The sequence below is a fragment of the Lactuca sativa genome, chromosome 1 (genome assembly GCF_002870075.4).
Source record: "Lactuca sativa cultivar Salinas chromosome 1, Lsat_Salinas_v11, whole genome shotgun sequence".
Taxonomy (NCBI): Eukaryota; Viridiplantae; Streptophyta; class Magnoliopsida; order Asterales; family Asteraceae; genus Lactuca; species Lactuca sativa.
This window is the reverse complement of record NC_056623.2, coordinates 55181958-55254046: the sequence shown is the minus strand read 5'-3', so window position 1 is coordinate 55254046 and position 72089 is coordinate 55181958. Positions and strand designations below refer to the sequence as shown.

The following is a 72089-nucleotide window of genomic DNA, read 5'->3' as shown; positions in this document are numbered from 1 at the left end:
TTGAAATTGGATTAGCATGAACATTACCACTTCAAAAACAAGTTTATAAGTTCAAAAACATCTTAGGGTAATGTTCCTAGTCCAATTCCAGCCAAAAAAGTCGAATTTATGCTGTCTGGGGGTCCAACTCGTCGAGTGCACGAACCAACTCGGCGAGTTGGATGCATTTTCCCTTGGACTCGGCGAGTCCATTCATGGACTCGGCGAGTCTGCTGGGCAGACAGCAACAAAACTCGATTTTTCAGCTTCTATTGCAGGTATAAAGGGAAAACAAGCCTAGGCTCTGATACCACTGTTGGGATTTGAGCATTCTAACACTCCTATGGTGTACATGCAACCCTATAAACCTTGGATCTATGTTTTCTCTATTATACATGCAAATAAGAACTTTCCAAGGCTTTAATCCTAACTAGCATATTATGAAGCACTTATACTACAAAGTACTAGTTAGATGACATACCTTTTGATGTAGCTTGATGTCTTCAAGCTTTAAGAGCTTAGCCCCAATAGTGTGGAAGCCTCAAATGGAATCACAAATCACCAAAACACCTTGGAAGACTTTAGAGAATATGGATACTTGGTTCTCTCTAGTGAAATTGGCTAGCCCTTCATAGTGTACCCACACTAGTGCCAATTTCACCAACCAAGGACATCTTTATATAGTGTGGAGGATTAGGGTTAAACCCTAATACCCATGACCTTTCATTTCCTAGGATCCATGGGTTAAACACTCCATGGACTATCCATGAAAGCTTAGCCCAACCTAAATGAACTTGGCCCATTCCATATATATAAGAGTCCATATTTAATTAGTTCCTTTTGATCACTTAATTAATTATAAATTAATTCTTGATCAATACTAATTAAATAATATGATTCCATAATAACATATTAATATTAATCATAACCATACTATTCTCAAAAGATTATCCATATAAATTGTGTCGGTGAAGTGCAACCCAAATGGACCATGCCGGGTCGGGTCAAGTACATACCAAATATAGTTATGGACTTAGACATTAATCCAACAGCTTTGACATGTAATCAAAAAACAGTTGGACTTCTAGAAATCAATACTTATTGACTTTCTTACCAAAGTTCATGATTCTGATACGTGATCCTTCGATAAGACTTTATCTAAGCTCATACACTTTTATTCGAAAGCTGATATGTGTGTCTAAACTATTTCAGAACTTATATCAATAAGTCCCAAATGTTCAGACTAATTGCCAAATCTCACAATTTGAACTATGAAGAGGGATGTCGTAATCATAATCGAATTTGAGAATACAAATATCACCATTGCTATCTCCTTAAAATCTTTTTAGTGAAAGTGTTTCCTCATAATCATTTTCACGAAGTGGAGAGAAATCCTACCACTTAGAATTTATGGTGTATGTGTTCATATCCATGTGAATTTGTCATAACCATAATCACAAGACGATGTTTCTGACAAATCCAAACTCATGTGGACTGAACTTGTTCAATCTTTATTTCTTGTCATCTGGCAGCACAAAGGCCTACCATGTTCTTCCAAAAGTTGAGCATCTCACCCATACAGATCAATGAACTTTCATTGATTAAGGTGCTTTGCCTTTATGCATTCAAATGAGAACTCATAGAACTCACATGCATAGTCAAATCAACTGGAATGGCACAGAAACAAGAATGTGTAACACGATAGGTTACAAACCTCAAGTCGTGTACTAGTGATTAACAATAGGTTTACTATTGATTAGTTATTGAATCTTTTCAAGATCATTTAGACTCCCACTGACCTCTTAAGTTAGTGCAGGTTAGTTCAGGTTCTCATCAAGACAAACATTTCACACAACTGGTCTTAGTTGGCCTTTGTCTTATCCAAGACATCACAACTTACCAATTTCAAATGTGCAGGAATAAGAAGACATTTTCTACTCCACATTTGATGATTGTGTTATAAACTTTCTTAAGATCTGTCACTCAAGTCACAATCTTGGAGAACGACTCTAAGACTCAATTTTGGAACAAGGTATGATTCACATTTTGATTTAACCATTTCAACAATTTTTGATTCCTCTTCTTAGCCATACTAGTGCACTAAGGTGTCCTTAGAGGATCAATTGTGAGGCGGTTTCATAATCACTAAGTTAATCATAAAACACGATACTTAAGTACTCTCCCTTCTTTTCACATTGGAGAAACTTTTATCTTTCTGCCTAATTGATTCTTCCTATTCGTTCTGCTTTATGTTGAAACCGTTTTCAATCATTCAGAATTACACTTAATCTTGTAAGCATAACCATATTTACTAAACTTTTAACAAATCATGATGAATATTCTTATCATTCTTTGTGGTGGACTTGACCTAGTGCACAACAATGCGTACTAGATCCTTTAGTCCTTCACTTGACTCACTTCACACTGCAGAAGCTTCCCACGTGAATTCCATAGCTGTTGCCCCGCCAGCTTCCCGAGCTGTCACTACCAATCAATATACCCAATTAGCAATTGGGTCCTATACCATAATCCTAAATCCATGCATGGGGTAAAATGACCGTTTACCCATGGCCCAGTATGATCCAAAACTAAGGCCCAAACCCAAAACAAAAGCCCAACATTATAATGTCCATAAAACCATCAATGGCCCAATTTTCCAAATTGGGCCCAAACCACTACATGGTTCTTGCCAGTAGGCCCAAACATTCCCAACACACTCATAAAACCGTTGGTCCAAAAACCCACAATCATCAAAGCCCAATTGTGGCCCGCTTATGGCCCAATTTTCCAACCTTCCCGATGGTCCTTACCATCAAGTCCAATAATTTTCCTTAGTCCATTCCCTGTTCCAATTGGCCCAACCCAAAGCCCAAAAATGTGAAGTCCCATCTGACTAAATATGTAGGGCGTACCCAGCAGTATGCGTGCATACTCGCTTAACAGCTTGTACGTTACACGTATTTGCTTGTACGCCCAGCGTACTTCCCTCTTAATCCCACTTTTCCATTAAGCACTTAATATATTAAGCCATAAGTCCAAAGCACATATTTGAGTCCCAGATAACGTCTAAACCCATAAAGTCACTGACTTGGTGACTTAACATGCCCCAAATGACCAATTAGCATTCTACTTTCATGGAAATGACTCAAACTCCAACATAGATGGTCTTAAACTCTAAAGGTGCCAACTTTATGGACCTTGAACCTCAAAAACACTAACAGGGGTAACTCAAAGCTTCTGGAACGAAATCAAGACCACTAGATCTCATACTTGGGACCAAAATGAACCAAAACCCATAAATGGTAGATCTAAGAGATAAATGACCAAGTTCGAAGCTTTATACCTTTATCAAGCTAAAAATGAGTCACAAAAGCCAAATCCATAATCTCCTCCTTGATTCCCTTCTATGGAATAATCACCATCTTCTTGAAAATGAGCCAAATACTCCAAAAATGGACTCCATAAGCTCCAAAATGCCACCATGGATGATATATGACGATTTCTAGGGTTTAGAGGGTGGAGGCTAAAGATATCAGGGTTAGGTTATGAGATAAGGAGCTTAAATAGGGTCCAAGACCCTAAAATAGGGTTCCGATCTGACTGGAGTATGCCCAGCATACATATGGTACGCCCAACGTACTCCGAAGAACATTCGTGACCATCCTGGTCAGTACGCCCAGCGTACTCCAAGGTACGCCCCTCGTACTACCTTTTTCACTAGTACACCCCGCATATGCTTTGTGTACACCCCACGTACTCGGCTAAGCCTGAAAACCATGAAACTTCCGAAGGCCATAACTTCTTCGTTATAAACCCGATTCCGACGATCCTTATATCTACGGAAAGGTAATGAGAATCCCTATACATCTATCAACTCATACCTTTCACAAGACCTTCCGAACAAAAATCCATTTTCCACAAAAGCCCGAAGTGACACTTTACCGAAATACCACTTGGCTCCAAAACACAAACCGAATACCCGAATCACTTCTAATACATCACTCGGATCCTAAATGGGCCTAGATCTTGCCTTTTCAAAATCTCTAATCCTTATGATGACTGGTCTTCGGGCCATAGCCTCAGACTAAGAATAGATTTGGAACAGGATGTTACATGAGATTCCTTCAACTGTTACATTCACCACTACATTCGCTTCTTTGTTATATCCCTGCATTTTAATTCTATCCCCAATTATCATGATTTGTTTTCAAACAATACAATGAAAATCTTATATACACAAATTGATGTTGATCATTAATGTTATCATTGATCATATCAAACACTAATTGAATTTATTTCGACATCAGATAAGTAATTAAACCACAACTCTAAGAAACTTAAGTAACCGATTTCCCTTAACCTCAAATTTTGGCGAAGAATAAGGTAACACCAAGTCTGGCGATGACAAGATGACATCTGCACGAGCCCGACGTTGTAAAATCATTCCGTCATGATCCTCCATCGATTCACGAAAATCATTGGAGAGAATGTCGGTCAACAAAGCAGGTTCTTATACCAAGGTCATTGGCTACAAATGCAAATAAAGGCTCAGTAACCATTTCCATGGCATTTTTGTTCTCGTCTAAGGCTTGGAACTCACGAACCACTCCTGGGTGCCTCAACATGAGTGCCTCAATCTAACTAATCTGGACGCATAGCTATGATGATATCGAAGAAGGAGTCTTTGGCTGCTCTGGAAAGCCCCACGCAAACCCGAGCCTCTGATAAAGCGTGTTTCTCAAGAACCCAGACGCAGACTGTAGGATACTGGTGGGAGAGGATGGTGGACCCACCACGAGCGTTGGCAGAGTAAAGCTTCCAGGCGAGGCCTGGTCCAGCGGAGTCGATAGGATTTTCAATTGGGGATTTTTAAAGTTATGTTTACTGTGACATCCCCAAAATCTCGGCCAAAAAAGACCGATTTTCATTTATGCTTTTAAAATAATTTCAGAGTAAATCCTTTTGATTTGAAAGAGTTGCGTAATTTGTTCCCAAAAACAAAACGTGATAAAACAATGTTTACCAGAGCATTTCATAACAAAAATGTATTTTCATTATATAATCAAAACTCGGGATGTCATGTTCCGATACAGACAATAAAGCATAAACGATAACATTACAAGTCATTCAACAAATATATACATATACAGACTTGTAAACAAAACCACTTGATGGTTCATCCATCTTATGCCCTCGCGCCACTTCCTGTAATACAAATAAAACTGAGTGGGTCGGGCTTGGGAGCCTGGTGAGCATATAGGGTTTTCAACCCACAATAAATAATTATATTTAATATCCACCAACCAACAATAACCCAATTACCCATTCCCGTTATTCTCACTTTATGTCCCTAAAATAACTAACACAAAGGACCTAGTCTAAGAATATTTCATCGGGGCGACAACACATGATTTCGGGGGTTGCCAGGCAATATATGTCAAATAAGGCAACCATGGGGGGGATGGAATAAAGCGAATGAACACCCAAGTTCATTAACACCTACAGGTTATGAGTCTGCTAGCGTTCCACTGGACTGTCTAGAAAAGTCCGTGGTCGTCATCTAAATTCCGCTAGATGACTGGATCAAAACAACATCGAGGCCTCTCATCTATTTATTACACACCAACTATCTACCCATGTTCTACCCAACATATTAGTAGATAAAATATACATTTTTATACATAGTTTCAAAACCTGTATAGCATGCTCAATCAATACATTTTCCACATAACAGATGAGGCACACACACATAACACGTATTTCATATAGAAATAATCAGATCTATAAGATAGAAGAAAATGAATATACATTCACACACATAACAACAAAATATACACATAACACGTATTTCGTATAAAATACTTCATAATTATGCGTTAGAAGAAAGTAACTACACACTCACTTGATCAGAAGATGATCGGACAGCACTACGACTTGCAGAAGTAGTAATCCTCAGCAGATCTGGAAGATCTCTACAAAAATCGAACTTCTCACGGGTAGAGCTTCGGCTCGGGAATCGCACTTCTCGGGATCTTCGGGGCTCGGGAATATTTCCGAGGCTTCGGGGTACTTCTGGCACGCAAAACGATGCAAAACGGGAGAGAGAAGAGAGAAAAAGAGCAAAAGAACTCGGCAGCCTCGCATCCTATTTATAGGAGGCTGGAGCCTCGGAGTACGCGGGGCGTACGCGTCCGAAGTCATCATGGCGTGCGTCATCCGAAGTCACTCGAGTGCGAGGCGGTGCATGCATCGGGGTATGCTGGGCGTACCTCGGATCAGATCGGTGACTCCTCTTCGGATAATGTCGGCTTTTATAATTAAATTTAAATATTAATTATTTAATAAACTTTGAAAATTTATATCTTCTTCATACGAACTCCGTTTTCGACGTTCTTTACATCCACGCGAAGGTGAGACTATGCTCTACAACTTTCGTTTAGACTCCGTCGGCTAATTTTGACTTTATTTTTATTATTTATTTTTAATAGGCCGGGACAGAAAAATTTCGTTATAAATTCATAACTTCTTCGTTTGACGTCCGTTCTCGCCTAACTTTTTATCGCTTCGATACCAACAACGAGATCTTCGATTCTCGTTTAGATTGCTTCAGCTAAAAACCGCTCGATCTCAAATCGAGTATTTCGGGTTGCATACCGCTAAGTCGAAACTTCAGAAACCCATAACTTCCTCATATGAAGTCAGATTTGGGCGCTCTATATATATTCGGAAACCTCGTTTCAACTACTACAACATTATCCAAAGATATCAAGTTTATTTTACACTTAAATTTTGACGCTTATTTTTATTCTTAATTAATCAAACCACATAATTAAGCAATTAAGCACAAAACACATAATACTCAAATAATACACTCTTATTATTTCAAAACGGGTTACAAAGGTTAACCTAGACTATTACATTGCTAAAAATGGCAAGCCCGGAAACACAGGCGTTACAATTATCTCCACCTTAGAATGATTCCGTCCCCGGAATCACACATCAACAAACAAATGCGGATAGCGACCCATCATGTCACTCTCCGTTTCCCAGGTGAGATTCGGCCCATTCGTGTGTTTCCATCGGACAAGCACTAACCCAACCATCTTGTGTCGCAACTTCTTAGTCTTTCGGTCAACAATTGCCTCTGGTTCTTCAATTAACCTCTTGTTTTCATCAATCCTCAATTCAGAAATTGGAATTATATTAGGAACTTCTCCCGTGAACTTCCTCAAATAACACACATGGAAAGTGTTATGAATACCACTCAATTCTTCTGGTAGTTCTAGCTTGTAAGCTTGGTTCCCAATCCTCTGAAGAACTTTAAACGGTCCAATAAACCTTGGACTTAATTTTCCCCTTTTACCAAATCTTATAAGTCCCTTCCACGGCGAGACTTCAAGCAAAACCGAATCTCCAACCTCAAAATTCATTGGTCTTCGCTTCTTGTCAGCATAACTCTTTTGACGATCCTGAGCTGCTAACATTCTTTCCCTGATCACTTTCAACTTCTCAGCAATTTGATGGACCATCTCAGGACCCATAAACTGCTTTTTCCTAGCCTCAAGCCAACAAGACGGCGTACGACACTTTTGTCCGTACAAGGCTTGATAAGGTGCCATCTTAATGCTCGAGTGGAAACTATTATTGTAGGAAAATTCTACCAAAGGTAAATGTTCATCCCAATTACCTAAGAACTCCAAGGTACATGCTCTCAGCATATCTTCAAGTGTTTGTATTGTTCTTTCACTCTGACCATCAGTCTGCGGATGGTAAGCTGTACTTAAACATAACTTGGTACCCATTTCCTCTTGTAGACTTTTCCAAAACCTTGAGGTGAAACGGCTATCACGATCCGATACAATCGTTAACGGAACACCGTGAAGCCTCACAATTTCTTTCACATAAGAATTCGCAAGCTTTTCCATAGACCATTTCTCCTTGGCCGCTATGAAATGCGCACTCTTAGTGAATCGATCAACGACCACCCAAATCATGTCGTGACCATTCTTTGTTCTGGGCAGTTTAGTGACAAAATCCATAGCAATGTCTTCCCACTTACCTATAGGCACAGTCAATGGTTCTAAACTCCCATACGGTTTCTGATGTTGTGTCTTTACTCTCGCACAAGTCACACGCTCAGCCACATACTTTGCGACATCAAGCTTCATCGTCGGCCACCAGTAGTAGGGTTTCAGGTCCCTATACATTTTAGTGCTACTGGGATGAATCGAGTACATGGTTTTATGAGCTTCTTCCATCAGAAGATCTCTGACTCCTCCTGTCTTAGGTATCCAAATTCGATCTTGGAACACCTTCAGTCCATGACTGTTTACACCGAACACCAACGTTTTGCCCAAACGTTCTTCCTTTCGGTCATTCTTCTCAGAAGCTTCGCTTTGAGCTTTCTTTATACTTTCCACAATAGTCGAGACAACTTCAATTCTCAACGCTCTTGGCCTTTTCCTTTCAAGATTGACTTTCCGACTGAGAGCATCAGCAACAACATTAGCCTTACCGGGGTGGTAAAGTATCTCGCAGTCGTAGTCTTTAAGTAATTCTAGCCAGCGTCGTTGCCTCATATTCAATTCCTTCTTATTAAAGAGATATTGGAGACTCTTATGATCAGTGAAAAGTTTGCACTTCATGCCATAGAGGTAATGCCTCCATATTTTCAGAGCGAAAACTACCGCTGCCAACTCCAAATCATGAGTCGGGTAATTTTTTTCATGCTCCTTCAGCTGTCGAGACGCATATGCTATCACCTTTTCTCTTTGGGTCAAAACACAACCTAATCCAACCCCAGACGCATCGCTATAGACAGCGAAGTCTTCAACTCCATCGGGTAGAGAAAGTATCGGTGCCTCGCATAGCTTCTTCTTTAGCTTATCGAATGCTTCTTTGTGCTTCTCACTCCAAGCATAAGTAGCTCCTTTGTGGGTCAAAGCTGTTAATGGACTAGCGATCGAAGAAAAGCCTTGGATAAACCTTCAATAATATCCGGCTAATCCCAAAAAGCTTCAGATGTCCGTGGGACTTTTCGATTGTTCCCACTTCATTACAGCTTCAATCTTTGCTGGATCAACCATTATCCCTTCTTGGTTGACCACGTGACCTAAGAATTGGACTTCACGAATCCAAAAATCACATTTGGAGAACTTAGCATACAACTTCTCAATCTTCAAGACTTCTAACACTTCTCGCAAGTGTCTGCCATGCTCCTCTTGGCTTTTCGAGTAAATCAGAATGTCATCTATGAACACTATCACGGATTTATCAAGGAACGGATTACAAACCCTATTCATTAAATCCATGAATGCTGTTGGAGCATTGGTTAGTCCAAACGACATAACCAAGAACTCGTAGTGTCCATATCTAGTTCTGAATGCAGTCTTCTCGATATCTTGTTCTCTTACTTTTAGCTGATGATATCCTGACCTAAGATCGATCTTCGAGAAATAGCTCGAACCTTGCAATTGATCAAATAGGTCATCAATCCTCGGCAACGGATATCTATTCTTTATTGTTGCCTTGTTCAGCTCTCTGTAATCGATGCACATTCTCATACTTCCATCTTTCTTCTTTACGAATAACACCGGAGCTTCCCAGGGCGATGAACTAGGTCTAATGAAACCTTTGTCCAATAACTCCTGAAGTTGCATCATCAGCTCCTTCATCTCCGTCGGTGCTAATCGATAAGGTGCTTTTGCTATTGGTGTGGTTCCTGGTAACAAGTCTATTCTAAATTCCACTTGTCTATCAGGTGGTAATCCAGGAAGATCTTCGGGAAATACTTCCGGATAATCACACACCACTGGAATACTCTGCATCACCTTCTTTTCCTTCTTAGCATCAATCACGAATGCTAAATATGATGTACATCCCTTGGTCAAACACTTTCTGGCTTTCATTAGTGAAATGATTCCAGAATTTACTCGGCGTTTGTCCCCATACACCATAAACGAATCTTTCCCAGGCGGGTTTACTTTAACTATCTTCTTCTTGCATAATATCTCGGTGTCATTGGTGCTAAGGCAATCCATTCCCAACACGATGTCGAAACCATTAAGTTCGATAGGCAATAATTCCTCGTGAAACTTATTCCTATTAACGTCGATTAAGATGTTTTTCATACGGTGGCTAACAGGTACAAACTTGCCACTAGCAACTTCGACTAATAAAGCATCATCTAGTCTATCAATAGGCAAAGCTAGTTTTCTACTAAACTCATGCGATATAAAGGAGTAGTTGGCTCCAGAATCAAATAAAATTTGAGCAGGTAATTTGTTTACGAGAAAGGTACCTGAAGCGACATCAGCTTCATCTTTCGCGGCCTCAAGTGTCATCTGGAAGGCTCTCGCCTTCGGCTTTGGTGGAATGTTGGGCCTAGCTGCCTCCTTCTTCTTCGGACAGTCTCTCAAAATGTGCCCCTCTTAATTACAACCAAAACACATCCTTTTGTTGTTCAGACACTCATTGGCAAAATGCCCAATCTTTCCACACTTGTAGCAGGTGACATCCTCACTACATTTCCCAAAGTGCTTTTTCTTACACTTATCACACCATTTCGCTTCGCCTCCTTTTCCTCCAAACTTTTTCGAATCAGATTTCGAAAATTTGCTTCTCTTACCGGAACCAGATGTTCCCTCAAACTTTCTCTTCTCACCAACCTCAACCTTGTCGGTGGTTCTCCTCTTAATCATGTTCTCAACAGACTTGGCAGCCCAGATAGCTGCCTCTAGAGTATGTGTCTGACATACTGGCACCTCGTACTCCCATAGGAGTCCCTTCGCATACCGGTCCACCTTTGTCAGCTCATCTGGAACGATGCACAAAGCAAACTCCATTTTATCTGTAAAGTTATTAGTGTATTCATCAACTGACATGCTGCCTTTCGTCAATGTCAGAAACTTGTTCTCTAGTTCCAACAGATTTTGAGCCGAGCAGAACTTGCGCTTGAACTGCACCAAGAATTCTGCCCATATCAATTGCAGTGGCTCATTAGGGCTTAAATTCTTCCCTAGAGTGTTCCACCAACGAACGGCTCCACCTCGGAATTGACGCACTGCATAGATAGTCTGCAACTTGCCTCTGTAGCCACAAGTCATGAAGGCCAATTCCATTTCTGAGATCCAATCCATAACTCCAATCGGATCCTCCTTTCCATTGAAGGTCGATGGTTTGCAAGTTAGAAAGTCCTTGTACTTGCATCCCATTCCATCATTCCTTCCATCATGGTCGTTTTGTCTATCTATCGGTGGGTTGGCTTGACCAACAGACCCATTGAAGTTTCCACCTTCCGAGTACCCTTCATTTAATTCAGGCTCTTCCATACGAATTGACAGTTCTTCACGATTCTGTTGAAGCAACCGCCTAGTCTCCTCCATTTGACGATCCAACATTGTTTGAATCATCATTTGTACACCAGCCATTGTTATTGGCTCAGGTGCTGCTGCTACGAAAGGTATTTGTTCAATCACTGGTGGTTGATTCCTGTTTTCATCAGCATTTCCAACTCCACTTCTTGTTCTCACCATTTTTGATCTACACACCGAATAAGGTGAAATTAGATCCTCATTCACGATAGATATTCAAATCATCCTTATCACTCCGAAACGTTTACATGCTAGTTCTAATATCGTAGACGTACGCTTAGAATCCTACACACATAAGGTTTCTAGATCCGGTCGGCAACAGACCATAGATCCGAACAAATAATATCATATATGGCAACATATAACATTTAGCACATAAAGCATTTTAGGCAACATTCCTAAAATAAACTAGTGCTCGTGTCTAAAATATAACAGACACACATCTCAAAATTCCACTTAGCATTCTAAGTTTAAGTCTAGAAATCCTACAAATTCCTAGTTCGCTTAAACTAATGCTCTGATACCAACTGTGACATCCCCAAAATCTCGGCCAGAAAAGACCGATTTTCATTTATGCTTTTAAAATAATTTCAGAGTAAATCCTTTTGATTTGAAAGAGTTGCGGAATTTGTTCCCAAAAACAAAACGTGATAAAACAATGTTTACCAGAGCATTTCATAACAGAAATGTATTTTCATTATATAATCAAAACTCGGGATGTCATGTTCCGATACAGACAATAAAGCATAAACGATAACATTACAAGTCATTCAACAAATATATACATATACAGACTTGTAAACAAAACCACTTGATGGTTCATCCATCTTATGCCCTCGCGCCACTTCCTGTAATACAAATAAAACTGAGTGGGTCAGGCTTGGGAGCCTAGTGAGCATATAGGGTTTTCAACCCACAATAAATAATTATATTTAATATCCACCAACCAACAATAACCCAATTACCCATTCCCGTTATTCTCACTTTATGTCCCTAAAATAACTAACACAAGGGACCTAGTCTAAGAATATTTCATCGGGGCGACAACACATGCTTTCGGGGGTTGCCCGGCAATATATGTCAAATAAGGCAACCATGGGGGGGATGGAATACAGCGAATGAACACCCAAGTTCATTAACACCTACAGGTTATGAGCCTGCTAGCGTTCCACTGGACTGTCTAGAAAAGTCCGTGGTCGTCATCTAAATTCCGCTAGATGACTGGATCAAAACAACATCGAGGCCTCTCATCTGTTTATTACACACCAACTATCTACCCATGTTCTACCCAACATATTAGTAGATAAAATATACATTTTTATACATAGTTTCAAAACCTGTATAGCATGCTCAATCAATACATTTTCCACATAACAAATGAGGCACACACACATAACATGTATTTCATATAGAAATAATCAGATCTATAAGATAGAAGAAAGTGAATATACATTCACACACATAACAACAAAATATACACATAACACGTATTTCGTATAAAATACTTCATAATTATGCGTTAGAAGAAAGTAACTACACACTCACTTGATCAGAAGATGATCGGACAGCACTACGGCTTGCAGAAGTAGTAATCCTCAGCAGATCTGGAAGATCTCTACAAAAATCGAACTTCTCGCGGGCAGAGCTTCGGCTCGGGAATCACACTTTTCGGGATCTTCGGGGCTTCGAAACTTGCTTCGGGGCTCGGTAATATTTCCGGGGCTTCGGGGTACTTCTAGCACACAAAACGATGCAAAACACGAGAGAGAAGAGAGAAAAAGAGCAAAAGAACTCGGCAGCCTCGCATCCTATTTATAGGAGGCTGGAGCCTCGGAGTACGCGGGGCGTACTCAGCTACGCGGGGCGTACGCGTCCGAAGTCATCATGGCGTGCGTCATCCGAAGTCACTCGAGTGCGAGGCGGTGCATGCATCGGGGTATGCTGGGCGTATGCGAGTACGCGGGGCGTACCTCGGATCAGATCGGTGACTCCTCTTCGGATAATGTCGGCTTTTATAATTAAATTTAAATATTAATTATTTAATAAACTTTGAAAATTCATATCTTCTTCATACGAACTCCGTTTTCGACGTTCTTTATATCCACGCGAAGGTGAGACTACGCTCTACAACTTTCGTTTAGACTACATCGGCTAATTTTGACTTTATTTTTATTATTTATTTTTAATAGGCCGGGACAGAAAAATTTCGTTATAAATTCATAACTTCTTTGTTTGACGTCGTTCTCGCCTAACTTTTTATCGCTTCGATACCAACAACGAGATCTTCGATTCTTGTTTAGATTGCTTCGGCTAAAAACCGCTCGATCTCAAATCGAGTATTTCGGGTTGCATACCGCTAAGTCGAAACTTCAGAAACTCATAACTTCCTCATATGAAGTCAGATTTGGGCGCTCTATATATATTCGGAAACCTCGTTTCAACTACTACAACATTATCCAAAGATATCAAGTTTATTTTACACTTAAATTTTGACGCTTATTTTTATTCTTAATTAATCAAACCACATAATTAAGCAATTAAGCACAAAACACATAATACTCAAATAATACACTCTTATTATTTCAAAACGGGTTACAAAGGTTAACATAGACTATTACATTGCTAAAAATGGCAAGCCCGGAAACACAAGTGTTACATTTACCTTCCGTCGAGGTAACCAGGTGAGGCTAACCCCGGTAGCCATTGGCCTTTTTGGCTTCGATCTTGAAGGAAGCAGGTGAGAAAGTGTTTGCATGTTTGAGTGATACTTCTCTGAAATTAGAAGTTGGCGGTGGAAGGAGGAGGTGCAACCGAGATAAGGATAGGACAATGACCTCCAATTGAAGATGGAAGCTTCATTGGTTTATGGTTTACAAACAAAGAAGGTAGAAGTATCGAGATAAAATGAAGAAGACGATTGAGGACCAATTCTTTTTGGATGTCGATGAGTTTAGAGAGAGACGGTGGGAAGCATCCAGATAAACTGTGTATCAAGAGGAATCGATGTGTATCTATTGAATTATGGTGAAAAAAAATTCAACCAATCACATCTATTTGATGATGGTGAAAAGAAAATTCAACCAATCATATGGAAGAACTGTTCACAAGGGGCTTCTCTTTTACTATAATAACTAGAGAAGAACCCCGCTTTGCGGGGTTGTGTGTCCCTTAAATCAATAGAAATACGCATTTTGAATCTTTATCACAGGTAATAGGTTCAATTGGTGGGTGTTGATATAGAAAAAAAAAAAAAAAAAAAAAAAAAAAGAACCTAGAAACCACTAGAAATGAGATGGTTTTTGTTGGATGGAATGGAATTTGTTATTTTTAGATAACCATCTTCCAGTTCCTTCCTGAATCCTCCATGTCATATTAAAAAAATGTTAAGTTATTATAAAGATTAAACAAAAGCCAATTTGAAACTTGTCTACTCTTAGATATATTAAATTTTTGTATGCAAATTTATAATATTATATACAGTAGTACATAAACAATAAAGTAACTAACTTTACGAAATATTCAAGAAAACAATGTTATATTATTAAACAGAAGTGTTGCTGTATCAAAGGCTGCCGGATGCTCAATATGAAAGACCAAAAAAACAATTCATGGCATTTATGAAACTAAATTATAACTAATATGACCTTAAAAAGTCAAAGCAAATTTGTTAACCTTTTTTCATTGAATGGAGACAATTAATTGGGAAGCAAAACATCGCGACTTAGGTGGTTCAACCAAAGCAAAAATTGGGGGATTCATCATCATAAAACAATATCAATAATCAGTGAGTGGCATTACCCTGAAAAAGACCATCATGGTATAAACATAGCAGATGATATAGATGAAGCCCCAATTTCTTTGACGATATCAAAATATTACGTAACCAAAACCATATCCATCACATCTTTAGCTGTTGTCCCATGCACATTTACTGAAAACCCCAACACACTATCTCTTAAACAATCAAGTGCATATCTTTGTCATGCAATAACCACTCCAGACAAATACTTTGATTCAACCTCATCTTCTCAGCTTCAGCCTTCTCAGTAACTGCCATCCTAAACCTTGCAATTAATATCAACAATATTTAGAACACAAATTCCATTTTGGAAGCACATCATGCAAATAAATACACATACACATACACATACACACTTTTAATTGTAAAAAATTGACGGCTTACCTCTTGTTGTAGAAGGTTGAAACTTGAAAGAAGTGTGACTAACTTTACCACAATTACCATACTACAACGAAACTTGCTATAAGAAGAAAAAAACAAATATGGTAAGTTAATTGCCCCTATCTTTATATTTGTCCCTAAAAGTGAATAATAGCAATATGTAAAATTGATAACAATAAATAATTATTTGAAATGAGATATGTCAAAGTAAAAACCCAAAACAGATACAAAGCTATAAATAAAGAAGGAACAAAGGAAATAACATTAATTTCTCATCTATCACTGTTGATTAGATGGATAGATAGATACCCATGTGGCTGAATCTTAAACGTGAATGGAACTCATCAGAAAATGCACCTTCTTATATGCTTTAACCACCTGAATTTAGAAACATACATGATATATCCTGCAAAACACGCCTAATCATGAGTTTTGACTTTAAAGGGTAAAATAGTCTTTTTCCTTTAATACCGTTGGAACTATACCTGAGTAACAAAACGGTGGAGACAATTATAAAGTATTTAGTTGGTGCATCCATTTCTTTCATAGCTCTCCTAAATTTGACATCACCAGTGTTAACGATGTTGAACGGAAAACATCAATCATTAGAAAGTTAAGTATCCATAATATTAAATGTAAATCAATTAAATATGTATATATAACTATATACATGAACATATTGACTATAAAAGAAAGAGCTATTGAGCATAAAAAAAAGTCATCTTTAATCTGACTACAACAAAAGAAAATGTCTATCATGTTTAGTTATATTCATTAGAATATGGGATCAAGGAAACCAGTCTTAAAAACATAGGTATTTCATTTTTCTGCGTAGCCCCAACCTCCCCTGGCCTTCAATGTGTATGACTAAAAACAAAATTCAAAAGTAATGCTTTTAGGTTCAAAGATGAATTGACATGGGGTGGGGACTATCGATGGGAAGATTGCGAAAAAAAAGAAAAAAAAAAACCTAAATTGAAGATCAAACCAAAAAACGGAAACAGGGAAATATCTAAAAACCTCATAAGAAGATGTGAATTTGCAAACAGCTTATCTTCTCCAAGCCAAACACGTCGATTGCAGAAATTGTTCGTAGGTTCGTAATCAATCCAACTAGGGGTATTGATCGGGTAATTTGGGTTTTTCATGTTAAAAAGATACCTGTTGTCCGACCCAAATTAAATTCAGGTAATTCGGGGAGTGGGTTGGGTTTGGGTAATTCGGGTATTACCCGAAATATATGATTTTTTTTAATGACACTTGAAAATAAATTTAATGAAACAAATATGTTATACTCTATTAGTCTTGTTTATATAAACAAACGAGATATAAACAAAGTTACTCAAACTTTGAATATTGAGATTTTTTAGTCAATAATACTTGAGATATTAAGTAATCTTTTAACAACTTAATCTAATCTAATAAGATGTTAAAAAATAAATACTTAAAGATCTTACTTTAAAAGTTTAAAATGTTTAAGATAATTATAGGCATAAGTTTTGTCATGTTCTGAAGTTTTGTCAAGATAATGAGTTTATTAGTTGCAATAAGAACTAGTACAAGCTCTACGAAAAAAAAAATTTTAAATAATTCGGGTAACTCGGGTATACCCGAAACCCAACAAACATACCCTATACCCGACCTGAAAAAAAAATCGGGTTATCTAATTATCCGAAAAAATTTACCCGATACCCAACTTATCTGACCCGATTTATCCGATACCCGAAAAAATCGGGTGGGTAATTCGGGTATCGGGTATTTTTGACAGGGCTAATTGCAACCGCTGGTCCGATGGATCATCGACGGTTGCTCTCTAAAAAAAATTAAATATAACATGAGGAAACATGAATTAATATTAGAGACATTAGAATCGTGAATTGTTTTTGCCCTAGAAATTGTTGTTGAAAAAAAATCACGGAAAGTATATAGCTTAAAATCGAGATACAGAATGAGGATTAGGGCATGAATGAGATAAAAAAACAATAAACTTTTGGATTTCTTGACCGGGTGACATCCCCCAATCAATTTAACGGAGAAGACAGGCCTGGATTTTGTCGGTGGTGGTGCGTCCGCAAAGCATAGAGCATCGGATAAGCCAAAAGGCAAAGCTTCGAAGTGAGTTCTTCCACCGGTGCCGATATTGAAGAGAGAAAGTGAAAGAGGAAGTAAGCGGGGCAGAAACCGACCAGATAATATAGGGTTAAAAGCGCATCTAAAAGTATTCAAGTGAAGTGGTGGAAAAGAAATATGGTCATTAGACGATGTTGGTGGTGGAGGATACGTAGTAAAAGCAAAGGTGGTGTCATCAAAACACATGTAAACCTTTATCTCTGAAGAAGTGGTGGGAAGTGGTTTGTGGAAAAAGTTTATTGGACAAATAAGAGGTAGAGCAGTGAGAACACATGTATAGACACCAAGCCCATTCTTATTGGTCTATACATGCGCTGCTTTTAAATGCAGAAAATCTTTAATATATATTAATAAAATAAAATAAAATAAAATAAATTTATTGTAGACCAAAACCCACCAAAATAAAAATAAAATAGAAAAACTCATCAATCAGAACGGAGAACTCCGACTTCCCTTTTATAATAACTAGGAAAGAGCTCATGCTACGCATGGGATGGAAATAATTTAAAGTTACCTACAAAGAAAAAAAGTTGATTGGAAATAATTTAGAGTTTTGTAAAAAAAAATTGGCCCAAAAGTGACAGTTTCAAAAAACATATAAAACGAAAAGCAATAGTGTACAATAGGGCTGACTACCCATTGACCAAGGAAGTGCAAGTATCGAAATAGAACAATATTGGAAAAAGTATCGAAATAGAACAATTTTGGAAAAGAAAGGGGCCAAATTGACAATTGAACATATTTGTATGGGAGGAGATTGTAGTGGTAAAAATTGAAAGGATGAAAACTTTAAAACCCTTAAAGATTGGTGGCAGAATTCTAAAGTCCTAAACTTTAACAATGTTGGAAAAAGAAGGGGCCAAATTGACAATTAAACATATTTGTGTGGGTGGAGATTATAGTGGTAAAAATTGAAGGGATGAAAACTATAAAACCCCTGAAGAGTGGTGGCAGATTTGTAAAGTCATAAACTTTACTGTTCAAACATGTCATGCGCTTTAATATTTGTGTGGGTGAAGATTATAGTAGTAAAAATTGAAGGGATGAAAACTATAAAACCCCTAAAGAGTGGTGGCAGATTTGTAAAGTCATAAACTTTACTGTTCAAACATGTCATGCGCTTTAATATATATATATATATATATATATATATATATATATATATATATATATATATATATATGAATGAGTTCTATGAAAAACAAATAACTAGGGCAACATCTACCGGAACCAATAATCAAATGACACGTGTCCATTTCTTTCTTCACAAGTAATGTATTGTGGAAGTGATGTGTTGTCATGTTTTCATTGGTTCAAATATGTGTTGCCCTAATCATTCATTTTCCATATAACTCTTCCATATATATATATATATATATATATATATATATATATATATATATATATATATATATATATATATATATATATATATATATATATATATATATAATAACAACAAAAAATAATTAAATGATAACTGTCGCTTTATATTTTAAGAACATCCATATTACTATATTACCCTTACTTAATATTTATTATATTTAATTTACTTAATACTTATTATATCTAGCTTTTCACGAACTCAACACAAAGGCACTATCCTCCTAATTAAATTTTCTTTTTTAAATGCTCACAATATTTGTTCCTTCTAGTTGATTATTTGCTTATTCTAGAATTTGGAACAAAAAATAAATGGAAATTTAATTTAATATTTATACATGATTTTATTTAAATTATGTTTACTTTAAATTATTTTTGAGTTACAAACTTGCAATATGTTAGTGGTCAAATACAGTCACATCAAATAAACAAAAACTTATTATTTGGTTTATTGCAAGTTTTAAATAAACAATTGCAATTTTTATATACATAATAATAATAATAATAATAATAATAATAATAATAATAATAATAATAATAATCACTTGCTCATATTCAAATGGATAATTCATTAAAACTGTTCAGAATTGAGCAAACCGTACACCATAGCGGGTGGCATGGCAGTTCGGTAATGTAATGAACACCACACTGACTGGATGCATGGTGGTGCGGTGTCAATCTCGCACGAGACCATCTTGCTGTATATTTTTCCTATTTTTTCTTCTTTTAATTCATTATTAAATCATATATATATATATATATATATATATATATATATATATATATATATATATATATATATACACACACACACACACACTAGCCGTTTACCCGCACAAAGCGGCGGACGACAAATAGTTTGTTTCGACAATTAATTTCTTTTTGATAGAGAATGATTATTTTCAATTCAATCATTAGTTTGTTTAAGGAAACATGTCATATTAAAAATAAAGAAAATTCATGAAATGATCAAATTGGGTGTTGAGTATTTATTTGGATGAAAAAAGATCTGGTCAAAACCTTGGAAGAGAAGATTTATAGAAGTTTGTTTAAATTTTAATATTATTTTATTAGTGATTAGTTGTACAATTAGCTTAATGATTTGGACGTCTTAAAAAAATATTATTATTTTATTCAATCTAAATAATGGAATTTGTTTTATAAGATAGTAAAGATATTCAAAAGTTATAATAAAAACACATATTAAAATTTATGGTTTTTAATTTCTTACAAATAAAATATAATATTGATATATTATTTATATTTTAACATATTTAATTTAAAATGAGATGTGATAAAGCCATTTCTTATTAGTTTTGTTGGGTGAAAAATTATAAAAGGAAAATAACATACCAAAAAAATATGATAAGATGAGTTACCATACCATTTCGCTCTTGAATATTGATATATTATTTATATTTTAACACAACATTAATTTCAAGTTTAAACTTCAAACATACATCATTTATTGGATTAGCAATTTCGCTGTTTCAAAAAAATTAAAAAAATAAATAAATTGTATTGCAACTAATAAGGAAAAAAAGCACGTATATGTTGAACCCAAAAATCAAGAGGGAAATTTAGTTTTCCCAACTGCTTTTAACAACTTCGGGACAACCAGTCAACCCTCATTCATTCTTTCCCAATTCTCACCAATTCAACCTAAAACCCTAAATTCCATACACCCTCTCTTTCTAGATTGAGTGTCCCCTTCAATTCTGCACCGAATTTCACTTTTCGATGGAGAAAAAGTTATACAATTAATACACAGAAGTTTCTTACTTCAACAAACTACCCTCTCTTTTCAAGCCTTCAAAGTTGTTGAGAAAATGGGAAATTTTCCGAACGCCTTTACCTTAAATCCCCCACAATTCTCAACCGTCTTAGTATGGTTTGTTCAATCAATTCATTACGACAATGTGGGATTCTCTTGGAAACCTCTTCGTGAGGACGCAGGATAACGACGATGAAGCGCTCAAATTGGCTGCATTGCAGAGGTCTCCGACTTTTGTTAGGGCTAGAACTTCTGTGTTTAGGAATTTCGGAGGTGAGTTTACTCTTGTTGATGTTAGTAAGCTTGATGCTGAAGAGAAGAAGGTGGTGTTGGATAAGTTGCTGCATACAGTGAATTCGAACCCTGGGCTGTTCTTTGATAGGATTCGACAGCGATTCGATAAGTAAGTTTAGTTTACCAAATACTTCTTCTCTGTTACTTTACTCTTTTTATCATCATGTTATCGTTATGTTTAGCATTGACAACATGAATATGTTATATTCAAGACAATTTTTTTTTTTTTTGGAGAAATAAGACTTGCTATACATGTTCATATCTAGTGTTGATCTCAAATTTCCAAAAGTGGAGGTGCGATTTCAAAACCTGGAGATAGATGCATTCATTCATGTTGGGAGCAGAGCTTTACCCACTTTGCCAAATTCTGTATATAACATGAGTGAGGTAGATTTTGGATGAATAAACTCGTATTTCTTTTTATTTTATTTTCTTAAGATTTGCTGTGTTGCATATTTAATTGACATATTACCCTATAACACCTTTGCAAGGCTTTCTTGAGGAAGTTGAGGATTTTTCCTGGCAGAAGAAAGAAATTAAGCATTTTAAATGATGTTAGTGGCATCATTAGGCCTTCAAGGTAAACTTTTCTCAACAATTTACTTAAATACCCTCAAAAGTCAAAACTAGTCAATGTTAACATGATGTTAACTTGCAGATTGACTCTCCTCTTGGGTCCCCCAAGCTCTGGGAAAACAACACTGCTTTTGGCTCTTGCAGGACGCCTTGGGAATGGATTAAAGGTATCTGAAATTTGTTTAGTTTTGTGAAGATCTAATGTTCATATTTATGATGAAATTTAAAAAATTGTTGCATTTTGTGAAGTTATCTGGAAAGATCACATATAATGGACATGAATTAAACGAATTTGTGCCTCAAAGAACCTCTTCATATGTTAGTCAGAAAGATTGTCATATGGCTGAGATGACAGTTAGAGAGACTCTTCAATTTGCAGAATCTTGTCAAGGTTTTGGTTATAAGCAAGGTAAACTCAAGGTGATCATACCATTTTTTATATGTCTTTTATTAGATTTTGTTCCAATATATTCTATTTCAACTTCCCTAATGCATAAAATATGGTATTATGAAAACTTGATACAGATATGATCATGGAGCTTCTAAGAAGAGAAAAGAATGCAGGAATTAGACCAGATGAAGATCTTGATATATTTATAAAGGTGCATTTTTTTGTGCTAATAATTCCTTAATTTTCTTCAAGACTGTGTAGCTTTATCTATAATAAATTTTATATTTATTTTTTCCTATAGACAGTGGCACTTGGTGAAGATAAGACGAGTCTTGTTGTGGAATACCTTATAAAGGTACACTTTTTAATGGTTTCAATTTAGAATTAATCACAAAAATGATCAATATTGGTAAGTTCATATAAACAATGACCTTTTGGAAATTTATTACAAATTGACCACTTGTTTCATGATTTTTTTGCAAAATACCTTTCTTCATCATTTTGCTTTTTCAGTGGTCCCCACATCATAGTTCACAAAATATTAATCTTTTCTGCGAAAATGACATCAATAATGTCATTTCGGGAAAATTAATTTACGGAGCTATTTATTTATATTGATAATTTTCTTTTTCCAAGGTGGTCATTTTGTGATAAATGTTAAAGAGCTAGTCATTTGGTGTAATACCCTTTACTTCTTTTGATCATTTTCGTGATTAACTCTCCAATTTATGGTTTTTATTTTTTAATTATCATATTGTACTTCAATTTAAAGATAAAATCCTGACATGTATACAAAGATTTTAGGATTGGATATATGCACAGATACACTAGTAGGAGATGAGATGCGTAAAGGCATATCTGGAGGTCAAATGAAACGGTTGACTTCAGGTAAGTAAAATAGTAAATATTCCATTTCATTTAACTTTTACTATTTTTGTAAATTGAATAATAATTCACCATTAATTTACACAGGAGAACTACTAGTAGGGCCCTCAAGGGTTCTTTTCATGGATGAGATATCAACAGGGCTAGATAGTTCAACCACATATCAAATCATCAAATATCTTAAGCATTCAACTCGTGCCCTTGATGGGACAGCTGTCATCTCCTTATTGCAACCAGATCCTGAGACATTTGAGCTTTTTGATGACTTGATTTTATTATGTGAAGGTCAAATTGTCTACCAAGGACCTCGTAATGCTGCTCTTGGTTTCTTTGCTTCTATGGGCTTTCATTGCCCAAAGAGAAAAAACGTTGCAGATTTTCTTCAAGAGGTATAATACTTTCCTCACAACATTATCTTATCATAATTCCAATTTTTCAAACTTGAACTTTGTACACATTCAGGTTACATCAGTAAAAGATCAAGAACAATATTGGGCACTCGATGAGCATTACAGTTATGTTTCTGTTGAGAAGTTTGTAGAAGCATTTCAATCAAATTTCCTTGGTCGATCTTTATCACGTGATTTATCTCTTCCATTTAACACACACCGTAATCATCCATCAGCTCTTTCTACCTCCACCTATGGTGTTAACAGAATGAAGCTACTCAAAATTAGCTTTTCATGGCAGATGTTGCTACTAAAACGTGATTCATTTGTTTATGTCTTCAAATACTTTCAAGTAAGTTCTTAATCTTTGTGAGTTTTTTAACAAAGATAAAAAAAAAAAAAAACTGTTGATTGTTTGTTTTTTGCAGCTTATGTTGGTTGTTATAATCATGACAAGTGTGTTTTTTCGTACAACAATGCATCACAATTCACTTGAAGATGGAGGTGTTTATCTTGGAGCTCTTTACTTTGCAATAGTTATGATTTTGTTTAATGGATTCATGGAAGTTCCAATGTTGATAGCTAAGCTTCCTGTTATCTACAAGCATAGAGATTTACATTTCTACCCCTGTTGGGTTTACACACTTCCTTCATGGATTTTAAGTATTCCATCATCAATTATAGAATCCGGTGTTTGGGTAATTGTCACATACTATCTTGTTGGCTTTGATCCTCAATTTTCTAGGTATATTTTCAAGATTCCCTTTTTCTTACTTTTGTTATGTTGACATCTTATTAAAATAACATATTTTCTATATGTAGATGTTTGAAGCAGTTTGGATTGTATTTCTCTTTGCATCAAATGTCAATAGGGCTTTTTCGTATGATGGGATCTTTAGGAAGAAATATGATAGTTGCTAATACTTTTGGATCTTTTGCTATGTTGGTTGTTATGGCACTTGGAGGATTCATACTTTCTAGAGGTATAAAATATAAATATAATTATTTACATCTCTCAATATTATTATTACTAAATCAAATTTTAACAATTATGAATGTAGATAGCATTCCTGCTTGGTGGATTTGGGGTTATTGGGTTTCCCCTTTGATGTATGCTCAAAATGCGGTTTCTGTGAATGAATTTTTAGGAGATACTTGGGATAAGGTATTTTATCAACTATTTGTGATTTGCACTTAAGATTTTATATTTTTTTACAAAAAAAGATTTAAAGATTCATGAAATGTAGGCAAGTGGAAACAACACAAACATCCCTTTGGGGACATTGTTATTAAAAGTTAGAAGCTTGTTTCCGGAAGATTATTGGTATTGGATTGGAATTGGGGCTTTACTTGGTTACACTATTCTATTCAACATTCTCTTCACTTTATTCCTTACATATCTCAATCGTAAGTGTTTACTCTTTATGTGTGATTTAATTATATCATATTAGACTCTAACAATATTTATTTTATTGTTTTAAATAAAGCTATTGGAAATCAACAAGTGGTTATCCCTCGGGAAAATACAAAGTCACAGAAGAAAAGAAATGGGCTTGTATCTGCTATTATTGAACTAAAAGATTACCTACATTGTTCACCATCATATCCAGGTTTGTGAGGGAAAATTTTAATAATAAATATATATTTTAGGGTTAATATTTAAAAATAAAAATAAAAAAAATAAAAAAACCCTTATGTTTTACGTTTTTTCCGGATTAAACCTCAAATTTATTTTTTCCGGAAAAAGACCTTGTATTTTTTCATTTTTTACAAAGAGTTAATTTCAAAAAAGACCTTATATTTTGTGTTTTTTTTCAGATTAAACCTCAAATTTATTTTTCGCCTGAAAAAGACCTTGTTTTTTTTCATTTTCCCAATCTAGCCCTTTTAGTCATTTTTTGCCAAAAAAAATTTGTAAAATGTGAGGGTTTTTTTCGAGAAAAACTAACAAAGTTGAGGGATTTTTTTGGAAAAAATGAAAAATATGAGGTCTTTTTCAGGCAAAAAAAATTGAGGTTTAATCTGGAAAAAACACAAAATGGAAGGTCTTTTTTGAGATTAACCTTTTATCCGGAAAAAGCCCTCAACTTTGTATTATTTTCCAAAAAAAAAAAAAAAAACCCTCAACCTTCTTAATGCTTCCAAATAAACCCTCAAACTTTTTAGTTTTTATTGAAAAAACCATCACATTTAACAATTTTTTTTGGAAAAAAATGACTAAAAGGGCCAGATTGGAAATAAATGAAAAATACAAGGTCTTTTTCAGACAAAAAAAAAATTTTGAGCTTTAATCAGGAAAAAAAAACATAAAATATAAGGTCTTTTTTGAGATTAACCCTATATTTTATTAGATCAAAATGTAACCTTTCTCTCATTTTACTGTATTAGATACTGAAGTCCAAAACCAAAGAGGAATGGTTCTTCCATTTCAAGCACTCACAATGACCTTCCGAAACATTAGTTATTACGTGGACATCCCAGGGGTATATCAGTAATTCAGTAATCTTTACTTTCCAATTTTCATAGTAACACCAAAATTTTAAATCTTCCATTGTTTTGACATTTATAGGAGTTGAAGCAACAAGGTCTATCAAATGACAAACTACAATTGTTAGTGAATGTAACGGGAGCATTTAGGCCAGGTGTCCTCACGGCATTGGTCGGTGTTAGTGGTGCTGGTAAAACTACCCTTATGGATGTTTTAGCGGGTAGAAAAACGGGTGGGCATATCTCGGGTCAAGTATTTGTTTCAGGGTACCCAAAAAATCAAGAAACATTTGCACGGGTTTCTGGTTATTGTGAACAGAATGATGTTCATTCCCCATGTTTGACTGTTCATGAATCATTAATATTTTCAGCTTGGCTTCGATTGCCTTCTGATATCAACATGAAAACAAGAAGGGTAAATTTTTTTTTAAACATTATCTTACTAATTACTATCATTTGATAAAAAAAAAAAAATTGTGCCCTTTTTTTGTTTAATTTGAGAGTTTTAATTGAGTTAATCACAAATATGACTAAAATTTGGAAGGTCACATCACAAAATGGCCACCTTTTTAACATTTATCACAAAAATCGACAACCTATTTTGAGAAAAATACTTTCTAATTTGCGAAATTGTTTTTCTTTTTTTTGTGAAAATGACATTTTTTTCATAAATGTTGTTTTCTTAGTACTTATTTCACAAAATAATAAAAATATCGGACTTGGCTAACATAGGGTGTGTTTGGTTATGAAAAAGTTTTTTTTTTTTCTAGAAAATGTTTTTAGAAAATAGAGTTGAGTTTTCATTTTTGGTTTTCAATGAAAATTTTAAAAAATGCATTTGGTTGAAACACGTGGAGTTTTCATTTTTCATTTTAGAAATTTAGGAAACTTTGGAAAACTGTAGAAATCCCTTTTTCTAATTTACATACTATTTGGAAAACATAAAAATTTCATTCTCTTGGAAAGTTTTTGAAAAATTAATCAACCAAACGCATTTTCAAAATTTTCATCGAAAAATGGAAAATTTTCCACAACCAAACGTACTCATAATTATTTCTTTCAAATGTAAACAAGATTAGGTTTTGTCTCCCATGAAATTTCATGTTCACTCTGTTGGAAGACTTTTTTTTTTTATCAAATTTCACAAACTATACAAAAAAAATGGTATTTTAAGACTCGAACCCACAACCTTTTCCTAAGAATCCAAACACATTAACCAACTCTACTACACCCAATTTTCTTAAAATTCAAAGAAATACTTGTGTTACCCAATTTCTTGAACTTTTTTTCATCTCGAAAAGCAACATTTTTTTTTCCTCACGTCGCTTTCTTGAATAAAATAAGAATATCTCGAAATATGACACGAAACATGTGGTGATTTATTGAGATGAGATTCCGATTTTTTTGATTTGAATTTGATCAGGAGTTTGTAGAAGAGGTTATGGAGCTTGTTGAACTGAATCCACTAAAAGGTGGTTTAGTTGGATTACCTGGCGTTGATGGATTATCAACAGAACAAAGAAAAAGACTAACAATTGCTGTTGAATTAGTTGCTAATCCTTCTATTGTCTTCATGGATGAGCCTACTTCTGGACTCGATGCTAGAGCTGCTGCCATTGTTATGAGAACTGTAAGAAATATTGTCAACACTGGTCGCACCATTGTTTGCACCATTCATCAACCCAGCATTGATATTTTTGAATCATTCGATGAGGTACCCTTAATCTTAATCTTAATCTTAATCTTCATTTTTACTTTACTTTCCAATTTTACTTTCAATTATCAATTTTGTGTTGTAGTTGTTACTGATGAAACATGGGGGGAAGCTGATTTATGCTGGACCTTTGGGGACTGGGTCCCACAAAGTTATTCAGTTTTTTCAGGTTGGTATTTTATATTATTTATTTGCAAAATGGCAATTTTTTAAATTATTTTATTTATAGGGAGTAAAAGGAGTTTCCAAGATCAGAGCTGGATATAATCCTGCTGCATGGATTCTTGAGGCCACTTCAACAACAGAAGAAAATCGACTTGGTGTAGACTTTGCTCAAGTTTATCGTCAATCAGATCTATATCTGTATGTTAATCTTTTCCTTAATACAATTCTATAATTCGTAAATTTTTCAAACTTTGAAAATCGGATGCTATTAATATAAAATACAAATAAAAGAAATTACTGTTTCGCCCTTTTCCTTATACCGGATCTATTTCAACAATTTACTTTTTCAGGCAAAACCAAGAATTAGTTGATAACTTAAGCAAACCAGATAGAAATTCAAGGTTGTTGACCTTCCCAACCAAATATTCTCAGACATTCTTAGGCCAGTTTGTCGCATGCCTTTGGAAGCAAAATCTATCTTACTGGCGGAACCCACAATACACAGCTGTACGCTTTTTCTACACAGTCATCATCTCATTAATGTTCGGGACTATGTGCTGGAAATTCGGTACTAAAAGGTATCTTATTTTAAATTTTTAGTAAGAAAAACCAAACACTTCAAGTGTATTATTCAAATATCTAAAATCCAACGTTCCTCTTTTTATTCTTGTTGAACAGGGAAACACAACAAGACATTTTTAATGCAATGGGATCCATGTATGCAGCAGTCTTATTCATCGGAATCACCAACGCCTCTTCCGTCCAACCAGTTATTTACATCGAACGCTCCGTTTCCTACCGTGAAAGGGCGGCCGGAATGTATTCCGCCTTACCTTTTGCATTTGCACAGGTATTTCTCTTCTCTGTGGTCCCAAGCTTATAAAAGGAGTCCAAGGCTTTGGTTTCAATAAAATACACTTGAAGTGTTTGGTTCTTTTTACTGTCGTGGATGACAATATTTTATGATGTCAGGTTGCGATAGAGTTCCCGTACGTGTACGTACAGTCGCTCGTCTACAGTGTTATCTTCTACTTTCTAGCTTCATTCGAATGGAATATGATGAAGCTTTTTTGGTACGTATACTTCATGTTCTTCACGTTGCTGTACTTCACTTTCTTTGGAATGATGACAATCGCTGTCACCCCCAACCACAACATCGCCGCCATAGTTGCCGCCCCTTTTTACATGCTTTGGAATCTTTTTAGCGGATTCATGGTTGTCCGAATGGTAAGTTGGTAACTCAACTCCTCTCGTTGTTTACAATTTTTCTCAAATGGGAAATTATTAAGTAAATAAATAATATGTTTTGGGTTTTAAAACTACAGAGGATTCCTATATGGTGGAGATGGTATTATTGGGCTAATCCAGTGGCTTGGAGTTTATATGGGCTGCTGACATCACAATATGGAGATGTGGATGATCTTTTGAAACTTGCTGATGGGTCCCACTCGGTCCCATTGAAACAGTTTCTTGAAGATCAGTTTGGTTACAGACATGAATTTTTAGGTGTTGCTGCAACTGCTGTGGTGGGTTTCTGTTTGCTTTTTGCACTTGTGTTTGCGTTTACAATGAAATCCTTCAACTTTCAAAGGAGATGAAGGCTTTTAATGGATCTTGGCTCTAACAAATGAGGTAAAAAAAAAAAATTATTAAGTTTTTGGTTCTTAGCTACCTATATTTCAGTTATTTGTGTTAAACCATTTCCAACTCATTACCCATTACATTATTTTTAACACCAAAAAGATTTTTTTTTTCTGTTTATAAATTATATAGATATAAGTTAAAATAATTTGGTAATTTATATTATTAGATGAAATATATGTCAATTGAGAGGTTTATTTATTTAAATTTGTTTTTGTGTTTTAAATGATTGAAAAGTAGTAAATCTTTAAAATAAGTTTGAAACATAAAAATTTAACTTAATGTATGCCATTAAATAATATATATTTTTAACCTGTAATAATATTACAAGTAGCAATTATATATTAGTTCATATATAATTATACAATTAAATAAACTAAAAATACATGCATTCATGAAATACCAATTTGTAATTAAAAAAAAAAAAAAAAAAAAATTGTTTAAACAAAAAATCTGGTGCAAATTAATAATAAAACACCAAATTTGGGTTGGAGAGGTTTAACACCAAATAATTTGGTGTAAAACATAATTTTATTTTTAGCATCCTACTTTCATTTCTTTCTATAACAACATTTTACTTTCAATTTATTTTTCTTATTAAGGCATTGTACTTTGAAAAATCAACACAAGTATATAACATTGCATTTTCAAGTTTTTTGTTTTTAGAAAGGATGTTATACCTTAAAAAAATCTACCTTATAGCAGTGGAATTTGCTTTATATTTTGTTGACATTGTTATTTATAATTGTGTAGAGTTTTTTACGTACGATATTACCATAAGAAGAAAAGAAAATGAAAGTACATTGTTATTTATTGCATTTAACCCTTCCTAAATCAACTGATGTTTGTTTTGTGTTGTGTGCAGCTCGAATAATGCAATTTTGTTTCAACATAAATATACGAAAAAAGACTAGTGGAAGGATCACATACAGATGATAAAGGATAAATCCAACGATAATAATTATACGTTTTATAATTTGAACAATATTTTGGGTTTGAGTTTTAGAGGGATTTATGTATTGTGGCTATTTGTATATGGTACTGAAATGGATTTTAGGGTTAAGTCATGTGAAATCAAGATTTTAATTAAGTGTTCAAAACGAGAATTTTATAAGATCGATTATAAAATTATACTAACTAGGAGGTGATCCCGTGGTTCACCACGGGACAACGTATTTATTGAAAAAAGATTATCTGTGTTTAATAGTCATTTATGGGTTCTCAAACACGCTAGGTTTTAATGGGAATATGATGAAGCTTTTTTTGTTTTTAGGTAACTGTTGATATATTCGGAAATCAAAAAATTTTGTGACAATAATAAAAGGATTAAATAAAATCAAATAATGCATAGATAAAGTAATTTTAGTATGAGCTAGAAGTCACACTTCCCTATTATTGTTACTCTGTTAGATCCATCTTTTTTTGCTTCCTTGTCCATTTATGAAATCGCAACCGTGATTCATAACTTCATGCATTCCAAACAATCCGGTTTGACCAGCAGGAGACCACATGTGCATGAATGTGTTGTACCTGAAAGTATAGTGATTGAGGGCATAATTTAGCTAATAACCTTGAATCCATAACATGTATGAGTAGAAAGAAACGACATCATTACTTCAATGTTGTATGTAATGCAAAAGCAAATAAAGGACGTAAATGTAAATTAACTTAGGAGCAGTTCGAGGTTTTAAGTTTAAGATAAGGTTTTTCAAAATACCCCATTTGTAGGAGCTCTTCTTCCTTCTCCTATCCTCAATCGCAAATTAGTGGCATCAAAATCTCTACTCCATGGTATTTATGGTTAGGCTTGCATAATTGGACACTAATGAGCTTCCTTTTCACTTAATAGAGTTAATGGGTAAAGCACTTAATCTACACAACTATATGAGGCTGTTTTTGATAAGTCTTGGTCTACGGATGCTCACAATAGTGTCTTTAGATGATCCTATTCCTACAGTTGTCCAAAAAAAACAAAAAGATAAGCGTACACATAGAAGTGACCCCCTTTTAAAATCAATTCTCCAATCTTCTACAAGATTAACAGGAAAATATCAAATTTTCGTTTAGATGATGCACTACTTCTCAAAGACAAAGATTAGCAGTGAAAATTACTCGAATGTTAGGTCAGTCTTTGGAACAAAGAAGAAATGTCAGTTCAATCTTTAGAAAAAAGAAGAAATGAGGAACCATTGATGATAAATTGGTCTGTTGAGCAGCCTTCCCTCCATTGATAGGGAGTAAACTTCCAACACTGCTAAACACATCAGACCAATAAGGAAGTCCATGATTCCCCAAATTCTTGATCTTTTGAGAAATTGAATAATATAAAACCAAAACAAAAAGCCCTAATTTCATCTTACGTCAATTGCACAATTATGTTGTTGAATGAAACAAAAGAGGAAATATAATGGAGCTATTTCAGAAAATACATATTGAATCGACCTTACGCAAAGCATGGCGACGCTCTTTTTCTTCTTAGACTTGACGATCGAAATCTTCTCAGGGCATTTACGTCTTTAAATGGAAATTGCCGACCTCCAACAAAATTCGTTAGCGATTGCTCAAAATCGTTGCCCAAATTGATAGAGCCCTATAATACAGGAGCAACAGATGGACCAATCCTCTTGCATCAATCGGAAGACGGTTGTGTGGAAGCCACCATCGCCACCGGTGCCGCTTTCACTACAATTGCAAGAATGAGATATTATCGTTTCCACTGGAGGGGGCGGGGAGGTGTGATAATTGCAAAAGAGGGTCTTCGCTTGGAGAATAAACACTACAGAGTAAATTGTTAGAGGAGAAGACGGCGGGGATGCCAATTCTAGAGATTCAGAACGAAATCAAAAATCAGAAAATGTACACATTAAGAAGTTTTTTTTGTCGATAAGTTGAACAAATTCAGAAACATTGGGGAAAATCGATGATCAGAAGATGAAAGAGAAAGAGACTGCAATTGATATACCTTATCAATCGGAAGAGTTGGAGTCAAAACTGTTAATTCTTGGAAGAGAAGACAGCGGAAACATCAATTGCAGAGAGTCGGAAACGAAATCAGAAATCAGAAAATTTTGCATATCAAGAAACAGTTTTGTCAAAATTGAGAATAAATTGAGTAAGAGTGGGAGAAGTCGATGATGAAACTTGAAAGAGAAAGAGATTGCAGTCGAAATACCTTATGAATCGGAGGAGTTGGATTCGAGAATGTAAGTTCTTAGATGAAAAGACTGCGAGAAATGTATGAAACCATCTGCATCGGGTATATTCGTTTGTGCAAGAAGGACAGTTGCAAATGTAGAAGGGCGAAAGGAGTCGTTTTGTGCATAATACTGTGGTTAAAATATGAAAGCGGAAAAGTTTACTGTTGATAACCATGTTGGTTTTTAATATATGTATATAATTATCAAGTGTCTCGTACAGGAATTTTAAGAGGTTATAAAATTACTCGCTGAAAACAAAAGAAGGCATATGCGTTATGCGTACCCAATAGCTTTTTAATGGTTTGCACATGATTTTATTCAATGCTTAAAGAAAACTAAAGGTTAATAACATAAAAGATGGGTTTTTCATTCAACTTTTTGCATTTTTTTATTTTTTCCGAAAAACCCGTGAACTTTTTTTTTTTTCCTAAAAACCTGCAACTTCATATTTTTTCCGAAAAACCTCTCGACTTTTTATTTTTATTTCGGAAAAAACCCTTGCATTTGACAACTTTTTTCGGGAAAAAATGTTGAAATTGTCAAATCGAAATAATGTAGTCTTTTTCAGGAAAAATAATAAAATTAAGATTTAATCGGAAAAAAAACAATACATACGGTCTTTCATGATACTAATCCAAAACTGAAACCAATTATAAGATTTTGTTCAAACTTTCCATTTGAAAGAAATTTTAGCAAATATGTAAGAAGAGTGGTACATAAGTATAATATTAATCACAGCTAAACGAATAATATTACACCGAAAATGTTATTGTCTTTACACATGTTCAATTACTTTCAAAAGAAAAAAGAAAAACCTTTTAATAAAAAGATTAACAGTGAGTTAACTTAAATCTAAAGGTTGGATATTATATGACTGTTTCTACTATATATACAAAAGAGTGTTTTCTGTGGATGCTAAATAAATAAAATCAGATACGATCAATTATAGAAAAACATGCTGCAGAAGATAATATTCGGAAATATACCAACATTTATTTCCCTTGAAACATTCTTATTTCACTTTATTGGCCAATTACATGTAAAACTATGACAAATTAAACAAGAAACTTATATTCGAATCAAGGATAGAGCCTTATCGTTATGTGTGGCTTTCAATCTTATATACTCTTTCACAAGCAAAGATCTGAAACAAGGGTCTTGATAATTAGACAAAGGAGCTAATGTAGACTCAATCGGAGGTCCATAAAAGTAAGCAACCGATATTCTGTGCTTTGATTGATTCACCACGGCTCGATGATAAACAACTGGAAATTTTGCATTAGAAAATATATGCAAAAGGTCACCTACATTCACCACAAATGCACCTTCAATGGGACACACAGGACTCCACCCTAACCCTTCAACAAAGATCTCTAAACCTGTTATGCCATATTGGTTCAAAATGGTTAAGAGGAGGGAATCTGTGTGAGGTGCAAGACCAAGGGTGCGACTAGGGTTAGGGCACGATGGGTATGAATTAAGTTGAAGTGCACCATTAGAGCCATGAGTTGAAGTTGCCCAATTTATTTCTTCTTGTGTTACATCTAATGTTTGAAGGCTTAAAAGTAAGAGTTTGTGGGCAAGTAGTTTCATTTGGTTTTGGTAATCATCCATGGTGTCACTACAATATTCATCAAGTAACAAATTCATTAGTGATGTAAGCATTAATTAATGTGCAAAATACAAGGCAATAACAGATCATAAAATATTGAATATGATGCACAATTAATCGGTGTTGCATACGTTGATTGTTTTAATTTATAATATAATAAGTTAAGTAGCTAGCTAGATAGGTGTTATATTTTGTATTGATGTGAATCTATGATGAAATAGATAAATCGGTTCGATGTAAATGATCACATATATAGTCTATAACATATATTGTATGTGTGTGGCTTTCAATATTTGTTACAAATATATTATTATGCATAAAAAAGTTAATTTATAAAGATCGGAATAATATTAGTAGTTTGTTTTAATTAACTAATGACAAAACAAAGGGCCACTTGTCTTTGAAAATTGAGATCAATGATTTTATATATGACAATGAAGAAAACAAAGAGATGGTCATCTATTTAATTAAACTCTTTATAATGAAAATATTTATAGTTTTGATGTAACATTCAGCAAAATATATATATATATATATATATATATATATATATATATATATATATATATATATATATATATATATATATATATATATATATATATTATTTTAATAGAATAATAGTACAAAGTTTGGTACCATTTAAATGCATGTAATTAATATATAGATTAGTAGTTGCCGTTCCAAAAAAAATGTAATTCTAATTTTACACCCCTAAAAAATGCATATTTTATGAAGCATTACATCACATATACGTGCATGAATTTGCATGAAAAGTTGAAAACATTTGGTCAAAAGTCAAACTTACCAAAATCTTTGGTAATCATGTGGCCAAAGAACCTTAGCATCATCAACACAAGAACCCATGATGGTGAATCCTTCATGCCACATACACTTCGCGAAGAACGGCGATATCCTAGGCAAACCATAGCCCGTTGCTCCAGTTGGTGATCTCAACACTTTTCGCTTTTCATGAGTCGTGAGAGAAAAAAGCCTTCGTGCTTCAAACTCGACCTTTTTTACCAACTCCAAGGGTACTCCATGGTTAATGACTTGAAACATGCCCCAAGTTTTACATGCTTGACCAATGAGATCAATTGCACAAGGATCAGAGAGGTCGATAACTGGAATCAATGAATCACGAGGGTTGTTGGTTTGAATCTTTTGATGTGATTCATCGGATTGAGACCATAGATGGGATTCCGGGACCCCATCGATTGATTCAAAGTCAAGAGGGATGATATTGTGAGAGAAGGTGGTGCCAACCTCATAGGCTTTGGAGAGAGTGTTCATAATCGATCACAAGAGTTTTTGAATCACTTTTATGATCAATGGTAGATATAAGAAGTGAACATTCTTATATATATACAGGTGTATATTGGATCTCCATTCATTTATCATATTAATGTACTATACTATCACCAAGCAGACATAACGGTGATCACTTGGTATTAAAATTTCAAAATGGAATTGACCCAAATTTCAATGTCATAGGTTTCAACCTTGGGTGGGGTCTACTGTTTAAAAAATATATACGAATCTATATTTATCTTTCTTATCCGGCAAACAATTACTTTTTAGAAAGTTTTACTATATATACAAAAACTCTTGGTTGTACCAGTTTCCAAATTAAGTTTGTCTTTTTATTCATAAGAATCTTTACAAAACGTGTGACACATTGATTTTGATGCATAAACTTCCCTTTCCCTTATTTATTTTTGAACATCTTCCTTTTTCTTACTAATCAGTTTTTATTATTTAAATCGATTCATAGTTAAAAGCTCTTAGATTATGTGTTAAGATCAGAGCCGCACTTATTTAGTTATGATAGAGCCTTAATTGAGTGTCTTCAATATTAATTTCCGATCACTATACTACCATTGGAGTCAAAAATGATCAGATTGATGACGAGTTTTACTATGTTTTTTATGATGAAGTTTATTTAATATACGATTTTATACTAAATAAATATTGCATTGGTCATTTACAAGATACTTTGAAGGGACTATTAAATTATAATAATATCATCTAACTACAAAATATTTTTTACTAATATAAATGAGTAAAAAATTTAGAAATATAATATCTTAATTAAAAAAATATGATATTGCAATACAAAGTAATGAAAAAAGAATATTAAAACACATAAATAAATATAAGTGTGTTATATATTAATTAAAAGTAATAAATAAAATACTACCTTAACAAATAATATGAAAAAGACATTTTTGTTGGCAGCGTTATAATTGTTTTTTTTCTGTCACCTAAAATACTTTAAAACCATGATAGTCATATTATAAACAAAAATAAACATAAATTAAGCTTAATAATGCATGTGGATTTGTAGTTGGCAAATTTTGGATCGAGTGATGTCTTTATGTAGATTTGGATGGTTTTGAAGCCACTTGTAAACTATGTAGAAGATAACAAAACTAAGAACAAAATATGACAAACTAAAATTGAATTAGGGGGATTTTATTATGCTACAATTTTGGGGGGTTTTCTTTGGACATTAACAAAATAGTAAAAGATTCGTCAACAGATGCAAAATAGAATATTTATTTGTGATTGGAATTTTTTAAAAAAATATTATTTGTTTGTATTCAATCTAGAAGTACAAAATCTCGTTTAAAAAGAATGACTGTATACTAATCACTATAATCTACACTTGGTTGATTATGAATATCAAAAACAATTTTATTATTATGTTATCCGTTGATTTGAATATGTGTTGTGACTTTTTTTTTCAGACGGACACAGTCATCAATGATATATTAAAAATAAAGCTATTCAATAAAATACCATATCGGTAGGTTGGTGCTTTTACCACATAACCACGTTTTCAACTGAAAATTTCAAAAAAAAAAAAAAACCTCTTATATTGAATTCATGAAAAATCTTAAACTAAATCTTATTTATAGAAAAACACAAAATAGTTAAACTTTGAAAAAATTATTTTGGTCGGTTTTGTAGATTTAGTTGTTATCCTGATTTTTTTAATTAATATATTGGAACTTTTCTGAAAATTACCTTATGACCAAAATACCGAGACTTTTATGAAGTTCGTCTTTGAATATTCACTTTTCACTCTTAATGGATATGTTTTAGCCAATGGTTGTTAGCAAGTAAGGTATGAAGGTTAGGTGATACTTGTATTAAAAGAACATAAAAGGAACATCAAAATGAAAGAAACATCCTTGCATCTCACCGCGACAATAACAACAATGCATATAAAGCAAGAAGGAAGTACTTAGTTTATTTTTTCATTACTAGAAATTAGCAACAACCGTAATTTCTTTTATTTATTAAAAAAATGTTTTAAGTTTATAAATATTTTGTTAATAATAATATATATTAATTCAAGGGTAATTTTCAGAAAAATCTCAATATTTTCATTATTAGTTATAAAATAAGGTGATCTTCAGAAAAAAAATATATATATATGTTGATCAATTTAACAAAAAAAAAAGTAAGAGATACTACGTAAGTCTGCGAAACCGGCTAAAAAAAAAAGTTTTTCCAAAGTTTTAGCCGGTATTTTAAATAAGCCTACATTACCACATCTGTAACATCCCAAAAATCAAGGTAAAATTTTCATTTTTAAAACCCAACCAAAAACCATAATTGTTTACAAAACATTATTCTCAAAAGCAATAATCACAAATCAGAGTATCTCCAGAATTCAATAACATGAAACCAAAATGATGTGTATGATCACGCCTTTGCTTTCCTACGATTATCTTAAGTACCTGAACCATAAAACTTAAACTGTAAGTCAACGCTTAGTGATTTCTCCCAAAGTACCACACACAACCAATACAAATAACAGCATGTATATATGAGCCTTCAGCATAACTGGACCGTCTCGTAGGGCCTACAGTCTATCTGGACCGCTCTCTGGGCCTTCGGCTTGACTGGACCGCCTCACAGGCCTTCAGTCTATCCAGACCGCCGCGGGTATCTTGGCATTCAGCACAAAGCAGGACCATCTCAACCTAAAAAACCATAACATGTCGACATATATACAATAACAATCAATAACCAGCAACACAGGTAATCATACAGATCTACCAATCTGACACATATTTAGTGAATACATGTAATCATACACATATACCGGTCGAACACATACTCATCATAACATCAATCTAATATATCAGGATACAAAATCCAGTGGGTCAGCCTTGGTGCTTTCGACCCATAAGTACAGTAAGAAAAACTCACCTCATAGTTTGACGAAATAACTGAACAACACGCTGCTCTGAATACAGACTCTACTGATCACCTTTACAACAAATAGTAATCAAATCTCAATCTACAACTCAAAATACCTAAAATACCCCTAAGTCAAAATCCTAGTCAAGGTCAAAGGTTAAAAAGTCAACCGAGTTAACTTAGGCTGAGTACCCCCAACATACTCAGCTATTACGCCCAGTGTAATACATTTCACTCGACCAAAAAAGCGGGGTCTCGACCAGGTACGTGCAGCTTACTATAAGGTACGCTCAGTATACGCACTTGCCAACTTGTCCTTCTAATAAATGCTTAATCTATTAAGTCATTTCGTCCAAAGCCCAGATCTAATCCCAAATAGTGTTCTAAATCATAAAGTTTTCAACTTTATGATCTTGCATGGCTATCAAGTGTCTAAATCTTAAAACCCTAACTTCTTAACCCATTAAGACATCATAACCTTTGCATGGTACGAAAAGAAGGGCCAAGATCCCTTTTTTATCACTCTAGACACTCTAAAACATCCAAAAGGACAACTCATTTGGTCTAAAGTAGCTTCTACCCAAATCGACCAAGATTATGGGGCTAATAAGCACAAAACTCCACATCTAACAAGATCTAAAGAAATAACCAACAAGTTTAGAGCTTTATGCCTTCTGGAGGTTTCTCAAGTAGTGTAGAACTCAGATCTATCTACCAAGCTTGGAGTTTCTTCCTTGCTTTCCAATGGCGTCCTTCCTTTAAGAGTGGACAACAACACCAAAAATGAGCTCAAAACACCACCAATGGGGATCAGGATTTGCAAGGGACAATGTAGGCAATGGAGGCTGATGAGGGGAAGATGTATTGGGAGTTAATGATGCTTTCCAAAGGCTTCCTTCCTGTTCAGCGTACTAGACAAAATGTGTGTTCCTCATAATTCAAACATGGTACCTATTGCAACAAAATCTCATATTAAGGGTCAAAATTATAAATTACCTTGATAATGGATGTTACAACATCACCACATTTTCAACTGAAATTTTCCCAAAAAAAAAAAAGTCTCTTATATTTAATCAAATTTATGAAAAATCTTAAACTAAATTTTATTTATAGAAAAACACAGAATATTGATTAAACTTTGAAAAAATTATTTTGGTCGATTTTGCAGATTTAGACTTATTTTATGTTTTTCTATAATAAAATTTCATTTGAGATTTTTGCATAAAATGGACTAAAATATTAGGATTTTACTGAAGAGTTCTCTATACAAAATGACTATATGGCCTAGGAGTTCCACCTGGTGACTCGTGAGAAGAAGACGAATGGACCCAAATTTATAAAATCATTTTCCATTGTTATGTTATAGTGTTCTACCATCGATGGAAACGTCTCTATCTCTACAACATTTGCAAAACCTTTTTTATGAGATTCAAGTGAATGGAAGTGTTACAATTTGTAGTCTCGATTAACATTAAATGCAGCTTTGAGACACATATCACGCGATCCTTAAAATGCCTCGCGAAACGTCTTACTATCCATTGTGTTTTCTTTTAAATAAGCCTATATTAGCAACATCATAACTAAAAATGGATTAGGGTTTGAAATTAAGGAATTAACGTTACACGATTCAAGAAATTATCCATGAGTTTTTTAAGTCTTTGCGAAGTATCATGTTCAAGTATTGCCTACCATACTACAATTGATGAGTAATATGTATATAATAGACACATATTCACAATTTTGTATGTGAAAATGGAGTGTGGCTTAGAAAACATTAATGAATCAATAGCATATTAGCATGTGTTTAAAAAATTTCGCAAGGGAACTCTTTTTACATATTTTTTGAGCCATATTGTTTTAACTTTAGTACATATTTTCTAGCCACATCATTTTTCCTACCCACATTGTATACTTTACGTATTTTCAAACATGTGTAACACATTTCTCCATGTAGGCTTCTGTTAGATCTTCAATATGCTCAAGTATTATTTTATCTAATTCATCTTCATCCAAAATCTATTCTTTATAGCTATGAAATAGACATCTCTTAACTCTTGTTTTTTCCTGTTTAGTTCAGCCGATATGTTCATATAATAACCCTTAGTTGCAATATTTTTTTATCTTGGCTACATCTTTTGAAACAAATAGATGAGGTGTATCGTTCATATCAAATCGGTTTGTTTTTTGGAATTGATGTCGAAGTAGAATATCACATGCACCAGTTTTATGATGCTTTTTAGATTTAAAATTTTCACATTAGGAGGATTTTGTCAAGTTGATCATAACCATGACTCCATATGAAGATAGGCTCCGCTCTAAATCAAATCATTCTTGTTTTCATTTGTTATCCTATTTTTATTTTCATATCGATCCTTGGCTTGAAGGGAATAATGTCTAAAAACCTTGGATACTTTTTCTTAACTTTTATTTTTAAACCCAAATAAAAGTTAGTTTTAAATTCTTATAACCAAGTAATCATTGTTGGAACTAATTACATCTTATTCTACTGGTTTTAAGATCTAAAGAGTCATTGTGGTAATGTAGTCGATTCCAAGACTCGTTTCAAATATTCTAGGAACCATTTGGATCACATTTTTTTAATAACAGGGACTTTGCACTAAATATTGACTTTGATAAAATAGGTAATGTAGTATTGTGTTAAACATTTGTCTTACGTCTCTTTTGAAAACCTTTGCACTACATAATTTTTCCAACTCCTAACCGATATAGGATGTGAACCAAAAGTAATCCATCTTTTACAACTCATCTCTATAAATTAAAGGGAAGCATTTATCCAAATTTTTTTTATGGTTTTTACATCCAATTCCATCATTTTAAGATAGCAAACATGAACCCTAATATTGTCGTTTCACTAACCATTTTAACTGATGTGAAGGTTTTTTACTTGAAACTTAAATTGATCAAGTTTAAAGTGAACCATTCAAGATTACTCATCATTGCAAGTGTTTGACCTATGTATGAAAAGATCCATTTTTCCTCAATGTTAAAACAGGAAAGAGAGAGCCAAAATGACAAAATTACCCTTGTGTGTTAAACATGTGCATACTCTTAAAGGACCATATCCAAAACAAAATGGAAAAGCTCTTCATAACATACAAATTGCATATATTTTCATGGGGTAAAAGTCATTTTAAAATGGAAAGATGAAGCAGAAAAAGTTGAAAGAAAAGAAGAATTATGTGATCAAGGAAGCGGTGGAGATGGTGGTGTTGTGGTGGTGGTGGTGGTTAATGGTGGGTCCCGCCGGAACTCCTTGACAACAGCAGCAAGTGCTTCAGGGTTTAAACCGAGGTCACAAAGGGCAATCAATACAGAAAGTGTGTGGCGATCTAATCCTGTGTCAACAATATTTGACATCTGAAAAACTAACTCCAGGGATTCCCGGGCAGTTCGGGCAGCTTCTGGATCCATGGATCAACCTGGAAAAAAGATCAGAACAATTAGATGTGCTGATATCTATTAAGTTCAACTAATAGTATTATAGCAATTATAACCAATAAACAAGCAAACAAACCATGATACTAGCTAAATAAGTTAATCATTTGTAGTTTTGAAGACGAGTTTATAGCAATTATAATTGGATAATGGTACAGACTTTAAACATAAAATGATAAAAGTGGAAGATGAAATCTTAATTCAAGTTCATACTCCAAAAAAGAGGAACTTGGGAAGTATAATGATCAAAAACAAACAGGAAGTATAAATGTATAATAGACATTTTGATCAAATTGAGACTTCACAGTTCACGATTATCATCAAAAACAAATTTCCAACAGGTCAGATACAGTATAGATATATGCGAATCGGACCAGAAAGAAAGCAAAAATAAAAAGGAAAAAACTTTATAGCACATCAATTTTGAAATTCAAATCTCTTCCGAATGAAACGCAAATTCAAATTATAGGATTTAAGGGAGACGGAGTAATGATGTAATGTAGATTAAAAATGATGTGAGGGCCAATTTTGATCAGTTGTTCAGATGATTCCCGAATGATACAAGAATTTGGCGAACAATTATAGACAAATGCAACCATAAGAAACGCGGGATTTGGAAAAATTATCGTCATAAGCAGGTGGCATAACGATTGATGGAATAGATTACCTGATCGGAGCTTCAATTTGGAGCGCGGGAGTGAAGTGAGTGATCGATGGAGAATTAGGGCTTCAAACGTTTGAGATGTTTTTCTGATATAATGTTAGAGAGGAGGTGGTAGTTTTTTTATTTTTTATTTTTTTGTGCTTTATAAAATTAACTATCTTTATATAAATGGGTTAATAAAGAGGGTAATAAGGTTTTAATTTTGTCCATATAAGGGAGTGTTTGGATAGGAAAAAACGAAGTGTTTATTGCTTATTCTAACTTTGAGTGTTTGGATAAAATCCAGTTTATTAAGCTAAATAAGCTAATTTTAATAAGCATCTCTCCTCATGTTTATTGCTTATTCCCACCACAAATAAGCTAATAAGCTAATCCAAACACCCCCTAAGTCCTTAAGGTTTTTTTGTACATATTACACCAATATGGTTGTATATAACCGTTTAAAAAGGGTAATAAGGTTTTAATTTTGTCCACATTAGATAATATTTTTATTATTTCATCTAACTCTTTTATAATTTATATTAGTATCTAGTTAAATTAGTATCTAGTTAAATGGGTTCATAATTTCATCTTCTTATTTTAGTCATCCATTCTTCACAACCACGGTTTCAATTGAAAGGTTACATAATAATTTTTTTTTGTCATTTTTACAAAAAGAAAAAACTAATAATAATCATAGTCTTAATGATTAAGGCTATGTTTGGCACGTCAAAGCTAGCTGATAAACAAGTTTATTTTCGATCTTTTTTAAGTTATCATGTTTGGCAAGTCAAAAAATAGCTTATAAGCTAGTGTTTTAAAAAGCTACTTAGACTAGTTTTTTAAAAGTTTTTTTAGTTTCCAAATATACTCCTTAATTAATTAAGAAAACATATTTTTTAAATGCCCTTTTATGTTATTATATAAATTTCAGATAGCTTATAAGTCAGTGACAGAGCCATGGTCAAAGTAAGAAAGTATCCCCGAAAAATAATGGCGTATTTGGGATACCCCATTAGCGGAGCTATTACTTATCGTGGATACCTCATTACTTTTCGGGGATATTCTTTTACTTTGACCATGGCTTTGTCACTGACTTATAAGCTATCTGAAATTTATATAATGCAATAAATGGCATTTAAAAAATATGTTTTCTTAATTAATTAAGGGGTATATTTGGAAATTAAAAAAAAAAACTTTTAAAAAACTAGTCTAAGTAGTTTTTTAAACGCTAGCTTATACGCTATTTTTTTAGCTTGCCAAACATGATAACTTAAAAAATATCGAAAAATAAACTAGTTTATCAGCTAGTTTTGACGCGAAAAACATAGCATTAATCATTAAACTTTGATTATTATTATTTTTTTTTTGTAAAAATGATAAAATATTTGTTATGAAACATTTCAATTGAAACCGTGGTGGTGGTGAATATGCAACTAAAATGAGAAGATGAAATGATTAACCCGTTTAAGTATATACTAATATAAATTGTAAAAGAGTTAGATGAAATGATAAAAATATTAAAAATAAGGACCTAATACAGACAAAATTAAAACCTTATTACCTATCTTTAAACGGTTATAAAAATCATGTTGGTGTAATATATACAAAAAAAAACCTTAGGGATCTAATGTGGACAAAATTAAAATCTTATTATCTTTTTTAAACAGTTATATACAACTATATTGGTGTAATATGTACAAAAGAAAAACCTTAAGGATTTAATGTGGACAAAGTTAAAACTTTATTACCCTTATAGGTCATTAACCCTATATAAATTGAAAACATATCTTAAATAGTTGATAGTAAATTTCAAAGTTTCTTTTATTATCGTTTGCTTCATAATTCATTTTCTAATGACAACCTTATCCATTTGTGTTGTTTACAATTACAATCACTATTGAAAATTAAAATTTTACCATTGTGAAAAAACCCCAATTTTAAATTTTCCTCAAGTTTTCTAAAATTTATAATAAAATTATATAAATAGACATTTACTCACATATAATATACTGATTAGTGAATGTAACTTAACAACAAATCAATTAAGTAATATAAAAATATTATAAGTATATAACAAATATAGATTAAATTTAGTAAATATATAATCAAATGTAGATAGCCTAGGCCCCTTTATCACTAGCATATGCATTTTGTGTCATGTTTGCTTAGTCACTTGCATGTGTTTTGTTTTCTTAGCTTAATAGCTTAAATGTGATGTCTAGAGTATAAATAGGAAGAGATAGCTCACAAGAAACTCAAGCCTAATTTGAAAAATAGGTGTCTACTTTTTTTTTTTTTTTTGGCATATGTTCTTTTACTTGCATCTACTTATTCGTCCATTTGTATGCCCTCCTTTACATGTTTGTGTTTCCTATATTTGAGGTCATTTATGTGAAGCAATTGCTCTACCACTCTCATTTACCAAATCACAAAATACCAAAGAAATCTTGTTTAGGTTGTGCATCATATATGATATACCAACTCCAAAGAGTTTCTAGCAATTTAACCACATGCTGCACAAGTTAAAACTTGTTTTTTAATCCAAATGAAACAAATAGATTAAACTAAACAACTTCCTACATAATACAATTTAAAAAAGGTAGGAATTCATGACACAAAAATATATATATGCCTCATGGTTTCTCTTCGGTAGCTTGTGATAGTCGTCTTGCATCTGTCATTAAAACACCACTATGTCCTCCTGCAATTATCTGACTCAATCAGCAACTATCAAACAACTTAAGTATTCCCTATATGTAAAGATAAATTGTTTATTTTCACTTCTAAGGTCAAGTAAACTAAGTTTTTAATTCAATATTTGACTTGGATTTTGCTCCAAATTTTTATATGAATATCGTTGATAGTGAAAACATGAAATAGTTAAGGAAATATCGAAAAAAGGTTTAACAACACAAGTCAATTTCAAGATAAAAAAACTACGACATTTGACCTTATGAAAGACTTACCATGAATCGATGGAATTCGATCACTTAAACCAGTCCCATGAGTTGAATTCAATCTCTCACGTGACAAAGTATTGTTATCACCAATACCGATAAATGGTTTAATGGATGGATTTTGTGAGTAATTTGTTGACCATGATCCACCACTAGATCCAGCCATAGCCATTATCGCATCCGCCTGCAACAAACCGAAAAATAATAAAATAATAAAAAAATTATCACGCCTACAAAGAAACCAAACCATTGGACTCAAAAGGAGTCCGTTTGGTACGATGGAATGGAATCATAAAGGAATGGAATGGAATGAGCAAGGAAATTTTCATTCCATTTCATAATGATGTTCAACTTCATTAAAATAATACAAAAAAAAGTTAATGTCATCAAAAACTAAAAAAGGGGTTTTATTGCAATTTTTCATTCCATTCCACAGAGTAAAACAAACAGGTTTTTGTTTTTTTTTTTCCATTCCTATGGAATGAACCATTACATTCCATTCTTTCCCTGATTCCATCATACCAAACACTACCTTAGAGCTCACCTTGTTTGGATGAACATCATCAAAAACATGAGCTTGACCACCATAAAATATAGTCATCTGCCGACTTACAGACGTTGAACCTAATCGACTGCAAAACAAGAACTAAAACTCATATCCCATCACAATATTTAATTAAAAACTATTTAAAAATAAAAATAAAAATAAAAAAAAAAACCGAGTCTTTAATCATATAATATTTACCGAAGAGGAGCAGAAGAGCCTGGCTCAGGAACACTGATTCCAGACTTGTGTTTTGGTTCACCAACACCACTGACATTACCAGAATTCAAGATTCCAGACCCTTTGATTCCAGTTCTTGATCCTTCATCAGCAGCTGATTGGGAAATGACAGATGTGCCCATGGTGGGATCTTTGAATCGGTTTGAAAGTGTTTGTTGATATGGGTAAGGTAGAGGTTGACCAGTACGTGAAGGGTACTGCAGTACTGGTCCCACGTTGACCGGAATTGCTCTTTCCCATTTGGAATTGGAAGGATTGGAATCAGGCTTTCCATTTGCAACTGTGGCTTGTTGCAATATTGGTCTCATTGGTTGTTGCTCTTGCCCTACATTTCTCAGCATCTAAACCATAAAATTGGTCTTCCATTAGAATATATTTCAAACAAAATTGTATATAATAATCATGATACTGAAAAAAAAAAAAAAAAAAAAAAAAAAACCTTCATTAAATGTGAGCTGTCTCTTGATGAACTCAAGAATACAGAATCTGAGTTACTGCGTTTATTCCCAGCATATCTATTCCCAATATCTGAGCCTGAAAAATCACTTTTTTGTCCATAGAATGGAACCCCTTCAAGATGAGATCCAACCTGTCTGTCTACCATGGTTAAAATGAGAAAATTATCAAATTATGTACTTATGAGACAATTTGTCACACACCATGATCACCATTAAAGCATCATATATATGAATTCTAACAGTTGGAAGATGATGAAATTGAAACAGCTAACAAGGATTTGATTCAAGTCCCTTTATTGTAAAACTAAGAAAAGCTGAAAATGAAATACGACAATAGCAGGAATTTTATCAAACGGTTGGTGGGCACTGCGGTGTTACATACCAGAACCCAGATCAGAAGTAGTGGAAATGGGGCCACCAGCACGGGATGCGGAAGCAGAAGGGGAACCGGCAGCGGAAGCATCGCCGGCGGCGGCACAGTTGGGCACCGGAGGGCAATCGCGGCCGAGAAAGTCATGAAAAATTGTGGGTTTTACATCGTTATTTACATTGCTGTTGTGGTTTTGAGCCATAGTGTTTGACAACAGCACAGCAGCCATAATCTCATCTAAACCCTCTTCTCATCTTCATCACCATCGAGACCCAAAAAAGAAAAGGGAAGGAGTATGAGAGCACGATTGTCAGAAAAGGTGAAAGAGAATCACCTGAAATGATTTTAAAGAGAGCATTAAAGAGCAAAAGGTAGTTGCTTTTCTTTATATGTTGTGCAAATTCTTGCTCTATTGCAGTGGTTCAGTTGCGTCTGCTCCCCTCTGCTAATTCGAGAGGAGAGAGAGATGGCATGGATCTACTTGTTCAGTTTTACTTTGATTAAATTATTACTGGAATGGGGTTTTGATTGGCGAATTGTGGAATTTTGTTCTTGCAAATGGCTGTAGCGATTTGTGGGGTTTTGTGATATTTAGTTTTTAAAAGAAAAGAGTTATGGCAAGAATAACGTTGTACTCTTTTGTTTATTTTATAAATAAAAGCTTCTTATCAAATTTTTGGAGTGTTTATAATTTTATAATAATAGTTTTTGAGAAAACTATAAATGGTCCCTTTGTTTTGTGTTTTTTTTTAGATTCGGTCCAAGTTTCAATTTGAACTAGTGGTACTTTTGTGTTTGTGGATTTGGTTTGCCAAACTTAATTTTTGGACAAAACTGCAAATTTGGTATCTGTGGTATTCAAAAAACTCTGGATAAAATCCAAAAGGTTTTCAATTTAAATGGAAGGTTCAAAATCAAAGTTTTTTTTTTAAGTTTTTTGTCATAAAAAACTTAAAAAGACGGTTATGTCATTTTGATTTCTTTTTTCCTTTTTTTTCAATAAGTATTTTAATCCTATTTTGATTTAAGGATTTTTCCACCCCCACCCTACTCTCTCTCTCTCTCTCTCTCTCTCTCTCTCTCTCTCTCTCTCATTTCATTGGTTACTCCATCGATTTATGATGAACATACATAGACACGAAAATCTCTCACGCAAAAGAAAACCCATAAAATCCAATCTACAACGATTTACGTATGTGTGTATGTGTAGATTTCCTTCTAGAAATTGTTTTCTATATGTTCATCTCTAAAGTTCATCGGATCCCCCATAAGATCCTAATCAAAAAGCTTTGTCTGCCTTTTTCTGAAACTAAAATCGAAGTCAACACCCACCTCCCATCCCTCATATCTACTTCTCCTCTTACTCTGAACTGAGGGAGACTGGATCGATGTTGTCATTGAAGCACTTCAAGTAGGAGTTTTCAAACGATTTTGTTGTTGTTGCAGGTTGGTTCTTGAGAAATCGAGTTTTCTGATGATTCTAATTTCGTGGATATGCTGAAAACGGATAGAGTTTCAAATTTAGGGACGGTGGTTGTTGGTGATTAGGACAAAGCATTGGGGAGACAAGCTAATTTGTGGGTTCCATTTAATAAGGTCAAGAATGGGGAGATTACAGAAGAGTATTTCGTACTCAGAACCTGTAACATCCCGAGTTCAGGAGTGCAAGTTCAGGGTTCAAAGTGTAAATAAGGATGGCCAACTCGGCGAGTCCATGGCTAGACTCGGCGAGTAGAGTCGCGATTCTGGTCGCGTGTAAAGTAGCCAACTCGGCGAGTCGGCGGTTGGACTCGACGAGTTGGTGCTGAAAAGAGAAAAACCCTAAACTTCGGGGTTGCACCCTATTTAAAGGACTTAATGCCCTCCCCTAAGTCCCCTTAGCCCCTTTTGAAGTCCAGAAACCCTAAATCTGTTTGTGAGAGCATTGGAGAGCATTTGGAACCTTGATAAGTGCTTGGTGAAGAGATCTTTGAAGATTAAGAAGGTTGGAGCAAGGGGCTTTGCAGAGATTTGGTTCATTCTTCAGTTGGAGCTTCCTTCTGAAGTAATAATTCGTTGCTGGAGCTTTTGAGCTTCTAGATCTATCATTGTGGAGTTTTTGGGAGCTTATTTAGAGTTATTTCGGGTTGGAGGTTGGATCTGAGGTTGCTACCTCAAATTTGAAATAAAGATGATCCAGAAGTGCATAAAGCCCCTGTCCTTGAGTTGTTAGTGAAGCCTTCTTGTCCCAAACCCTAGCCCAAGAGTGTTTTATGCTTAGATCTCTTTGGATTTACGTAAAGTTTGCCACTTTATGTGATGGATGGGTTGTAGGAGAATAGATCTATGGTTGAGAGTCCCTGCATGGCTTAGAAAGCCACTGTATGGATTAAGAACTAGAGGTACTCGGCGAGTCACATGGGTGTACTTGGCGAGTTAGATGAAGATAGGCAGGAACTCGACGAGTTGGAAGAACAACTCGGCGAGTCTGTTGAAGATTGCCATGGACTCAGCGAGTCTGTTCTTGGACTCAGCGAGTCTGTTCTTGGACTCAGCGAGTCTGGTCATAAGGTCCTAATCTTTTTGGTTAAGTGGTGAATCGGTGAGTTGAGGGACGACTCGGTGAGTTGAGCAGGAAGTGACTCAGAGTTGGTTGGACTCGGCGAGTCTTGGGGCGACTCGGCGAGTTGAGTCGTGGATTGGGAGATTTTGAGTATAGGGACTCGACGAGTCAGCGGGTTGACTCGGCGAGTAGAGTCAGTCAGGAAGGTCGACTTTGATTGAGGACTTTGACTTTGACCAAGAGTTGGCCAGTTGACTTCCAGGGGTATTTTGGTAATTATTGGTATTTATTGAGTTCAATCTTTTGGTATTATCAGTGGTGGAGTTCCTATCGGAGGTTGGAGCAGCGTGATCTTATCTTTTCAGTCAGCAGTTGCGAGGTGAGTTATCCTCACTATATCAACAGGGTCTAAGGCACCAAGGCCGGCCCTTTATCGGATTGTAATCCGGGTATTGTTGTTATGTTATTGCTTTGCTATGTTTGCATCCTGGTAGTTAGGATGGTATATGTTAGATACCTAGTTAAGGTCGATATCCTGGTATATAGGATGATATTATGCTAGTGACTGGTTAGGTCGGTATCCTGGTTAGGATGATGTTATGTTATGTGATCTGCTAGATCGGTTTGATTGGATGTGGATTGTTATATGATTATATGTTTATGTGCACATGGTTGTTGGATTGGGGTTGGGTTGAGGCGGGTCCTGCTTTGTGCTGTAGGCCAACATACCCAGGGCGGACCGGTTATCCCGAAGGCCCGACGAGCAGTCCGGATAGGCTGAAGGCCCCAAGGGGGCGGACCAGACGTGCCGAGGCTCGGAGAGTGGACCAGGGCGACTGAAGGCCCGGTGCGGGAGGACCAGTCATACTGTAGACTCAGGGAGTGCACCAGGTGGATTGAAGGCCCGGTGCGGGCGGACCAATCACACTGCAGACTCGATGTATATGTCTAGACTCAGAGAGTAGACCAGGTGGACTAAAGGCCCGGTACGGTGGACCAGTCACACAGTAGACCCGAAGTGCATGGTTGTTCTGTGTTCTGATATGATATGGCATGTTATGTGTATGGTATATGTAGTTGGTATTTTGGGGGTATCTCACTAAGCTTTCGAGCTTACAGTTGTGGTTTAAATGTTTCAGGTACTTCAGGAGACCGTGGCAAGGCAAAGGCGTGATCGTACCGCTCCTCATGTTTATGTGTTATGTTATGGTTTTGGGAAATACTCTGATAATAAAAGTATTGAAAACCTTTTTGTGATGAATTAGTGAAATTGGGTTGTTTTTGAAAAGTTTAAATTGGATGAAAAATTTTGGATGTTACAAGTTGGTATCAGAGCCTTGGTTTGAGGGAATTGGAGGAACATTCGTGTGAATTCAGTCTCAAATCAAGGAGAGTTTTCAAAAGAGAATTTAAAATGGTTTTCAAAAAATGAGTAAAGGAGGACGCAGAGGTACGATTAGCCGGAGCCAGTCAGTAACCCCAAAATACCATACAAGTTATTTGTTTATGAGATATGATAGAACAACATGCTAGTACTAGGCTAGGGGTCTTCAGGAATTACATGATAGAGTTGTCTGATTTATGATGCCTGCTAGCCTAGGGTTTCTTTTTGTATGAGATTTCCAGTGTTCCTCTAGGAGTGAGGGTTGAGTGCTTGTTATGCATGTTCTTCACTAGGGTGTTGTGGTGATACTTGATATAAATATGGGTAAGTGTGGAAGGTAGTATGGGCCCGTACTACTGAAAGCACAGGAGCCATACGCATATCAAGGAAGTCACAACCCCTAGGGCTGGGTTGGGAGTTGGTTCCCAGGTTAATGAGAAGCATCTGATGTTTTGCAGTAATTTCAGTATGGTGGTTACGAGGCATGCTGGGAGCGGATCCGGGTCAGTATCGGGAGCAGAAGGGGGCGGTCAGGGTGGATCAGGCACCACCTGAGGTTATCGGTCAGATGAGCACAGACAAGTTGGATGCTAGGATTCGTGAGATCCTGCATGATGAGGTTGCTGCTATGTTCCGGGCCGAGTTGCCGGAACTGTTTGGGTCGATCAAGACCGCCATGGTCGAGTATTTTTATGAGTGCTATGCATCTCTTACAGAGACGGCTACCGCGGCGGCTGAAGCGGCCGTAGCAGCGGCAGGGGGAGGAGCCGGTAGAGGTTTTCAGTATCGGGACTTCGATAATACGAAGCCCCCTACTTTTGATGGAGTTCAGGACCCGATTGTTGCTATGCGATGGTTGTCAGATGTGGAGGGATGTTTCTTCACATGTTCATGCCCTGCTGATCAGAGGGTGAGGTTTGCTCTGAACCTGTTGAGGCTCGGGGCGAAGGATTGGTGGAGGTTGACTACGGGGTCATATTCGGATGCGCAGAGGGCTGCGGTTTCTTGGGATCAGTTTCGGGAGATGTTCAGCACTCGTTATGTTCCACGGGTAGAGAGAGAAAGGTTGGCTCAGGAGTTCTTGGAACTGAAGCAGGATTCAGAGTCAGTGACGGAGATCACCAGGATGTTCACTGAGAGGGCGATGTTTTGCCCAGAGTTTGCTTCGGAGCAGGCTCAGATGTCCCGATATATGAGTATGCTCAAGAAGGACATCAGGCAGTTTGTGTCTACGAAGAGGCGCGAGACCTTGCTGGAGTTGCAGGAGGCCGCTCGACGGCGTGAGTTGGAGATTGAGTTGCAGTTGTGAGAGCAGAGGCAGGCCCCGGTGTAGTCGCAGCCGGCGCCGAAACGGTCCAAGACCGTTGATTATAGGTTGGGAGGTCAGAGCAGCCGCACTTGTGGGAAGTGTGGGAAGGGTCACACCGGAGTTTGTAGATCCGGTTGTGTGTGTCGTAAGTGTGGGAGAGAGGGGAACTATGTGAGGGATTGCCGTTAGTCAGCCCCAGTGCAGGATATGAGGATTTGTTGTCAGTGCCATCAGGTTGGTCACATGAGGGCCAACTGTCCACAGCTTACTGCAGGACCGGTGCAGGCTCCAGCACCGGCCACTTTGAGAATTACGGGTGGAGGTCAGGGTGGAGCAGAGCCCCCGAGGGCTCAGGGGCGTGCTTTTCAGCTTATAGCAGAGGAGGTCAGGGCAGAGCCGGATGCAGCTGCGGGTATGTTTCCTTCCTGATATCTTGTTATCTTATGGTTGTTATGGAGTATTATATCTGCTAGTCTTGTTTGCATAATTCATGGTATTGTATTCGTTCGATCTTTCGGGCTTATGGTATTATTGAGGGGTCGATAGTTAAGGGTTGAAATCAGTTAGCATCCAAGGAATTGATGGTCAGATTTTGATTGTATGGTCTTGTTGTCGGGTATAGCAATTGTGTTTTGAGAAGTGTTCGGCGAGGAGTCGAACTCCCTTGGAGTTCGAGATGTGCGATGCCGGTTGGGTCACCGGTGGTTGGTAGTCAGTTCTCTAAGTGGGAGAATTGGAAAATTCTCAGGAGGATCGAAAAGTATTTGAGGTTAATTAGCTGTTTGGGAGAGGTGATGGATATCGACGATGGGAGAGGTGGCTGGAGATTGGCGAGGTTGCTAGTGGTGGGTGATGATGAACCTGGTCTAGTTTTTTCATCTAGAAATTACAGGTGAAATGTTAGGAGGAAGAAGAAGATAAGAGAGAGAGAGAGAGAGAGTACAAAATAAAAGGGGTGAGAAAATGGGAGGGGTATGATCGAGAAGGATGGGGGTGTTGTTTTGTTCTTTTTTTTTTTTAAATTACTTAAATTTTGAAATAAATAAAAAATATAAAAAAGAAATGATAAGAGTAAAATAGTCTTTTCATATTTATTTGGACCAAAACCATAGAAAGTTTTGATTTTGGACATTCCATGCAAATCGAAAACTTTTTAGACCCTATCCAAAGTTTTTTAAGAACCACAATGACTAAATTTGCAGTTTTGTCTAATTTTTGATAAATTTAATCCTATCAAATTTGAAATGATAAATTTACCTTTATTATTATTATTTTTTAATATTTTCTTTAAGGTATATGGGCCCTTTTTGTTATTTAATTATAAAAGTATTTAAATAAATATAAAAAATATAAAAAATTAATTAAAAGTATTTAAGAGGCATTTCAAATTGGTCATAACCAAATGCACCAAAAAGAAATTGTTTTGCACCAATGATAAAAGTTGAAAATGTTTTATACATAATCCAAAAAAATCAAAAACCATACACATCAAATTTACAGTTTTCTCAAAATTCTTTTTAAACACTAAAGTTATAGTTATATTAATAAAATAAGTATTGTAACTATTTGTGATTTTGATTTAAATTTATGATTTTTAAAGTTTTGTCTAATTAAATATCATTTGGTGATTTGTTTATTAGTCAAGCAATCAGTTTTAAGAAAACTATGTTTGAATAAATAGTAAGGTTACTAATGCATATAGGTAAGAAAATTACTCAAAAGTATGTAAAATAAAAAAGAAGGTAATAACCTAATAACCATAATAATCTTTTTTTTTTCTAAAGATTTTTTAATAAAAGAGCCAAAAAATAGAAAATAGGTAAAATAGTCATAATTTCTGCAGGCCATATCTGCCAAAATCAATGTTGTTTGCGATTTTTATTTTGCAAAACATCATCGTCTTGCGTTGACTGCCGAAATCTTGTGGCATGCGAAACTATCACTAGCCTAAGGCCCAATTCTGTTTCTAAGGGTATATAAACCTAAATGAATTTCAACGTCATTTTAACCCAACATGTTCGCAAAAGGTAAACAAATTATCTCTTAAAACAATGACCGGAAACGACGAGAATATTACTCAATCGATTAGTTATTTATCCATATCTACGTTTTTTTTTTTGTTTATAGACTGAAAATTGGAACATGTAGCCATACTTACGTATAAATTGCAACGCAGTGCTATCAACAAGAGTCTATTTTCTAACAACAAGACGATCCAAATTATTTTCCGTTGTCAAAGGTACCAAACCACTTAATCTTGAAGGCTACAATACATGCATACACTATTAGAAACGATAATATTCAATAAAATATAATTAAACATAACATTTTGCAGAGATACATATAAAATTTACTTACAAATGAAACGTGACACCATTAGATGAAATTGTGATGGTTTTATATTGTATATACGAAGGTTTAATGATAGTCGGAAGTGGGGTATTAGATCTATCATCGAAAAATCTGAAAACTTAGATAAAAAAATTATTTATTTATTTATTTCTTCTTAAAAATGACAATTTATAATAAATTTAAGGATATCATAGTCACAATGTATGAATTCATAGTAAAATGTCAATCCATGATAATAGTGATATTTAGAAATTTAAAATTTTAAAAAAAGTACTCTACTTTGTAGCAAAACAAGCATGATCGTGTGACCTCCAAATTTATAGTGTGATATGTTCATAAATAGCATCTTGTTATATAGAACATAATGATTTCTTTTACCTCAAACATATTTCATATTAAAGAGTTATGAAGGTTCAAAATTGAGTTTAAAAAAGAAAATTCTTCGGACTTTAATTTAGACCAAAAAATGTATAACTTCATAATCTTTAAATAAGGAATGTAATATGTTCATGGATGGACCTTATTACAAAGAACATAATGAAAAACAAATTCAACCCAAATGGATTTCATATGAAAAAAGTTATGAAGGTCCAAAAATCATAGATTTTCACACTGCAAAAATCCACATAGATTTTCGCAAATGTGGCCTACTAAAATTATGAATATTTTGGTCATTTTCTATTTTCTTGGCTATTTGTGGGAGAACGTCAGTAAAAGATGCTACTGTTTTCATTATCTCACTCTCTCTCTCTCTCTCTCTCTCTCTATATATATATATATATATATATATATATATATATATAGGGCTAGGTTATAATGTGGATGGACAACTATTGTGTGGACGTGTGGACAATACAATTTTATGAGAATTACTAAGAGAATATGTTGTTCAGTAATGTGAATACGTTCAACCTCACACAATTATCGTCATTTTCATTCATTCTCACTAATTTTGATTCATTTTTGCTCTCATGCATCGTTTTTCACTCAATTTCATTCTTACAGAATACGACCTAATAAACATTCTGACAATATTCTAACATAATGGAATAATAATAAAAAGTCTATAATAACCTTATAGACGATTTAATTAGTGAGAATGTGTGATAATGACAATACTTATGTAAGATTGAACATATTAACATTGTCAAACAACATATTTTATTTGTCAATCTCATAGAATATCATTGTCCACACGTCCGCACAATAGATGTCAATCCACATTTGAACCTAGTTCTCTCTCTCTCTCTCTATATATATATATATATATATATATATATATATATATATATATATATATACACACACTTATAAAGCTAGCATTTTTTCTTGAATCTTATGCATTTGAAACCCTATTTTTTTAACTTCCTTTCACCACATTCATTTGAAACTCCCATAACTTTTCAATTTCTTTACAATAATATTATAAATAAGTTAAATAATGTTCTATAGACAAGAGAGTGTTTTATTACAATGTCTTCATCCCACATCGATGGTGAGAGTAAACAAGAGAATGTTTTCTCTTCTATAAATAGGAAAGGTTGTGAAATGTTTCAAAGGGACCAAACCATGAGAACTTCCTGATGCCTACCTTTGTAAAATTTTTAAGGTATTATTTGGTGAGATTGTCTATATTGACAGGTGTCCAGTTAACTTTTAGAATTCCAAAATTGGTTTTGAATCAAATTTTTTCAGGTTTAAACCGTGTTTCAGTTAGAAAAAAAAATTATGTAGTTGGGTATATTGAGTTGAACCGGAGCTGGATCAATTTGGACCGATAAAGGAATCATTTTCCTTTCACAACAAACATTTGAAACTCCCATGATTTTTCAAATTATTTCTATTAATATTATAAATAAGTTACATAATTTTATATAAATATAAAAAAGCATCAACCTAAACCTAAAATTATAACTGTTTGAAAAACCACTTTGATTCAAAAGCACGAAATATATACAAACCGGGTTTCACTAGAAAAAAAAAATTTAGTTTGATATATTTAGTTAAATCGGTCCGAGTTTGATCTATTTGGACCATAAAAGAAACATTTTCCTTTCACTACATACATTTGAAACTCTCATGGTTTTTCAAATTGTTTCCAATGATATTTTAAAAAAGTTACATAATGTTATATAAATATAAAAAAAACATCTACCTAAAAGTAAAATTATAATTGTTTGAAAATTCGATTTGTTCAAAAGCACAAAATATATATGCAGATTATATTTTATAAATGAATTCTTTTTATAATGAACTTTTGAATCTTGAAAATACATATAAACAAACTTTCTATATTAAGTACCTAACTGAATTTATGATTTTAGAATTGAACAAAAAGTTATTCAATAAGAACTTACTTTTTTGGATAGCAACTTACGAGATTATAGAAAAATGGAACTATTGAACAATAAAGAAAGAGTAAACAAGAGAAAGGGTGTTTTACTAAATAAGTTGAACAATGTTTTATTAACAAGAAAATGTGTTTTATTACAATGTCTTCATCCCACATCGATGGTGAGAGTAAACAAGAGAACGTTTCCTCTTCTATAAATAGGAAAGATTGTGAAATGTTTCAAATGGACCAAACCATGAGAACTTCCTTATGCCTACCTTTTTAGGATGTTGAGGGTATTCTTTGGTGAGATTGTCTTTATTGGCAACTGTCCATTTAAGTTTTAGAATCCCAAAAATGGTTTTGAACAAGATTTTTTTAGGTTCAAACAGAGTTTCGGTTGAAAAACCGTTATGTAGTTTGGTATATTAAGTTGAATCAGTCTGAGTTTGATCAATTTGGACTGATAAAGGAAACATTTTCCTTTCAGCACATACATTTGAAACTCCCATGATTTTTCAAATTGTTTCTAATAATATTATAAATAAGTTATCTAAACATAAAATTATAATTGTTTGAAAAATAAATTTGATTAAAAAACACAAAATATATACAAACCGGGTTTCAATAGAAAAGACGTTATGTAGTTTGGTATATTAAGCTGAATCAGTCTGAGTTTGATCAATTTGGACCGATAAATGAAGCATTTTCCTTTCACCGCATACATTTGAAACTCCCATGATTATTCAAATTGTTTATAATAATATTATAAGTTACATAATGTTATATAAATATAAAAAAATCTACCTAAACATAAAATTATAATTGTTTGAAAAATCACTTTGATTCAAAAGCACGAAATATATACTCGATTATATTTTATAAATGAATTCATTTTATAATGACATTTTGAATCATGAAAATTCATATAAACAAACTTTCTATATTAAGTACCTAACTGAATTTATGATTTTAGGATTTAACAAAAAGTTATTCAATAAAAACTTGATTTTTATAGCAACTTACGAGATTACTGAAAAATGGAACTATTGAACAATAAATTTTCTGGATAACGTTTTATTTTTATTATTTAATATTTTATTTAACAAAATGAAATTATTGGCAAATAAAGAAATGAATTTAATTACAATGTCTTCATCTCACATTGATCGTGAGAGTAAACAAGAGAATGTATTCTCCTCTATAAATAGGAAAGATTGTAAAATATTTTAAAGGGACTAAGCTATGAGATCTTCCTTGCATTTAACTTTGTAGGACGTTGAGTGTATTCTTTGGTGAGATTGTCTTTGTCGACAAGTGACCAATTAAATTTCAGAATTTCAAAAATGATTTTGGACCGCATCCTTTAGATTTGGATCGAGTTTAATAAGGATTCGAGTGTCTTCTAGCTGAGTTAGGCAAACTCACTTCCATTGGAGGCCGAGTTTAAGTAACATGCCGAGTATCCAGTTGTGTTAGCCAAGTTTTACAACCATGTATGTAATACAATTTAAAGTTTTAACCTTATAAAAGACGTCACTATTATCATATGTTCTATATAATTATGGTAATATTTATGATACAAAACATTTTTTTTTTACTATTTAAGATAAAAAAAAAATGTGTCTCTATTATCATATGTTGTACACAATGATAAAATTTAAGATAGATAAAAAGATGTTTCTATTATCTTATTTTCTACATAATGATAATATTTAATATAAACTTTTTAATTAATATGAAATTATTATTTAATAGATAACAATAACGATTTATTTATTTTTAAAAATTAATTTTTTTCTATTTTAATCATATAACTTTGTATATGCAAAACAACTTCAAGTCCCAACTTTATCTCTTATAATATAGTTCAACATAATAACGATACTAAAAAACATTTTTTATATTTTTTATGAAATTATTATTTAATCGTTAATAACAATGATTTAGTTATTTTTAATATAAAATATGTTTTTATATCACACGCAACGCGCGGACATTCGCCTAGTATCATTATCATTATATACTTATAAAGCTAGTATTTTTTTTCACCACATTCATTTGAAACTCCCATGACTTTTCAATTTCTTTCTAATAATGATTATAAGTTGGTTAATAAGGTTAAATAAATATAACCTAAAGTGTAATCATATATAAACTAAATTTCAATATTAAAAGAATATATTTTCTTCTACTTATAAAGTTATGTTTTTAACTTTTAACATATTATACTTAATTTATTAGGTCTAATATGTTGTTGCATGTAAACCATTATCATTTTAAAGCTATAACTTTTGAACAATTTGTATAAAATACTGCAATTGTTAATTTAAATATAACCTTATATAATCAACTTAAATATAAATTTTAGTTAAACTTAAACAACCTAAAGAATATTTTGTAAATAGTTAAAAATCATAAATTGTAGTGTGTCTCTAATAATGATTATAAGTTGGTTAATAAGGTTAAATAAGTATCAAACCTAAAGTGTAATCATAAATAAACTAAATTTCAGTATTAAAATAATATTTTTACTTCTACTTATAAAGTTATGTCTTTAACTTTTAACATATTATATTTAATTTATTAGAATTAATATGTTGTTGTATGTAAACCATTATCATTTTAAAGCTACAACTTTTGAACAGTTTTGAAAAAATACTTAAATTGTTAATTTAAATATAACATTACAGGGTCAACTTCGATATAAATTTCAGTTCCACTTAAAAAATCAAAAGAATATTTTGTGAATAGTTAAAAATGATCAATTGTGCTAAATACAAAAATTAAATTGTAATATCAATTTAACTAAAATATTTCCTAAAGATATTTTTATAATCGTTAAAAGTTTTCAAATAATTAGCTTAAAATAACTTACAATGATAATAGTTAAAAATAACTATATATATATATATATATATATATATATATATATATATATATATATATATATATATATATATATATATATATATGATTATATTGTTACCTTTAAAAACAAAAAAAATTGTTTGATGTTTTAAATAATTACAGTGATAGAAATTAAAATGTTAAGTAAATAAATTTTAAAAAATTAATTAATAATAACTACAACTATAAATAACATTAAACTATATATTATATTTTATTTTATTCATGAGTAACCTGCGAATAGAGGTCATTCAAAAGATTGAGATTATGCAGTTTTAATAGATGTATATATTATCATTAATTCAAAATAGAGTAAATTACATGAATGGTCCCTATGATTTAGAGTAATTTGCATGTTTGGTCCCTGACTTATTTTTTTTAACTCGGAAGGTTACTACTATTTGTTTTTGTTACGCACTTGGTCCTGTCTTACCTAAAAAAAACTATTTTTTTCCTTCATTTTCTAATTTATTTAAATAAACACACCCCAACCTCACCCATTCACCTTACCTTACCTACCCCATAATTTTTCCTTATTTAAATAATAGTCTTTTTTAGGTAAGACAAAGACCAACCACGTAACAAAAACAATTAGTATGGGCAAAGCGCGTAACAAAAACAAATAGTAGGGACCTTCCAAGTTAAAAAGATAAGTTAGGGATCAAGCACGCAAATCACCCCAAACCATAGGGACCATTCGTTTAATTTACTCTTCAAAATAATCAATATATTATATCTCCTTAGTATATGAATTATTATATTAAATTTAACAATAACATTATTGTTATATTTAAAAAAAATATGTAAAAATTTCAGTTATAAAGATGTTTTTGCGCAACGCGCGGGCATTCGCCTAGTATATATAAAGAGAGAAAGAGAGAGAGACAATAGCAGCTTTTGCTGACGTATGTGTGGGGTCCAAAATAAGTTTTTTGTTGCGTTTTTCGGTCTATTTTATAATTAAATGTGTGTGAAATGACATTTTTGCCCGTTCAATTTCTTTTTTTCCTTTTCTTTGTGAAATGATATTTTTGCCCTTTAAATTTCATTTTTGTTGCGTTATTTGGTCTATTTCATAACTGAATGTGTGTGAAATGACATTTTTGCCCAATTTCTTTTTTCCTTTTCTTTTTAATTACTTTACAATTTATTTAATTAAAATAAAACAACTATATATATATATATATATATATATATATATATATATATATATATATATATATATATATATATAAACCCCACCCACCCACACCACTATCCTCGCTATTTGCTTCACGTATGCCAATTGTACATAATACGAGACTCAATAGACATTCGAATAAATGATCTTACCTCAAATCCACAACCAAACAAGGAACAGGAAGAAAGGCTAAATCATGCATTCTAAGGCTATAAAATCCTAACTATGTATAACTATGTAGCATACATTAAGCAAGTAGTAAAGGCATATTTAATCTCATAAGAATGAACTCCTAGGCTAAGGCATCAAAAATCAAGCAACATTACCACACTATTTCTGCAAGATTCCTTAGCTTATCACTAACTAGCATGCAACTCTATAAAGATATATCTGCTCTGCACTACTCAAAATATAAATTGAAGTATTTTAGGAAACTGTCGCTCGAGCACTAGTTGATTGTACACATTGTTTCTCTAGGTTTTTCTCCTGTAAAAGTCTTCATTTCTTTGTTAAGTTCTTACAAAAATGTCAGATCCTTAGTTTGAGTTTGGAATCACCCAAAGGTTCATCAAAAACCCTCAAACCAGGGCTCCGATACCAAATTGTAACACCTCAAATTTTAGCCCAAAATTTTCATTTTTAATTTACCAAAATCAAGGTTTCACAAGCCAAGTTATCAAATACATAATTATCCAAAACAACCAATATCACAAATTATCAGAGTTCATAAATTGTCCTGGTAGTAAATCTCCTAGCGAGTGTGTATAATTAGACCTTCGCCTTCCCTCGGTCCTCGGAAGTACCTGCTACATATAAATCAACAATTGTAAGCACGAAGCTTAGTGAGTTCCCCAAGATACCACATACATCACAACATAAATAAACAAGTATAGGTTATTAGAAACCCTAGGGACTATCAGCCGTCCCAGTGGGCTAACAACACGCCCTATGGGTTATCAACAACCCTAGCGACTATTAGCAGTCTCAGTCACACATAAGCAGCATAACATAATAATAACAGCTAGACCCAGCTGGTCATCACAGATACAACTATTCTACCACTCAGGTAAGCATAAGTGAGGAGGCTCACTTGATACTAATGACAAGGAAATCTCACACCCGAACTGTCCGATCTAGACTCCACCTAATCAACAAAATAATTAACCATAATTAATAATTAAGGTCCAGAACTCAACTCGCGAGTCCAAATCCCACAACTAATATTATAAGGTAAAAAAAGACTATTTTTCCCTTCTCATGGTCCAAAACCTAAATCTTGACCAAAGGTCAAAAGTTAACAAAGTTAACTGCCCAGCACGTACGATGGGTGTACTCTTCTTTACGCGGGGCGTACAACAAAACCAACATCCATCGGGGGCAGAACCGGCTAGTATCCCCGACGTACTTCATCTGCCTCTACTTTTACCAACTTAGTGTCTTAATCCCTTAAGACAACTAACCCAACCTCAGATCTGACTATTTTAAGATGTCTTAAACCATAAAGTCATTGGCTTTAAGCCTTTGTATGGCTATGAAGGACCCAATGCAACAATCTTTAACTTCTAACACACTATAAGCTACTTTACTCGTGCATGGACCAAAGGGAATGATCAAGCAACCATTTTTATGAATCTAAAGGTCCTACAATGCATGAAAGGACAACCATAATTCCCTAGAGTGCTCCAAACTCATAAAGGTCCAATCTTAGGGACAAAATTTCATTAAACTTCAACCATGAAGATCATATGAAAGGATTGCCAAGGTATAGACTTTATACTTGAAAATGATGCACAAAGAGGAAAGGTTTATAGATCTACAAGCTTGTTAGCACCCACTCCTTCTTCTCTAGGCTCATTCTTCCACTGAAAACACCAAGAACACTCAAAAATCTTGCAAAGACTCACACAAGCAACTCAACTAGGAATTAGGGTTTAGGGAGGGTTTGGTGGCTGATAAGGATGATCAAATAGGGACATCATGTTCTTTAAATAGGGGTCAAACATTAAAATTAGGGTTTAAAATTTGGGCTAGTACGCCCGGTGTACCACACGTACGCCTAGCGTACTAGCTGGTCATCCACAATTTCTCATGTTGCATGAGTACGCCGCGCGTACTCTTACGTACGCCCCACGTACGACCAAATTCGCAAGCCTTTTTCTCTAAGGGACTAAATATACCACTTTTGATAAAGATTCAAGAAATAATAAAAGTACCTGATATCAGGATGTTACAGGAAAACTCATTGATATTGCCATATTTATACACATTTTTAGGCAATATTTTACTTAATATTTTGGTTATTTGCAAAGATATATGATACTTATGAGATTAAATTATATTTTGCAGACAAGAGGAACAATCTTGAAGAATAAGGACCATAATTGAGAAGAAGTGGAACTTTGGAGGATTAAATAATTAAAAGAAGAAAAATCCCTACGAGAAGCTCAAATCACGACGTGGCCATCACATTCACAACATGCAGTGAGTGTTCTAGAAGATAAGTGTCCGGGAAGTCAGAGTCCTTGCCCAATAAGGATTTATCTCAAATTCACGACGTAAAATCCTTGTTCACGTTGTGAAGTGTGAAAATTCCCAAAACTATAAATACTGATTCACTTTCACGTTTAGGGGGCTTGGAAGATTTTTAGAGAGATTTTTGGAGAGTAATTGTTTAGAAAAATTGAGAGTAAACATTCTAGTAAGGAGATTTAAATGAAGATCAAGAGATTGAAGAATAAATTCATCATCCGAGTTTGGTACACTATGATTATGTCTTTTATTATTGAATTTGTGTTTGTTTTTGTGTTTTCAACCATGAGTAGCTGAATTTAGTGGCTTTTGTTTAGCTAGATGAAGCTTTAAATCTATGGTCTAGTTTATTAATTTATGGATTTTAATTGTTGTTGTTGAGCTTGTGTTTGATTGTGTTTACCTAGCAAGTTAATATTTGATACGTTGATTGCTTGAATTCAGGTTATGGGTAGCTTACTGACCATTAAATTAAATGAACTTGTTACCTAGTAGTTTAGTGACTATTAAATTGCTAGAGCTAGGATCGACCCAATCTTAGATAAGTGATAAAAGTTACTAATTTAGCTGTGTTGGAGAACATAAATTGTGACCACAAATGTGTTTATTTGGATCAATCATACATAGCTTATCTACATTCTATAATTGATTTTGTGTTTGCTAGTGTGTGACCATACATAGTTTTACATGAATTAGTGAAAACATTAGTAAATTTGGACTTGAATTGCTAATAAAATAATATTTGACAACCAACATTAATAATCCATAATTAGTATCCAACCTTAGAGGAGAAGTGGATTCGAACTAAATGGAATTGTTCTTAGTACTTGATTGGAATCGTTAGTTAAAGATTTTAAGTTTGTTTGAACTTGCAAAATCAAATAAAAACCAGTTTAACTTTTGCTTGTTTTAGATTAATTTTTAGTGATTAGGTTAATTAATTAAATCTGTTCCCTATGTCCGACCCCAACATACTTTACTATGCTATACATTGACTAGGTACACTGCCTATATGTGCAATAATAGATAAGTAGTTAGGTTATAAATTTAAAGCTAGATAAGGTGATATCTTTTGCACACATCACTCATTGATCTTTGAATCATGTTACACTTCAAATTTAACCTTTTGGGTGGAACTTTAGGTGCTTGAATGCTCTCTTTTCCTCCATACATAAAGAAAATTGCACTCTTGAGCATTTTAAAGATTTGGGTTTTAGATCTAGTTTGTTTGGGATGTCTTAATGGGCAAATTTGGAAACTTTATCCGCTTAAACATCAAGGAGATCGAAATCTGAAAGTTAGAGGCTTAGAATTAATGGTTGAAGTTGAAATATATGGGTCAGACATGGTAAGTCTTTGCATGTCTTTGTGTGGGTGTGATGCATCTTTGGGGTTTTTTGGACGTGTCTTGTTTTTGAGTTGGATCCCGACTAATTTTTCATGTAGTGGGTGTGGGGTGCTTAGTGGTGGGCGTGATGTTGACCTTTTGAACAAGTTTGATTTTGGGTCAAACTCCATGGTTGATTAGTAGTCCGAGGTTTTAACCTCTATCTTGTGTTTAGGTGGTTCGTGAGACCGACCTTGTGGGTTTGCATGGACAATTATGATTTCTAGGTTTTCTGTCAAGTAAGTCTTCTTACTATACAATGTAGGATAGTGTATGTCATGGTATGCTTGTTGTCTTTGTGACTCTTGCATGAATTTTTGTTAGGCAAGGCCCGTTTATATGTTTTTTTAGGTGAGGCCCTTTTATATGTTTACTTGGCAAGACCCGTTGGGCGACACTCATTTATATAGTATATGGGTGAGGCACGTATGTTTACTCTTGCGTAAGGCTCGTTACATTGTGTCTGGTATTTTGGAAAACTTAATAAGCTTTATGCTTACAGTTGTATATTAAATGTTTCCAGGTATTCCTTCAGATCATAGGAAACCGAAGGTGTGACTATATACACACACATCAACAGTTTTATGAATTCAGATTCCATGATGTTTTCTTATAACTCTAATTTTGGTTTATGGTAATTGAACGAATGTTTTATCTTGATTATAACTTATGGAAATTAAATGGGCATTTATCTTAATTTAATAATAAAAAATATATATTGTGAAAAATGGGACATTACATGCCATAGTATGATTCACCATCTCTTTCCCATAATTAGTTTAGGAGACTGCTTCAAATCCATGATTCTTTCAAAACTCTTTCCAGCTCCCACCTCCAACCATATAATTTAAGGGAACGATGGCTTCAAATCCTTTATTTTGTTAATTAGGAAAACTTGTCCTCACATCTGTTATTTCATGTTAATCTCTATCTATTTTGCAGTTTGAATACGATTGAATGTTTACATGTTTTTGATTTACAAATGTTTCCTTAACCTAACCTTAACTGAAGATATTTTCCTTTTTTCTTCTTTAAACATATGTTTTTTTGTCAGTGATTTTACAAACAATAGGTACCATGGAGCTGACATATCCATTAGCAGCTCCTTCATTTTTACATTTAAGTGTTGTAACTTCATCCTGGCTTCTGAATATTTGTCAATTTTTACAGGTTAGGTCAGCATGATCCTTAAACTTAACAACACATGGCATAGGATCTTCAACTCAATGGATGTATAATGTAAGCTTAATCATAAGTAACTAAATTCTTCAAATATTTGAGATGTTTTATTCTAGATCAACATAATTTGAATACCTTTTTGTTGCCAGATATTGTTGAGAGGAAAAAATGACATGTCAAACTATCTTGCTTGGCCTTAAATTTTAGTACATTTTGGTATTTGGTTCTTATGATCTTAAGAATCTCAACATATGGATAATGCTTGAATCAGTAGATTATGACAACACATCTCTTTTCTTAAGCAAGGAATTTCATTTAAAGACAAATAGAAGCAAATATATTGATGCATCTAGGATCTTGAAGGATGGATTCACTAGGTTACTTGATGTTATCACAACAAACAATGTTAGTGAATTAAACTCTAAACTTGATGATTTTCTCCTTTTGCATGGAATGAATGTGGTTGTCCATTCGGAAGCCGATGAGGTGTATTTTGCCTTTTCTTTTGGTTCTATTTTTCTTAGTATTTAACAATTAATCTTGATGCCACTTTTGCTTACTGATATATGAAACTACAATACGATATAAATGAGTCCTACACATTATTACTTTGTGCAAATGGAAACAAAATTATACGGAGATTAAGGTTGACATTATTATTAATGATAGTTTGGCTTTGACCAAGTTGAAAGTTGTAGTATTTTTTACATAGATGGAAAATTTTAGTTCATGCTTATATCATTTTTTATAATTAGACAAATTTTAATGTAGGAAACTATAATTTATGGACCTCTACATGCGATGTAGGCTGCTTATTCTAGAAAAGCTTATGATAAATTTGATGATTTATATTTTTACATATCGACTCAAAAACAGGTAAGGATGATGTATGCATATAATTTTTTTTTCTATTTCCTTTTCATCTTGCTCTGCATTTTATATAAGTTCCTACTTGCAACAAAAAAGATGTCAGGTGATCGATTTTAAGGAGGAAAAGAAGGGAGACAGACAAGGCAAGACAGGCAGGTGGAAAAACAAGTAAAACATTTAATATACAACTTAGACACCTAAAAATTACTTTTCCTATTAACATAAACATTATAAATGTCATGTGTTAATGTATACAAGGATTCCTTGAAGGTTCTTTCTAGCGTATAATCTTAACTACTTTCGGATGTGCTTTCTGGTATTGTAAGTACACATATAGAGTTCTTGACAATATATGAATTAGTTGTCCTATTTTTGAGTTATATCATGGTTTTTGTTAGGGACTTACCTATTAAGAAACCGAAAAGATGTTAAATTTGTTGATGCCTTAAAGCATCCAAGCTAAAGCATAAGGAAAAGATCGACTAAAAGATAAGATTTATTGTATTTGATTTCACGGGGTCTACATGTTATTGAACTTGATTGTCTTTATTAAACATATTAGGACAACATGGATATCTTTATTCACATTGCGTTGAGGTATACTTACACAAAAAGCCAAGAATTCAGCTCTCGGGTGTCTTAATTTTGGAGTTCTAATTCCAGCTTCTTGTAGAAAGTCAAATTGTATTTCCTAAAAACCCTGAATGAGAGCTAAAGCCCAAGCGGTTGTAAGTTCTCTAAACTATTTACTTTACAAGATAGTTTTCGAAACATATACCAAAAGTTATATGTTTTATTTTTGATAATAGTTTAATTATAAGAAATTCCTAATGTAAATCATATAAAATATGCTTCATTACTTGCAAAAAATATTTCAAAACATCATTTTAATGTAACTACAAGTTATCATATGTCACAACGGGTAAGACATCAACCAGTCTTAAAATGATATTAACAACGTTGACATAATTTATTGTTGGTTTGATGCATATTGATTCGATGTTCATTTTAAGTAGTTGTTCAATTTTAGTCAGTTTTATGATAATGGGCTTAATTTATTTGGTTCCTTGATTTAGAAGTACCCAAAGTGAGGAAATACAAGTGTTCTACATCCTTCAAGTCAAGAAAAGTCCTTATGTTCTTGATATTGTATGGCGGTGACCTTTTATGTTATTCTTTCAGCAGTATGTTTCAAAATAAGGATATACATCAACAAATCAAATGATGAACACCCTAAATGTCCCTTAAAAAGAAGTACACTTAAGAAGAAGATTAACAAAGTAACGGTTACCACCTTGGTTTGAAGCTGACTGCTGGATATAACATTTTTTAATGTTAAGGATATTGGAGTATGTGGAAAAGATGAAAGGGCGTCAAAAAGGCCTACATGCTATCAATTCCTACGTTTGGAGTTCTGATGCATAGGCGAGTTAACATGTTTTCTAATGGTACATGTGAGTTCGTAAGTTCTAAAAATATTGATATCATAAAAATGTTGTATGGTGAAAGTATATTCCTATTCTATGAGTTTATTGTAACGCCCGTAGATCCGAGCTAGTCAATTTAGAGGCAATAAGTGTCGAAAACGACTTTTCGACAAATGATTATTTAGAATAAATAATCTTAACCAAGTTGTAGAATATGTCTTAAGGTTTCCGTACATATAAAGAACGCCGAAATCCGAGTTATAACGAAGAAGTTATGGCCCGTCGAAGTTTTACGGCAAAACCGGTACGGCACCGGGAAGCGTAAATAGTGAATTTACGATAGAGCGAGATTTAGCCTGAGCAACCTAAACGAAAGTCGTAGAGTATGTTAAACTAAGAGTGTCGATAAAAAGAACGCCCAAATCTGACTTCGTATGAGGAAGTTATGATTTTTCTAAGATTCGGCTTAGTAGTGCATGACCCGAAACTCGAATTTTAGTTCGAGCGGTTTTTGGCTAACGCGACCTAAATGAGAGTTGAAGATCTCATTAATAGGAACTCAATGGTAAAAATATGGACGAAAACGGAGTCCGTATGAAGGAGTTACGAATTCTTCGCGGTCATTTAACAGTCTAAACGCCTCATACTATTAAATTTGAGATCGGTCGAGAATTAGCCAATGGAGTCTAAACAAAAGTTGTAGATCTTAATTTTACCTACACGTGGATACAAAGAATGTAAAAAACGGAGCTCGTATGCGAGAGTTATAATTTTTCTAAGTTTGAAGGCTGATAAGCGATAGGGGGTGACGTGGCACCACCAGAATTGGACACGTGGCACCACCAGAAGGTTGCCACATGCACCAAATCGGCGAGTAGGTCCTCCTACTCGGCGAGTAGGTTAGTCAGCACCCCTATAAATAGAGGTGTCGGGCATTCACTTCTCTTCACACCTCTCCAACATTCTTTCTCTCTCTATACTCTCTCTCTAACCTCCCTTAAGCCCCCTAAATCCTAGGTAAACCCCCTAGCACCCGAAGGAATCCCCGAGGCTCCCGGAGTCCCGAGAAAAAGGGTCTTTCGGCTCGGAAATGCTGCTCCAGCGAAGCCCGGTTTTCGAGAAAACCCGCTGTAAGTGAGCTACGCCTACCCTATCTTTAGCGTAGCTTATGTGTCGATATAGTAATGTTATTAGGTCTTTAAAATAATTATTTGGGCTATTATTATGAGTTATATTGAGTGTTATTTAACGCTTATATAATAATAATAATAGCTAGACTATTAATTAGTCGCGGTTATCGTTAGACTAAACCCTAGTGGTGTTGATACTAGGTTATACCGAAGGAAATTGTTTTGAGAGTATCGAAGCGCTGTCCGAGTGCTAAGTCACCACCTTTCAGGTGAGTGCATAGTCCCTTTCATCTTACACACATATATGAAGTATTTTATATAAACTACATGCTATGTGTGCATATTATCTGAATACTTGCTGTCTATGTTGGATGAACGTTTTATACATGTTTTAAATGATTTAAACTGTATACGTATTTTATATATACGAATATGTTGGGTATGAAATGTGTAGATGAATGATGAGAGATAAAAGATGATGTGAGTAAACATTGGAAGCTATAGACTTAGTGCCTAATAAACATCGGCAGCTATAGACTTAGTGTCTATTGGACAAACACTGGTAGCTATGGACTTAGTACCTGTTACGAACTGGTAGCTATGGACTTAGTACCTATTAGGAATTGGTAGCTATGGACTTAGTACCTATTAGATAAAGACTGGTAGCTATGGATTTAGTACCCGATGAATAGACTATAGCAACTATGGAATTAGTGCTTTATGAACGAACATTGGCAGCTATGGATTTAGTGTCAGTCCTATAACCATGGAAGTAAGGGACTTCGGAATAAACGAATGCAGGATAGATGACTCTTAGGATAAATCCTTAAGAGTAAAGAAGATAATGGAGATGGGTAATTGGGTTGATTGTTTGATTCTTTAAACACAATAATTATATTATTATGGGTTGAAAACCCTATGTACTCACCAGGTTTTCCAACCTGACCCACTCAGTTTATTTATATCGCAGGTGTTGATATGAAGTCACATTACACTGAGAGATTAAAGAGATGTAGCACTAATGTAAATAAAAGTAAATTCTGTTTATGCTTATGTTTCTGTATTGACAATGACATCCCAAGCGTTCTAAAATGAATAAAATACGTTTCTTCGAAAATGTTTTGATAACGTATTTATCGTGTTTTTCTGGGAACAAATTCCACAACATTTTTATGAAAAAGAAGTACTCTGATTTTTATAAAGCATAAACAAAATCGGTCTTTTCTGACCGCGAAAATGGGGATGTCACATTTATCCTATTATTTAGCTCTTCCCTTTTTATTTAAAGACCAAAATGCCATCATTATATCTGTTAGAAGTAATTTCCAAGTTCGTTAACTACTAGGTTATAACCTGTGGAAACCACAGTCGGTATATTTAAAATTTTTATATAAATAAAAAAAATAGTAAATGTCAAAAAAGTAAACCAAGATATTATCGATTGTAAGTAATTATGAATTAATTTGTTAAACAAAATAAACATAATAATGTTATTAGGATATGATTTTGTATTTTTAAAATTTGAATTGAATTTGATTTGTTACCAATAATAGGAAATAATAAAATCATACAAAAGTGCCATGAGTCAAAGAAACATTCTAAAAACTGACACGTGTCATTTTTAGGTTTCATTTATTAGAAGAGATAGATTTGGTAATATTTCTATTAATAGCAGAGTTCTTTTGGTTTGAAATCATAACCCAAGTAGCATAAGGAAATAGAGAAAAATAAGTTGCTAATTTATAAGAATAAATAAATTAATTAGAAATTATTTTGGAATTAATTAAACTGTTTTAATTAATTAAAAAGCTTGAATATTAATTAATTCCTAGAGAATAATTTTGAATATTCCAGAAACTCCTAGAGCATTAAGGTGGACGCTTTTGGCTACTCCCTTGATAAGGATAAGACAAGTTTGAATCGGGTAAGGATTAACTATAACAATTTGAATCATTCTAGGATTATATCTACAACTTATAAATAGACTGCTACAGGTAACCCTAGAGGTGCTGAATCCTCTCTAGAAATTGTCCAAGCTCTCTCTCTCTCTCAATAGAAGAAATTCTTAACATCTCTCATAGGGTTAAAGAATTTCTATTAAACACTAATATAGGGTTTATCCTTTTGCTTTTGGTGTTTGTGGGTCTGACTGCATTAGTGAGGTTCTACGTTGGATCCTTCATCCATTACAAGCACCGGTACATACGAGATCCCAATCGAGCAATCAAGAGGTTAGTTTGCTTTTCTTGTTGATCTTTAAAGTTCGTTGTTATAACTAGTAAAACCTTGATTCTAAGGTGCATGTACACTTAGGTAAATCTTTTGATTGTTTCAACTACCTTTAGGTAGTGTATTAATGCTAATAAAACCCAACAATATCATCAACGTGTTTGCAATTGATGAAAGTTCAATTTTATTTTTTTCGTAATTTTAAGCAAACAAATAATGATCTACATGGTTGTGACAACAACTATTTCGCATTTTATTATTGTGATTTTAAAAT

The 72089-nt window shown here is 33.9% G+C and overlaps 4 protein-coding genes and 2 long non-coding RNA genes across 8 annotated transcripts; 1 reads left to right on the top strand and 5 right to left on the bottom strand.

Annotated features, from left to right (window-relative positions):
• Positions 1–14869: 14869 nt before the first annotated feature.
• LOC111911602 (uncharacterized) lies at positions 14870–18029 on the bottom strand. The gene is made up of 5 exons (XR_006189968.2): positions 16552–18029; positions 16017–16085; positions 15841–15937; positions 15535–15610; positions 14870–15415 (listed from the first exon to the last, which is right to left on the bottom strand). It is a non-coding gene; the product is annotated as an uncharacterized LOC111911602 (long non-coding RNA).
• Positions 18030–20638: 2609 nt separating this feature from the next.
• LOC111911600 (ABC transporter G family member 32) lies at positions 20639–30497 on the top strand. Of its 3 annotated transcripts, XM_042900780.2 has the most exons (25): positions 20640–21221; positions 21379–21499; positions 21604–21692; positions 21771–21855; positions 21938–22097; positions 22214–22290; positions 22381–22434; positions 22877–22967; positions 23052–23353; positions 23427–23705; positions 23782–24098; positions 24176–24336; positions 24415–24518; positions 24601–24760; positions 24841–24963; positions 25742–25836; positions 25923–26255; positions 27264–27554; positions 27640–27723; positions 27784–27917; positions 28070–28297; positions 28398–28569; positions 28692–28946; positions 29045–29351; positions 30226–30497. In XM_042900780.2, exons 1-24 carry the CDS (start codon positions 20962–20964, stop codon positions 29315–29317), a joined length of 4248 nt encoding a protein of 1415 aa, XP_042756714.1. In that variant the 5' UTR covers positions 20640–20961; the 3' UTR covers positions 29318–29351; positions 30226–30497. The 3 variants fall into 3 exon arrangements, with proteins under 3 accessions (XP_023763121.1, XP_042756714.1, XP_023763123.1); XM_023907353.3 differs by having other exon boundaries at positions 20639–21221; positions 24176–24518; XM_023907355.2 differs by lacking the exons at positions 20640–21221; positions 21379–21499; positions 21604–21692; positions 21771–21855; positions 21938–22097 and having other exon boundaries at positions 22884–22967; positions 24176–24518.
• Positions 30498–30609: 112 nt separating this feature from the next.
• LOC111911601 (uncharacterized) lies at positions 30610–32759 on the bottom strand. Its single transcript, XR_002856919.3, has 2 exons — positions 31803–32759; positions 30610–30890 (listed from the first exon to the last, which is right to left on the bottom strand). It is a non-coding gene; the product is annotated as an uncharacterized LOC111911601 (long non-coding RNA).
• Positions 32760–33477: 718 nt separating this feature from the next.
• On the bottom strand, positions 33478–35601 carry LOC111911583 (gibberellin 3-beta-dioxygenase 1). Its single transcript, XM_023907337.3, has 2 exons — positions 34978–35601; positions 33478–34178 (listed from the first exon to the last, which is right to left on the bottom strand). The coding sequence occupies exons 1-2, from the start codon at positions 35460–35462 to the stop codon at positions 33626–33628; spliced, it is 1038 nt and encodes a 345-aa protein (XP_023763105.1). The 5' UTR covers positions 35463–35601; the 3' UTR covers positions 33478–33625.
• Positions 35602–41478: 5877 nt separating this feature from the next.
• On the bottom strand, positions 41479–42663 carry LOC111911599 (mitotic-spindle organizing protein 1A). The gene is made up of 2 exons (XM_023907352.3): positions 42508–42663; positions 41479–41824 (listed from the first exon to the last, which is right to left on the bottom strand). Exon 2 carries the CDS (start codon positions 41814–41816, stop codon positions 41589–41591), a length of 228 nt encoding a protein of 75 aa, XP_023763120.1. The 5' UTR covers positions 41817–41824; positions 42508–42663; the 3' UTR covers positions 41479–41588.
• Positions 42664–44920: 2257 nt separating this feature from the next.
• LOC111911598 (protein TIFY 8) lies at positions 44921–47640 on the bottom strand. The gene is made up of 6 exons (XM_023907351.3): positions 47068–47640; positions 46667–46824; positions 46189–46568; positions 45988–46075; positions 45453–45627; positions 44921–45187 (listed from the first exon to the last, which is right to left on the bottom strand). Exons 1-6 carry the CDS (start codon positions 47282–47284, stop codon positions 45120–45122), a joined length of 1086 nt encoding a protein of 361 aa, XP_023763119.1. The 5' UTR covers positions 47285–47640; the 3' UTR covers positions 44921–45119.
• Between the last annotated feature and the right edge of the window lie 24449 nt (positions 47641–72089).

Coding starts and splice junctions, on each gene's coding strand:
- LOC111911598 (XM_023907351.3), bottom strand. CDS start 47,284: ATGGCTGCTGTGCTGTTGTCAAACACTATGGCTCAAAACCACAACAGC. Junction 46,569..46,666: donor ACAGCTCACATTTAATGAAG/GTTTTTTTTTTT, acceptor TTTATGGTTTAG/ATGCTGAGAAATGTAGGGCA. Junction 45,628..45,987: donor ATGATGTTCATCCAAACAAG/GTGAGCTCTAAG, acceptor GGTTTGTTGCAG/GCGGATGCGATAATGGCTAT.
- LOC111911583 (XM_023907337.3), bottom strand. CDS start 35,462: ATGAACACTCTCTCCAAAGCCTATGAGGTTGGCACCACCTTCTCTCAC. Junction 34,179..34,977: donor CATGATTACCAAAGATTTTG/GTAAGTTTGACT, acceptor TGAATATTGTAG/TGACACCATGGATGATTACC.
- LOC111911600 (XM_023907353.3), top strand. CDS start 20,962: ATGTGGGATTCTCTTGGAAACCTCTTCGTGAGGACGCAGGATAACGAC. Junction 23,706..23,781: donor ATGTCTTCAAATACTTTCAA/GTAAGTTCTTAA, acceptor TGTTTTTTGCAG/CTTATGTTGGTTGTTATAAT. Junction 24,761..24,840: donor ATTCCTTACATATCTCAATC/GTAAGTGTTTAC, acceptor TTTTAAATAAAG/CTATTGGAAATCAACAAGTG.
- LOC111911599 (XM_023907352.3), bottom strand. CDS start 41,816: ATGGATCCAGAAGCTGCCCGAACTGCCCGGGAATCCCTGGAGTTAGTT.